At 33.0% G+C, this 60,948-nt stretch overlaps 6 protein-coding genes, 1 long non-coding RNA gene and 1 pseudogene across 13 annotated transcripts in view; 5 read left to right on the top strand and 3 right to left on the bottom strand.

Moving 5' to 3' along the window:
- The window catches only part of LOC114400191 (vacuolar protein sorting-associated protein 29), a 3,554-nt gene extending 3,066 nt beyond the window's left edge, over positions 1-488 (top strand). For both annotated transcript variants that reach the window (XM_028362528.1, XM_028362519.1), the window contains one exon: positions 1-488. This exon is cut by the window's left edge and continues 65 nt beyond it. In XM_028362528.1, the coding sequence (XP_028218329.1) occupies positions 1-238 (238 nt within the window). In that variant the 3' untranslated portion in view covers positions 239-488.
- An 897-nt stretch (positions 489-1,385) lies between these two features.
- LOC114400201 (transmembrane protein 256 homolog) lies at positions 1,386-3,853 on the top strand. The gene is made up of 5 exons (XM_028362540.1): positions 1,386-1,532; positions 1,643-1,713; positions 1,820-1,900; positions 2,047-2,090; positions 3,453-3,853. The coding sequence occupies exons 1-5, from the start codon at positions 1,493-1,495 to the stop codon at positions 3,550-3,552; spliced, it is 336 nt and encodes a 111-aa protein (XP_028218341.1). The 5' UTR covers positions 1,386-1,492; the 3' UTR covers positions 3,553-3,853.
- Positions 3,854-5,239: 1,386 nt separating this feature from the next.
- LOC114400210 (TMV resistance protein N-like) lies at positions 5,240-12,300 on the top strand. Of its 2 annotated transcripts, XR_003663908.1 has the most exons (7): positions 5,240-5,935; positions 6,334-7,429; positions 7,689-7,967; positions 8,086-9,039; positions 9,422-10,118; positions 10,874-10,946; positions 12,224-12,300. XR_003663908.1 is itself a non-coding variant. In XM_028362553.1 (6 exons), the coding sequence occupies exons 1-6, from the start codon at positions 5,445-5,447 to the stop codon at positions 10,888-10,890; spliced, it is 3,534 nt and encodes a 1,177-aa protein (XP_028218354.1). In that variant the 5' UTR covers positions 5,240-5,444; the 3' UTR covers positions 10,891-11,197. The 2 variants fall into 2 exon arrangements, 1 of the variants encoding a protein (XP_028218354.1); XM_028362553.1 differs by lacking the exon at positions 12,224-12,300 and having other exon boundaries at positions 10,874-11,197.
- Positions 12,301-17,907: 5,607 nt separating this feature from the next.
- On the bottom strand, positions 17,908-20,668 carry LOC114400223 (glucan endo-1,3-beta-glucosidase 12-like). Its single transcript, XM_028362565.1, has 3 exons — positions 20,271-20,668; positions 18,837-20,171; positions 17,908-18,337 (listed from the first exon to the last, which is right to left on the bottom strand). Exons 1-3 carry the CDS (start codon positions 20,317-20,319, stop codon positions 18,303-18,305), a joined length of 1,419 nt encoding a protein of 472 aa, XP_028218366.1. The 5' UTR covers positions 20,320-20,668; the 3' UTR covers positions 17,908-18,302.
- A 3,681-nt stretch (positions 20,669-24,349) lies between these two features.
- LOC114376913 lies at positions 24,350-26,543 on the top strand (annotated as a pseudogene).
- A 6,646-nt stretch (positions 26,544-33,189) lies between these two features.
- On the top strand, positions 33,190-36,562 carry LOC114400231 (MDIS1-interacting receptor like kinase 2-like). The gene is made up of 2 exons (XM_028362574.1): positions 33,190-35,890; positions 36,003-36,562. Exons 1-2 carry the CDS (start codon positions 33,202-33,204, stop codon positions 36,365-36,367), a joined length of 3,054 nt encoding a protein of 1,017 aa, XP_028218375.1. The 5' UTR covers positions 33,190-33,201; the 3' UTR covers positions 36,368-36,562.
- A 3,540-nt stretch (positions 36,563-40,102) lies between these two features.
- On the bottom strand, positions 40,103-48,572 carry LOC114400238 (nucleobase-ascorbate transporter 1-like). Of its 4 annotated transcripts, none has more exons than XM_028362587.1 (14): positions 48,272-48,563; positions 45,197-45,294; positions 44,917-45,096; positions 43,369-43,469; positions 43,207-43,282; positions 42,618-42,677; positions 42,347-42,534; positions 42,161-42,257; positions 41,798-41,884; positions 41,564-41,622; positions 41,367-41,458; positions 41,122-41,199; positions 40,876-41,036; positions 40,103-40,687 (listed from the first exon to the last, which is right to left on the bottom strand). In XM_028362587.1, the coding sequence occupies exons 1-14, from the start codon at positions 48,453-48,455 to the stop codon at positions 40,475-40,477; spliced, it is 1,674 nt and encodes a 557-aa protein (XP_028218388.1). In that variant the 5' UTR covers positions 48,456-48,563; the 3' UTR covers positions 40,103-40,474. The 4 variants fall into 4 exon arrangements, with proteins under 4 accessions (XP_028218388.1, XP_028218405.1, XP_028218397.1 ...); XM_028362604.1 differs by having other exon boundaries at positions 40,475-40,687; positions 45,178-45,294; positions 48,272-48,562; XM_028362596.1 differs by lacking the exon at positions 48,272-48,563 and adding an exon at positions 46,452-46,702 and having other exon boundaries at positions 40,475-40,687.
- A 1,974-nt stretch (positions 48,573-50,546) lies between these two features.
- On the bottom strand, positions 50,547-52,219 carry LOC114400263. Of its 2 annotated transcripts, none has more exons than XR_003663924.1 (2): positions 51,434-52,219; positions 50,547-51,228 (listed from the first exon to the last, which is right to left on the bottom strand). It is a non-coding gene; the product is annotated as an uncharacterized LOC114400263 (long non-coding RNA). The 2 variants fall into 2 exon arrangements; XR_003663919.1 differs by having other exon boundaries at positions 51,344-52,219.
- Between the last annotated feature and the right edge of the window lie 8,729 nt (positions 52,220-60,948).

The raw sequence follows: 60,948 nt of genomic DNA on the forward strand, positions 1-60,948 counted from the left end.
TGTCACAGGTCACACCCATCAATTTACAGCTTACAAACACGAGGGAGGTGTGGTTATAAATCCAGGTTCTGCAACAGGTGCCTACAGCAGCATCACTTATGATGTGAACCCAAGCTTTGTCCTTATGGACATCGATGGTCTGCGAGTTGTGGTTTATGTATACGAACTTATTGATGGAGAGGTTAAGGTTGACAAGATTGATTTTAAGAAAACATCCACAAGCCACTCTGCTCATTAAACACTAGGGTTTTGGTCCTACTCTTGTTTGTCTTTCTCTTTCTTGTTTAGTTGTTTAGTTTTCTTTTTCCTCCTTCAAACTCTCCAAGGGTGTACTGTTTTTAGTTTTTATTTTGCTTTGCATGTACACTTGTATTTGGCCATATCATAGGATTCTTAGGATTTGGTTAATTTGTGATATGCGCCAAACGTAATGACTGATTGATCAAATGGCTTTGTGTATTACTCCTTTTACCAGTTATTTACCCAGAGATGATATGCAGCCAAAAGAAAATTTTACTGTAAAAATGTAGGAACTAGTTTGGGAATTGAGTCACCAAAATTTGGAGAGGGATACAAGTGGATACATTGTATTTGGTGCATGTAAACTCACCAAGAGTTAAAACTTTAATACTTAGTTAACATGCAAAATAAATAAGAGAAATAAAAATGAAAGAAAATAGAGAAGAAAGAGTATTATAATTACGGAAAATTACAATGAGAAATTAAGGATTGTTAGGACAATTAAGGATTCACAAAGGAAAGATTAAATAAAAATAAATTCTTTTAAAATCTTAATATGTTAATAAGTTTTTAATTAAAATTTCTCATATAATTAAAAAATATTTTTTAATATGTAATAAGCTAATTAGTAAAACTAAATAAATAATAAAATATATTTTATAATACTATTTATCTTAATTATAACTTAATCACTTCAAATTAAATAATCTTTTCTTTCATAAAATACCATTGTTTTTTTTTCCTTTCGATGCTTTAGTGACTGAAATAAAATATTATTAATTAATATTTTTTTGTCACTAAAATAAATTGTAAATATAATTAAGCTTCTATAATCATTTATTTGCAAAAATATTTTTAATTTAGTACTACAAAATTTATAGAATACTAAAATTAAAAAGATTATGTTAGTGATTGAAATAAGATATTATTATTGATGTAATAATTTTTTTAGTTAAATACAAAAAAAATTAAAAGATCTATATTAATTTTCAAGATATTATTAAAAAGGTTATTTCAATTTTAATTTTTTAGTGACCAAAATAAAAAAAAATACTTTAAAGAATTAAAACTATGATTTAGATTAAAAAAACCTACTGTAAAATTTACTTGGAACAAAAATACTGCTTATAAGCAACAGTTATATCCTATTCCTCGTAGCTAATGGCACGCCATTGCCTTAAGTAAATTTAAGAAAGAAATAATTCATACAGAGTACATAATTATACTTTGGTTTGCGTTTGCGGTGAAGTCAATGGATCCTCAGTTGTGGCACAAAGTTGCTGCGATTTCAGGTACAATTTCTTTGTCATCATCGTCTTCACTCTTTCAATTTCATAATAATTCATACCCTTTTCTTCAGAAACAATAATAACTCACTCAAACGGAAACTGAAACATTACAGGAGTGGCAGCACTTGGATTGGGAACCTATGGTGCCCACGTCTTCAAGCCCCAAAACCCTGCTTACAAAGATGTCTCGTTCTTTCTACCCCTCCCTTTTTCCCAATTCATTTTCATTTCTATTACATCATAAAGCTTTATTTTTTGTTCTTGTTTTAATTGGAATCTGTCTGCTGAAGGTTTGGCACACAGCTTCGCTTTACCATTTGGTTCACACTGCTGCCTTAGTTGCCGCCCCAATTACAAAACACCCCAATGTTGTAAGTTCCCATTTCTCAGTTTTCCTACTTTTTCTTCCCTTTTTGCCCCTTTTGCTATTATATGGTCACTGTAGAGTGTAGAGTGTTTTTGAAATAAAAACAACATTTTTTTTTCAGTAATCAATTCATCATTTTCTTTTTTGCAGTTTGGAGGCCTTCTGACCGCTGGTATCTTGGTCTTCTCTGGGACGTAAGTGCTATCTCAACCTTTGCTATTTAAATGACTACGTTTCTATTGTGCCATGGAATTCTCTTCCAACTATTTGTGATGCTTATTTTGGAACTAGTTATATTTATTTATTTAGGGGGATAAGGGGATTATTTTTTGAAAAGGGTGAGCCATTGCCACATTGATGTTGAGGATGAAGAGTTTATTTCATTGTCTTGGTTGCACGTATAAAAGCTAGGTTGGGTATCACAGATATTGTCTGAAGTATTAGGTTTGAGCTGTTGGTCCAAGGGATCCATGGCAAAGTGATTAGAAGTGAGACATTCATTTCAACATGGGAAGGGAATTGCTGCATAATTTTGTCCTCAGAGCTGAAGGGAAAACTAAGTTATTTATGTTAATGACGGAATCAGGTATAATTGCTTTTACTAAATCAAAGTCTGGGTCCAAACTCTATAAAAATCAAATCACTAACTTCAGAGTCTGGGATGTCAACCAAGGCACGGTTAACCTGGTGCTTCAGAAGATGAGCAGGGCACCTGCTATCTTCACAGAGATATGCTCAAATTATATCATATCAAATGGTTGACAATGCTGTGGGATGTGACTTCGTAAATATTATTACAGGGACTTACAACCCTATAATACCTCAACAAAGTTAGGTTGTCTACTTAGGTAGAAGGGTGATGTGAGTGTGTTCTAAGATTCTTAAGGCATGCTTTTTAGTGGGGAAAAGGAAATAGAAAAACTAGCAATTTGAGTTTTTGACTGCCCAAACTGAAGAATGCAGCTGTTTGCAAACAGATCTAGGACATTTCTTTGCTCCCTATTTATGATTGGTGAGTCCCAGTCCCAGTAATCCCATGAAATACACAGATCAGAGTGAGAATTATTTGTTGATTGAAGTTTGGAAAATACTAACATATTTATCTGTGATCTGACTTTCATTATCTTCCTGCCACAAGGAGTGCAAAGTTCTAGAATTTACATCCCATTGTTTGAAGCAGTTATGAATTATCCAACAGTAGTGTTTTTACTTGACTTGGTGATGAGCAGGTTGGATGGTTTTTAACTTGAGAAGAAGAATTTATTCTTTGAATCTCTCTAGGAAACCAAAAACATGACACTCTAAGGGTTTTTCATGTTTTGTGTCAGATTTTGAAGTATCTTATGTCAGATGGTTCAGCAATTCACTTAGAATGTGGTCTGCTGTGATTTTCAGCTGTTGCATATAGAATACATTTGTCCTATAAATTAGACTAGCCTACAACAATATTGTCTTGCTGCATGCTGATTTTTGGTAGGAAATATGGGTAAAAAATTTCGAATGACCATTAAGCTGTATTCATCTTTATGATATTGAAGTAAATGTTGATTTTTTAGGTGTTATACTGTCGCATTTCTTGAAGACAGAAAATATTCAACCATGGCTCCATTTGGCGGCTTTGCATTTATAGCAGCTTGGGGTAGCTTGTTTTTCTGATGACTTCGACTCTATTTTGGTCTGTGCTGTTACAACATCTATCTTAAGTTTGTTTCTAAGTAATTACACTATCACTGAATCGACAGTTGCCCTGCCCATATTATACTCTTCATATTTGTAAATCTCTTACCATTTGTCTTGCAATGGTTTATGGTCATGAAATATATGTATCTACCGATGAATCATCAGCGAATGGCGATGATCCTAACAGATTAAAGATTTTCTGTTGATTGTTGAAGCTGGCTGTGTAGCCCCCTCCTTAGCCGAAGTAATAATAATAATAACTACTTATATAACTTTAGCTATGAAGCATAATATTCCCATGAGATTGCTCTTAAGACAAAAATGAATTTAGCATTTTCAGCTGTGACTTTGGCTCCTCTCTGGTGCTGGGGGTACATATAGGCACCAGCTTTAGCCAAGAGGAAATAAGTTGTACAGATTAAATATTAATTTGGTTTATGGTGTGGTTTTTATTTTTTATTTTTATGAGTTTATGGTGTGATTGAAATGTAAATTTATAGATATAAAAAAAATTCTGTTTTCTTTTACATGAATTGAATTGTTGAATTTGTTTGTAATGCTCTCTTGTGACGAGCTCTCTTCAGGATTGTTTAGTAATTTAAATTTAAATTTGCAAATGCTAAATTGGTATTTAAAATGTTATAATTCAATAACTGTACAATTACTAATTTATTCGTCTAAGAAATTCTGGTTCATAACTAAGAATAAAGCCTGGCAAGAAATTAAGGATAAGCTAAACAAGAGAATTGGATGTTAATCATGTAATAAGAAGATAGTTAGATGAGAAAGAAATTACTTTAGGGGAAAGTTAAAGATATTCCAATACCAACCCATTTTCTTCTATCGAATTTTCTCATAATTTTTTATTTATTTTAGTAAAAACCTAATATTAATCGATCGTCTCATAATTTCCGAAAGAGTACGAGTTGTTAAACTTCGTGAAGACGGCACTCTTACACAACCAAGTACATTTGCCGACTCTGCAAAAACTACTGTAACTAATTGTGATAGAAGTCAAACTTTCATCCTCTAGTAGTCTAGTATCGTAATAAGTATGGCTTTTTAAGAAGAAAAAAAATGTAATAAGTATAGCTAAATAGAAGTATTTAGACACATTTATTTATATTATTTATAGAATTCAATCTATTCCCGAGCATTCTAAGCAAGGTTCAAAGTAATAAGACAAGAGATTATCTTCAATTCAATCAATTTAATAGAATTCTCAGTTGATAACTTCCTTACATAACCACCGTTTACCTTTTTACCTATATATTCCCTCATCTCACTATAATATGGTAGTTAAATTTATAAATGAATAATAATACAAATATTTTATTTTTTTAAATACTTTTTTATTTATTTTTATCTCTTTTTATCACATTATAAATTCTATTATATTTTATATTTTTTTTTCTTCTTTCTTTCTCTTGATGTCAAATAACAATACTGAGTATCATGTAACATTTTTATATGGAGATTTATTTTCATTGATATGTGCCTACATCAACATACAGACTCGTACAACCGCATAACAAAGTTATAAACTAAAAGAATAACAATAATAATGTGAGAAATATTTTAAGAAGAAATTCAGATATAGAATATGATGAGCCGTCCATCAATAGATTTGACCTTATCAAATGGTTTAGTTAAACATAATTTAAAGCTTGCTTAGTGTCTTCTTCTTCTGGCGAAGAAGACTAAGTGCACATTAGAGAACCATATAATTCGAACAACGCGCCGTGAACCTAAACAACACTTGATGAATCCAGGCCAAAGGGAAGCATGCATCTTCTTTCTGCAAAAAACATGTTACCAAAGCTGCAAAGTATTGTTCTTGAGTAGGTTGTGAACGTGAAAGCTTCAACATGTTACGTGGAGAATCTTCCTCAAACTCTTGGCGATGGACATACCATGTTTTCTTGAGTTTTAGAGGAGAAGACACCCGTTTAGATTTTACAGATCACTTGTACGCTGCGTTAGTGCGAAAGGGAATCATAGCTTTTCGAGATGACAAACAACTCGAGAAAGGAGATGCGATTGCAGAAGAACTCCCTAAAGCAATTGAGGAGTCCCTTGGTGCCATAGTCATTCTCTCTGAGAACTATGCTTCTTCCTCTTGGTGTTTGGATGAGCTCAACAAAATTCTTGAATCAAATAGAGTTCTGGGGAGGGAAGTTTTTCCAGTCTTCTATGGGGTTAGTCCTGGTGAGGTTCAACACCAGAAGACCCAGAGTTTTTATGAGGCTTTTAAGAAACATGAAAGAAGATCTGGGAAAGACACAGAAAAGGTGCAAAAATGGAGAGATTCCTTGAAGGAACTTGGCCAAATTCCTGGTTGGGAGTCCAAACATTATCAGTAAGTTTTTCCTGCATTATTTTTTCTTTTAGCAACTATACTTCTTCTGTTTCCTTTTGCTTAATTACATTTTTTTTCATTTTAATTTTGATAATGTAAAATATTAGTCTCTTCAATTTTTTCTCCAGCAAATTAAGTCTTTCTATTTTTAAAATTCAGCAAACTTCATCTCTTATTATTAGTTTACATTATAAAATACATACTTTTGAACGAACCAAATATATCTTTAGTAAAATTTCTTAAATAAATATTTATTCTACTTACAATCAATTATACATCGATTATTGAAATAATTTAATTTTAGTATTTGTCTCAGTCACAACCTTGATAGATGTCTGTTGTATATATACATTGTTTTAGTGAAACATACATATGAAAACTTCATCCACACTCTGCAGGCATCAAACAGAGCTCATTGAAAATATTGTTGAATCGGTATGGACAAAACTTCGTCCTAAAATGCCATCTTTCAATGATGGGCTAATTGGAATTGGCTCTAGAGTTAAGAAAATGGATTCACTTCTAAGCATAGAATCGGAGGGCGTTCGCTTTATCGGAATATGGGGCATGGGTGGCATTGGAAAGACAACAGTAGCGAGAGTTGTCTTCCAGAAAATCAAGGATCAGTTTGATGTTAGCTGCTTCCTTGACAACGTTAGAGAGATTTCTAGAGAAACCAATGGCATGCTTCGCTTGCAAACAAAACTTCTGTCTCATTTGGCAATAAAAGGCTTAGAAATTATCGATTTGGACGAAGGAAAGAACACAATAATAAACCTTTTATCCGAGAAGAAAGTTTTACTTATCCTTGATGATGTTGATGACACTAGCCAACTAGATAATTTGGCTAAGAGGGTAGAATGGTTTGGACGTGGGAGCAGAGTTATAATCACAACAAGAGACACACAAGTATTAATATCACATGGAGTAGTTGAAAATTACAACATTGAGTTCTTAAATTCGGATGAATCCCTTCAACTCTTGAGTCAGAAAGCCTTCAAAAGAGATGAACCTCTAGAGCATTATTTGGAGTTGTCAAAAGTTGTAGCCAAACATGCTGGAGGCCTTCCTTTGGCCTTGGAGCTTTTAGGTTCATTTCTTTGTGGAAGAAGTGAATTCCAATGGAGAGAAGTTGTGGATATGATAAAAGAAGTCTCTGCCAGTCATATTGTGATGAAATCGCTTAGAATAAGCTACAATGGGTTACCACGATGTCATAAAGCTTTGTTTCTTGATATTGCATGCTTCTTCAAAGGGAGGGTAAAAGAGCTTGCAACACAAACTCTAGAAATTTGTGACCGCTATCCAGCAGTTGGAATTGAACTTCTAGTTGAAAAATCATTGGCAACTTACGATGGCTTTACTATAGGGATGCATGACTTGCTTCAAGAAACAGCAAGGGAAATTGTTATAGAAGAATCTCATGTAGATGCTGGAAAACGTAGTAGGTTATGGTCTCTAGAGGACACAAATCAAGTATTAAAATACAGTAGGGTAAGATTATTTTTTTTTAACTAAATTTCAATTCATTTATATTGTAGAGTTTAATTTTTATGTATTGTCTGCATAATTTTACATTCTTAATTAGTTGGATCATTGCCATGAAATTGAAGGTAATTATAATAGAATCAATAATCTTAGTGGTTTGTGATTGAATGATAATGTAAAAATCCATTATACTACATTCACTATTTACTCTATATTTCAATTCCTTATCATATGTCTCAATTTTATCTACATTATCCTCTGCTAGGAAAATGAATCGATTGAAGGCATAGCTTTGAACTCACCCGAAAAGGACGAAGCAAACTGGGATCCTGAAGCATTCTCAAGGATGTATAATCTTCGGCTACTTATCATAAGTTTTCCTATAAAACTTGCTCGTGGCCTCAAATGTCTTTGCAGTTCATTGAAATTTCTTCAGTGGAATGACTTTTCTTTGGAAACTCTGCCGCTTGGTGTGCAGCTAGATGAACTTGTAGAGTTGAAAATGTATTCCAGCAAAATAAAAAATATTTGGAATGGAAATCAAGTCAGTAGTTCAATTAAGATCTTGTTTTAACTTAATACTAGTATATATAATGTCTTGAAAAGCTAATTAATTTTTCATACTCTCTCATAATCATTTACTTTTTGTTCTGATTGGTCAGGCTTTTGCAAAGCTGAAGTTCATTGATTTGAGCTATTCTGAAGATCTAATTCAAACTCCAATAGTTTCTGGGGCTCCATGTCTTGAAAGAATGCTTCTTATAGGTTGTATAAACCTTGTTGAGGTTCACCCTTCAGTTGGACAGCACAAGAGACTTGTTGTATTGTGCATGAAGAACTGCAAAAATCTTCAAATCATGCCAAGAAAATTGGAAATGGATTCTTTGGAGGAATTGATTCTTTCTGGCTGCTCAAAGGTTAAAAAACTCCCAGAATTTGGAAAGAATATGAAATCTTTATCACTGCTTAGTGTGGAGAATTGCATAAATCTTCTTTGCCTACCAAATTCTATTTGCAATTTGAAATCTCTTAGAAAACTCAACATTTCTGGCTGCTCAAGATTGTCAACACTGCCTAATGGTTTGAATGAAAATGAGTCTTTGGAGGAGCTTGATGTGAGTGGCACAGCTATAAGAGAAATTACTTTATCAAAAGTTCGTTTAGAAAAACTTAAAGAGCTCTCCTTTGGTGGAAGGAAAGAACTAGCACCCAACTCACAAAACTTGCTTCTATGGATCTCAAAGTTTATGAGGCAACCAAATCTGAAGGAGTCAACCATGCCTCCTCTTTCCAGCTTACTTGCCTTGGTGTCCTTGGATTTAAGTTACTGCGACCTTAACGATGAATCATTTCCTAGCCACCTTGGTTCTCTATCATTGTTGCAGGATTTAGATCTAAGTGGTAACAATTTTGTTAACCCACCTGCCCAGTGCATTATTAATCTTTCTATGTTGCAGAATTTGTCCTTCAATGATTGCCCAAGACTTGAATCCTTGCCAGTGCTTCCACCAAATTTACAAGGCTTGTATGCAAATAATTGTCCTAAATTGAAACCATTTAATTTGGATGAAGAAATGCTATGGAAGATATATGAGACACAATCACGTATGGATCCGGTATGTTTGTTATACACTCCATCCTCCTTTCCTCTATCTCCAATGTTTCTGTCTTATTTTTATTAGGTTAAACTATTTATTTGGTCCCTATAGTTGCCATTATTTTAAGTTTTAGCCCTGTACAAGAAAATTGAAGATTTAATTCTTGAACAATTGTTGTAATAATAGTTTATCATTGCTAGAAAAATTATATACCAGTTTTACACCACCATGAAGTGTTGTTCTCTTATATTAATATTAATAATGGACCAAAGGACTAAAACTAACAGTTTTCTTATACAGAGATAAAAAGAAAAAAGAGCAACAGTAGGAACCAAAATGAATAGTTAAACCTTTTTTTATTAACTAGTTAAATTTATATAAAAAAAAATCCTTGTAACAGATTGAAGGGCCCGAGGTTTGGTTCATCATACCAGGGAATGAAATTCCATGTTGGTTTGACAATCAAAACTGCCTTGCAATTGATTCATCACATCATCCATATGACAAGTTGGGTTGTGATTCAGTTACATCAATAACAGTGGATGTACCTAAGGATTGCCAGTTAAGTAAATGGTGGGGAATTGCAGTATGCCTAGTATTAGAACCTTCAAATATGGAGGAGGAGGACTCATCTCGATCTTATGTGAGACCAACTTCTACAGGAAATGAGGAAATGTGCATTTATTATTGGGTCTGTAAAGCTCCTGATCGAGACCCTGACCCAAAGTTTCCTATAGCATCCAAGTTTGGACACTTGGTTTACAAACTCAATGACCCTTACATCCATATTATATTCTTGAGTGCTGATCATGTATATATTCAGCATTATCTAAGTGGGGAGCAAATCCAACTCCAATTGATATTTTTTGTGGAGAATTGTTCTAAGTCATGTAAGGCAACAATAAAGAAGTGCGGGTGCCGTGTGGTATGTAAGGAAAAAATTGAAGAATGGCGCAAGCACTCAGATGGTCTTAATATATCAAGATTAACAGAAGTGAATGATGATGAGGAATTTCGTCGTGAATTGGTGGTGGAAGAGCCTACTTCTCCAAATACATTCTCTTCAACGGACAAAACAGCAGTAAACACTGCCCTTGGTAAAATGATCTGACCATACAATATAATTCTTTTGGTTTATATATATATAATACATTCTGTTAGTATACATTCTTTTCATCTGAAGAAGAAAAAAATGTAAAATTTAATCTTTCAAATTACATAATATCACATGTGATTCCTGACTTCATGAATCTAAAATACTATAATTGCCCAATATTAAAAATATTCTTCGGTAACTTCCTACAAGCTGGTTAAAAAATGTTACATTAAGTGGATATTCTCAAGAAAATAACCTTAATAACTAGCTGGAAAGTCGATATATCAGCATATTTATACCATTTACTTTCTGCTATATGCATAACGTACGAATATTAAATTATTTAAAGAAAACAGGATAATATGGTATAGAAAGGTTCACGACAACATGATATGATAATAAGGATGTGTCGATTACGTTTTGCAGAAAGACTTTTCCATAATGCACAGATATAACTGGCAATCAACAGTTAAAAATGTTGAATAAGTTTGGAAACATACTGGAAGATGCTGATAATTTTTTGTTAAATACAATTCTTATTTAAGCTTTTATCTAGGATGGGACATTAAATTATGCTTTATCCATGCACTTTCATGGAACTCTACAAAAAAAATCGGGGGTTTTGTCCACAGAAACTGCAACTTGAACCATCCCATGATCCCCAACCAAACATATATAAGTGCTACTTGCTACTTTGTAACATTTTATATACATGCAGTTTGCCAATTACTAACCTTTTGGACTGTCAATATTTAGATTGTGATAATGCATAATGGCATGGATTTGGATACGCCTTCTGGGAAGCTAGAGAGACTTGTCAATTTTCACGGTATCAGTCTTTAATGAGATATGTGTTCATAGATCTGTTGCTGATCTTACTTCACTTACGTTTTGTTCAGTTTCTGTAGTTTTGCGTTGCTTACATGTTTAGTTCTGCCATAGAAAACCTTTCAAAGAAAGTTCTACTTCTTGGCTACATTTTTGTTGTTTTGGTTGAAGGATCCTCCTCTGTTTTCCCTGAATCTTATGTATAACCTTCTCCTTTCGCCATAAATATAAATAGCCAATTAAGCAGAATAATTATACAGTATAGTTCCAATATAGATGTTAGATATTGGTATATTCACATGCCATCAGGGATACATAAGTCAAATTAAGTATCTCCCATTGTACAGTAATGTTGCTTTTAAAGATCATAGAATTAAATCTTTATAATCCTGTGATAGTGAGTCAAATACTTAGTATATATTGGGTCAAAATTTATTAACCAGCTGCAACCCTGTTTACTTAAATCCATGATGAAATGTAACAATTCAGTGAGTGTTTGGATGAGTCCTAATAAAATTGATTTTATAGAATTCATTTTGAAGTGTTGTAATTTGAGTGTTTATATTATAAAAGCAAATTAACGGCAAAACTCATAAAAAAAATTATCCAACACAAAAACTACTCAAATTAAAACTATATGTATGTTTGGAACGCGGTGCATTGGTGCCAACTCAATTGTTTTTTCAAATTCATAGTAAAGCAAGTCTTAGTTGCTTCTAATTTTTCAATTATCCACCGCAATCTTTGAAGCTGGAATCAATTCAACTATGTATCCAAACATGCACTACGTTAACTTAGAATCAATAATGAATCCAGAACTAATTCTTTAAAATGAAACTAAAATTGTGAAAATTTATTCAAAATCATGTTGAGTAATCTTTCAAAATAATTTTAAAGAATTTTAGATGAAACTAAACACTCTCAATATGCACACCCAACGGATGGAACAGATTATGGCTACTTGGCTTAGTATGACCATTGTCTGACTTTCTGTTGGTCTTTGTTTTCTCCACAAAATTGTATGTGTGAGGATTTGTTTTGTTTTATTTTTGAAGTTCCTTCCCCACCTTCTTAATGTATTTAGTTGTTAAGAGTCATTTTCTGGATTAGGGCCATTTTAACAATTTACTAAAAGAGGGTCCTTTTCAAACTAATTATCAAATTGGTGCTGTTTTTGCCACTCAGCACAAAAGTAGTCGTCAATCTACAATTGGTGATTTCTATGTCATGTGATTTTTATTTTTTTATTTCAGACTAATTAGTGCGTGTGTTTTGTAGATTTATAAATCCCTTGGCAACAGGAATTGGGTTGATTCTCTGCTTCATAGTCGATACTTCTGTAAATATCTTTTGAATTAAAATCATGAGCTAGCAAGAGAACAAAATTTATGCTGGGTCTCCTGAATAATGCAATGTATCAGTCAATTCAAATACTCTAGTACTACAAAGATCTCATCTAATTTTCCAGAAGCTGATGAGTATAAATTAATTTTAATTTATGAAAAAAACTGATTCATTTCCTATTAGTGCTAAACAAAAAAAGTTTACTGTAATTTCAGCCTGCTGTTGTCTGCATGTTAAAATATAATGTGGTATGTCGATGTTGGTTCTTGAGTAATCTACTGTTGCTGTCTATAAAGAAGGCGAAGGAAGAAAGTCTAAAATGTAAAATTAATGTTCAACAAAAAAAAAATATGTAAAATTAATAATAATATTATTATTATTGATATTAAAAGGTCAAAATATAAAAATATCCTGGGGATTAATTAAAATGTAAAAAGCACATGCATGGACGCACCGAATAGAAGAGACGGAGAGCATAGTAGACAAAATGTCATATGACCAATGCTCGAAACATCATACCAAGACAGTGATAGAATCCGAAACCACAAGATGACATCAAAGAGTTGTTGCTGTCAAAGTGATCATGCGAAGTAGAATATCAATGTATATAGTTCCCAATATGATTTTTTTTTTTTTTTTATCAATATACGTACACTCTAATTGGACTCAGAGCAAGAAACTATGGAACAAGAATGAATGGTTTGGAAATTGGAATCTCTGTGAGGAAGAACATGGCATGTGACTTAGAGCTAAATGACAATTTGGGGTTGCAGGTGGAGAGAGAAACCGACTTCTGTAACAGAGCTCGTGGTTGAAGCTTCAAGACACACCAGGTGGCGCACCACCTTCTCTATTTGTCCACTTTTAATGGAATGTGGACTTTCCTCAGTGTTTTTTACACTCTAATTGAGTCATATTGTTGAAAAAGAAAACTGTTAAACTAGGATATGTTGGAACTCCTTTTGTTTTGATCCATTAAATTTTTATTTTTTTTTAAAGAATCATCACACATATTTCTATAGTGATGCTATAGCAACTGCATACCCTTTGTTTGAAAAAAAAAATACAAATATATTTCATGGGAATAATCATATTCGAGTTTATTAAGATATTATTATTATTATTATTATTATGAATGACAGTTCTTTCGGCAAATAACCTAACATTCCTAAGACTCAATATTACTGACTAAATGTGACAGTAAAAATCTAACACGATAAATAAAAGGAGAAAATGATTAAGTCCTCCTTAATTGGCAGGAGTATGTTGTTTGTCCGATGGTGTTGAGAATTAATTAAGATAAAGCTTTTAACAGGAGTATTAATATAGAAAAAAATCAATTAATGAAATAAAATAATTTAAATTTCTTATATAAATTAAAATTAATTTATATATTTTAATATTATTTATAAGCACAAAGCACTTACATAGTTATAAATTTATAAAATTGTACATTAAAAGTCAAAAATTTATTTTGTTTAGAAACTTCTCATAAATTAAAAGGTTAACTATTTTTTTGTGAGCAAAAGTTAATCTAAATTGGCCTAAATGATATGCGCATCTTAAATAGAAGAGTTATACTATTTATATTAATTTTCTTACAAAAATTTTATAATATTATTTGATTTATCTCTTTTTATTATACCATTTAACATATTTCGCTTTCTCTTTTCTCTTTTTTTTTTCTCTCTGATCAATATACAAACTTTTGCATAGTTTTGATGTAAAAAGATAATTTCTCATTTGAGAACTATAGAAGACTATGTCAATAGGATTGCGTCATCATGTTGAAGACATCATGTATATACAAATGTACTAAATTATAATCATGCAATGAAGGCTTTTATCACAGACCAGAACGTGAGGATCTACCTAAGCAGAATGTGAGGATCTATTTCCCATCAAACGGTAAATAGGAATTTGCATTAAAAAGTTGGCACTTTTTAGTTTTTTTGGACATAAACTAGCATAGATGCATACACAACATAATGTCACAAGTTAACTATATGAATCTTTATTCACATGGGTTCAAGTTCCCTGGCCCAGCCAAGGACATATTGGGTGGGAAAACTATTATATGAAAGAAGGTGCACTTTTAGGTTGTCACAAATTGTTAGCATGATGCAGAGAATGTCATGTATAATTTATGGCCAACTTTTGGACGTCTCTGTTTCTAAAACTTGTTGCCATTAGCCACTGCAGCATGTCGAAGATGCGAATTTCAGTTTAATTCTTTCGTCATCTGATAAATAATTGTAACAAACTGGCTTCTTAATTAGTACAATAAACTGTATTTTAATACTTTAAGAAATGGTTAAACTAATAATAATGTGTTTGGATTTCCCTTTAAAAAATTTAAAATCATAATTTGAGTGAAAACTTAAACAAAGCAAAACAAAACTTGTGTTCAAATCATATATATGGAAACATTGCACATACTAAGTACTAACTCGTCAATTGCATCCGGTGTATGTTAGGAGTTAGGATATTCTACATGTTTATAGTATAAATGAAAGAGGAAATTGATTCAATCGAGATTCATAATAACTTTTTAGCAGGATTTGTTGACAATGAACTCTGCAAATCATTAACATTGTAAACAAGAATTATTCGCTATAACCTTTCACTGTTACCTTATCTGCTGGAAGTTGGCTTTTTTCTTTTCTAACGGCCACTTTGAAAGCTTCTCTTCCCATTGACACTTTTGATTTTAATTTCTCATTTGAGAATTATAAAAGACTGTGTCAAGAGGATTATGTCATCACGTTGAAGACTATATTGAAATGTAAATAATCATCCAATGAAGGCTTTTTCACAAACCAGAACATGAGGATCCACCAAATATTTTTTTTTAACTGAAGTTAATTTTGTTTGAGTTGATGAGATCAGCATAAACAATAAAAGATTTCTTTTAAATGTTCATTATTAACAACATACTTAAGACATGAATTTAAGATTATCAATTAAACAAATAATTTCATTTTAATTCATCTACGTGATGACGACGATGATCCATCAAACATGTAACACAGTTCCCTTTAAAAAAAGGCATGAAAAAGTTAGCACATTTCACAAATGAAATAGCATAGATGCATACATAACATAATGTCAAAAGTTAACTGTATGTATCTTTACTCACATGGATTCAAGCTCCCGGGCCCAGCCGAAAACATATAGGGAAAAATCTTATATAAAAGAAGATGCACTTTTGGTTGTGTAATTGCTAGTATATGCAGAGAATGTCATGTATATAATTTATGGCCAACTTTTGACGTCTTTGTTTCTTTTTCTTTTCTTTTTTTGCCATTAGCTACTGCAGGAGGCCGAAGATGATGAGGATTTCAGTTTAGTTCTTCCTTCAACTAATAAATTAAATAGTAACTAATTGATTTCTTGTTTGGTACAATAAACTATTTTAATACCCTTTCTCCTCATTTTTACATGACTCAATTAATTAATTAATTTAGTTAGCCTTATTGAATTTATCTTAAATTTATACATTTATAAATTATCTCTAGCATTTTATTCATAATACTTTTATTTATTTTTATAAAAAAGAACCGGAGAAAATACTTTAAGAAATGATAAAACAATTAATGTGTTTGGATTTCACTCGAAAAAAACTTAAAGTCATAATTTGAGTGAAAAGTTTAAAGATTATACTAGTAAAAACAGAAAAAAAAAAAAAAAAAACTTTTGGGTAAATCATGATATATGGGACATTGCACACTCGAACTCGTCAATTGCATCCGTTGGATTGAACTGGGTTCGGATATTCTACATGTTCATTGTGTAAATGAAAGAGGGAATTGATATAATCGAGATTCATAGTTACTTTTAGCAGTATTTGTTGAAAATGAACTCTGCAAATCATTAAATTGAAAACAGAAACTATTAGCTATTATCAGTCTATTACCTTTCACTGTTACCTTATATTATGGGAGTTGTCTTTTGCTTTCTTTTTTATGGCCGTTAGGCTGGTTTGAAAGCTTCCCATCCCATTGACTTTGTCTCCCTCGCCGTTTGTACAGGCACTGCAACCCTGATTATTCAATTCATGATTCTCTTAACCTAGTTTTTTTTTATTTATAATTATTTTATTTATAAATGTTAGAAAATACGAGTCTTTTAACATGAAAATAATTAAGTTATATAAAGATGGTCAGAAGTAAATAATTTCGAGTTAAATTTTTTTATTAGAAATTATTAATTAAGATAGGAGATTGAGAGAAATTATAATACTGTTGAAGTATTGTAAATGTGAATATGAACTTTCAGATCGTATAAAAGTAGACAGATTGGGTTATATATAAATGAGAATCATCCACAATTTTAATATTTTTAACTGATGTGAAATTTATTTATATAATTTATTTGTGATTTATTAACAAAAATCTCTCGATATTTTATCATGGTCCTGTTCCCAACAGAGACAAAGAAAAGAAGAATGAGAATATTTAAATGTATTATATTATTTCCAAATTACATTTCACCATTCTTATTTGTAATGTGATTTGTTTATGTTATTTTCGTCTCGTATTTCCATGTCTGCTGACAAATCAGGTAGTGGTATTCTGGCTATTCATTAATCATTATAGCTTCTGTCTCTTCAACCATAAATAGCCATAATAAAAGAATTCAAGTATAGAAAAAGCACGAAGTCACAGTAATATCACTACAGCATTTTTTTTTTAAATTCATGAAAAAAAATACAAAGTCTTTGCTAAAAGTTAAAATCATTAAAATTAAATTGCAGCATCATTAAAAATATAAATAATAATTTTTCAAGTGTATTCTAAGTAACCATTGCCTTTTTCTATATGCAACAATTTTTCCTCTTATAACCACACCACAATAATAATAATAATAAAAAAAAACATTGCCTAAACTATCACAGTAAGCAACAGTTTCGATTTTCATATCACCTATAATACATTATAGCTAAGATTCAAATATGTCATCACAAATACTTCAGACGGCATTGTTAACTATGAAAACTGTTACCTAATATATTTTAAAAACAATTTTAACCATTAACAAAAATTAAGTATTTACTAAAGAAAAAAGAAGAAAAAAACAGTCATGTGTGAGAAGTCTCTACTCTCCATGCTATTGCTTTATTTGCTTTTGTGCTATTCGTTATGGAAATCATTTTTCATTTTAAAATTTCAGCAACACTGCATGTGATCACCACTTAGTTTTTATCTCACAAACCCTACTCACTTCTTTTCTTGGATGAAAAAAGGCTGCAAGTTGTGAATTTTGGTCCCACGAGGATGACTCACCCCACAGTCCAAATAAAGCTAAATATACTGAATAATAAGTAGATTTGTAGGTATACTGTCCTATAATTATAAGAGCTGCCACTTAACTTCACAAGCAATTAGTCAATTAGAGGATACACTCTAGTTCAACTAAACGGAGAAAAATAGTCTCAACCTATGCGTGGTTAAATAACATTAGTCATGTACGGGATTAAAAATAAGAAAAGAATCTCCTCTTGTATAATTCTTAGACATGTTTTACTTCAATTTAAACTTTCTTTCGAAGTGAAATGCTGGAAGTTAATATTTCTTTCATATAATCCTTCGGAACAAAAATTTAAAAAGGTCATGGGATGCAGTGGAAGAAAAAGGTACTTCTCTTAAACTATTGGCTTAAAATATGACGAAACCTGAAGAACAACTATGACCACTTCAGGAATCATAAAGATAAAGTCTACTGCAAAGTAAAAAAAAAAAAAAAAACTTAGATACAAATTACTTTAGTCCCAACCGTTAAATTAATTTAGCTACCCCATTCCCAGTTCCCACCAACTGGAAGAAAAGTCAACATTTATTAACTAACATAATCCATAACCCCAAAAAATCTTAAAACTAATATAACCACCAAGAAGTAATTTATCTTCTCTTCCTAGTTTCACACTTCCAGACACCTCATAACATACTTTACACAAAGCAAAATCAGCCAGACGCATATTCTCATGCGGGAATATCTCTGTCCTCTTCAGCTTTTAGTATCCAGTAGGAAACTCGCAGCTACCATACTCTGCACAATAATAACTTTGGTTAATTATGCTCACAAAAACATAATACTCGTATGAATTAAGAAATAAAAAACACAAAGTACAATTGTTAAAGCCCCCACCCACAAACTAGGATTTTTAAAAGGCGTCATTAGAATCCAATGTTTGACTCATTGACCGTCTTTATGGGTTGTCCCTTCGGGAATAGGGTTCACCAAAATTGTGATTAAAAAAAGGCATTTTTTTCATAGACCAAGTAACACAACACTATAGCACCGTAATTATAATGGACCCCTATAGTACACTCTACCCAATAAAGTTACGCCACGTCGTTATCAGAAAAGATTCCCCCTTGTCAACCCTATCACGTGCCTCTTTTATGTCTTTCCACTGACCTGTCCTGTCGTGCACCATTTCTCTCACCCGCTCAAGTTAGCAGCCCAACATAACACTATTCTAAACTACACCCAATTACAACATAATTGAAAAAATATTAAAAAGGGGTTTTTATAGAATACTTACTCGGCTCCTGCGTGACAACGTACGACGTACCCCCGAAATAGCAGCTACCACCCTTGCGCGACTGCTTCTGGTAATAACTGTTGAACGCGAAAGAAGCGTGGGCCACAAGCGTGTTAGGATCGTAACACGTGGAACCGCGCTGAATCGGACGGCAATCAGCACCTCCCTCACCACAAGCGAAATCTAGAGCCGCCTGCAGCTTAACCTTATCCGCATCCGGGTTTGCAACGCACCACGTGTTTCCAGTGGTACTCTTGGAGACCCCGCCGCTCACAACCGGCGCCGGCGCCGGCGTTCCCTTCTGCTGTCCGCCGCCGCTCACCGGCGCCGGACGATCGTGGTAGTCCTTGAGTTCCTCCGTCGTTAACGGAACATTGTAAACCCTCCTCTCGTCAGGGTAGAAAAGCCCAAAGTTTCTCTCGGAAGTAGGCCCGGGCTTCTGGTTCTCATTAAAAAGCGCGAACAGAAAAACGATGAGATCCGCTTTGGGCCTGAGAGGGGTCCCACCAGCGGTCAAGATCTTACGGACGAGATTCCCGTTGTACGCAGCAGCGTTGTCTACACTCGCACCCACCTCATTACTATCTCCCTTAGAAGGCCAACCTGTTTCGGTAACCACGATCTTAACGTCGTCGTATTTCAAAGCACTTAGCGCGGAGAAAACGGCGTCAATTTGGGCGTCAAATAGGTTATAATATCTCAACCCGTTACCGGGATCCACCACTCCGGGGTTATCACGGAACAGAGCGTAGTCTAAAGAGATGACGTCAGCGTTGGACTCATACGCGAAGAACGGGTACACGTTAACCATAAGGTATGACCCGGTTTCGCGGAGGAAGTCTAGCATGGGCTTGAAAACGGGTTCAACAAGTTCGGGTCGGAACGACCCGGCGGAGGAAGGGTAAGAGTTTGCTAGTGCGGAAAGTGCAATGGGGGAGGAAACCTTAATGTCTTTGTCGAGGTTGTGTTTGGTGAGGGCTTTTTGGATGTTCTTCATGGCGGGTACGAGGAACTTGGTGGTGTTGTGTGGGTCCACGAAAACCTCGTTGCCGACCGCAATGGCTTCGATTTGGGTGTGTGGGTAGTATGCGGCGACGTTCCTTTCGACCCATGAGGATGCAAAGGAGGGAGCTTTGGCTGCTGCGAAGAGTTGCTGGTTTGGAAGATCAACCGTCACTCTGATTCCGGATCCGGATAGTGCCCGGAGCACTGCTGGGTCGGTGTCGTAGACTTTGACACGTGTCAGTCCTTGCGATTTGAGGAGGTGAACGACCTTAACCGCGGAGGGAAGGTTGTTCGCTATTCGACCGTAGTTAACTCCAATGGAACCTCCATCTGAAACAAACAAACAATGTAGGATAAAAGTGTTAACTTTATTATGAAAAAAATGAAAGAAAAGAAAGAGAGAAATGAACTTGTAGAGGTGAGCATTGCCTGCGAGGGTGAGGGAGAGGAGAATGGTGAGGACGATGAAGCGATGCATTCTCTGCTTCTGTGGAGAGAAACAGAGCGAGAGAGAGAGAGAGGCTCTGGTTTTGCGTTTTGTGTTTGTTTTCGGATGTGTTGTTGAGGATGTTTCTGGGAATGTGGTGTGCAGAGAGTGTGTTTCTGCGGAGCAAGTGGGTGACGTGAGAGAGAGTGGGGTGTGTTTGTTAGTATTATCTATGAAGAGAGGGTGTTGAGGGAAACGAGGTGGTGGGAAGGGTGAGAGAGAAAGTGGGACCCACTAAGTGTAAGTGACATTAACAAATGGACGAGTGATTATAGGACCACCATCCATCACTCATGCCCTGGTGGCCAGTTGGCCTGCTGCCTCATGATGCAGATGAAGTTCAAGAACTGCAGGCATCCGCGTTTGGCCCACCAAACAGAACCTTAGATCGCGATTTCCATGTTTTTATTATTAAATTCATTTTTTAATTATATGATTATGGACACTTTTTGTGGTGCATGAATTATGATTTTCTGTAGGTTTTTTTTTTTCTTTCTTTAAGTAAAGAAACAGCCGAAAAAAGGCCAATTTAAGAATGAGAATGAAAATTGACTATGGCGTTTTGTTCATTGCTGTATTTAAGTTCTCGACCTCACAGTGGATAGTGTTTTGGAGGAGCTGCTATCATCCAACAATGATAAAGAAACAAAAAAAACATGGTCATATTAATTTCATGTATTTTTTTAGAAGTGATGGTAAAATCCAGTTTTACATCATTGTCTTGACAGATCTTTTCTGGCTTTTTTATTTTTATTTTTACCTTTCTGAACAATATCTTACAGATTACACCAAAATTGAGTGTCTTACAAATGGTTTGTATCTTCGCTTTTGCACCTAATCCGTGAAGCTAATTAATCTAATAGAGCCTTTGCAGATGAGGGTCGAATGTGTAGCACATTGTTTGCGAAATTTTCTTGGTAACGTATGAGTAAAGAGCAATTAATGACTCCAACGTATATCATTTATGTCAATCCAAAAATACCAATAAAGTTTTACTTCAAACCTTACAACATACGTACTCCTATAATAGTTTTTTTTTCTTCTTTTTTTCTCCTTTGTTGAAGCAAGATATCTGAATAGCAGAAAATTGCAAGATTTTTTTTATATGCAAGATGAGAAAATTGAATCCCTATAGCTATACTTAAAGAAACAAATTCTTTCCTCTTTTTATGTAAGAAAAAAGAGGAGGAGACCTTGGAATTTTTTTTAGTTAATGTCAATTTTGTACATCTACATCTAAAAATAAAGTTTTCAAGTGGTACCATGGGTTGTATTTTTTATTCCTATTTTTATATTTTAATAATGTTTTCATATGAGGAAAAGGAATGAGCGAGTAGGAAACGATGTATCATGTATTGTTTGATATATCTTCTTTTTTCTAATTAATTTTTGAGTTTTATGATCTACAATTGTGGTTTTTATGCATGGCGATAGCTCATTACTAGATTATTTTTTTGGTCACTTTTTTTTTCTTATTACCAAAATTTAAATGACCAATGGGTTTGATAATTTGTGTGTTTCTGTGTGTGTGGTGGTGGATACATTTTTTGGGTAATCGAAATGGAAGGGTCCATAAACTGAAACAGGTTTGATTTAATCATGTCTCTAAATTATAGTGTTCTGAATGACTACATCACTTTATAGCCTTATTCTTGACTTTCATATTTCATTTATTCTTGCGTTGATGAACACTTTGACATGCTTTTCAAATATCTTAAATTCCAATTTAGCATGTAAATATGGTAACTTTAAAAATTACTCATGTTTGATGTAGTAGTATAATGTTGTAATTTTTTTTATCCATAAGAATATAAAATAATATCAAGAAGTTTATAACACTTAAGCATTTAATCAATTAAGTTAAATTTCTCATTATATATGATAAGGGAAAATGTGAGTTATGCATTGATTTCTTTTATTAGGTTCTTCTTCCAAAAACATTGAAATTTGAGATACCTTGGGATGTTACTTGTCCCTTCTCTATCATTACTCACCCTCAATTCCCTCCCCCCGAAAAAAAAAACTTGTTTTTATTGAATTTTACTATTATATCACTTAATAGTTTTTTGTTTCTCTTTGTTTATTTTTGGTTGCGTCCCTGTCATTAGTCATAAAGAAAATTTTCAAAATTTTCGTTGAGTCCCAAGTTCTTTTAAACACCCTTTCAAGCTAACCCTTATGTCACTTTACCTTAACAAATTTAATGTTATGCATTGTAACCCGGTTTTCATTTTGAAGATATTTGTGCAACATGTCAAGTTAAATGAAGTATTCCTTAGGGTCTGATTGGCAGGATAAAAAGAAATAAGGTGTATAGAAACAGAGGGGAGAGAAATGGAATGGATGAAATTAAGTGAGAAATACAATAGACATTGTAGGAGTGTTTGGTTTGAGAGAAATAAGAAAAAAATAATAGGGCAGAGAGAAATATGAGGTGTAGGTAAAAAGACCATATTATCCTCATGTATAAATAAGGAAGTAATAAACATGGGATATTCTAGGAAAAATATCTCATTTCTTCTCTTTCTACCCATTTTAAGAGAGAAATTATTTTAGATGATCTCCACCACTTTATTTTTCATTCCTCACTCATTGCCTTCCTACCAAGCAACCAATGTCTTTTCTTTTTACCCTATTTTACCAAAAAAACGGGAGGATGGGGGTGTTTTAAGAGGAGAAGATGCAACATGGAGGATAATTTAAGAGAAATATTTTTTAAAAAGAAGAAAGGGGTGTGCTAAGTAAAAATAGGAGTACAATTAGCAATTTCCAATGACGAACAATTCATAACAACAATCAAATACGAATTCAAAATGTTTTTTGGTACCACAACAAAAATAAGTTCCAGCAGCATAATCACTATGGGTTGCGTGTCACCGTGTATATCAATATGACCGAGGAGATTGATGAGTAACACAGTCTAGGCAAGGAGAGATAAGAGTGAAATTTGTTTTATTTTTTCTTGTGACAGGTTGGGCCTAGGGCCTAGGGAAGAAAAAACTGAAATGCTCCTCGTAGTGGCATGGGCCATGGGTTTCGGACCAGGATAAAAGAGGAAATTTATAACTTATAACTAAATAAATATCTTACCCAAAAAAAAAAAAACTACAAGGAAAACTTACTGATTTTTATTAGAAATCATAGTAAAATTACAGTAAAAGGGTATTGATAACATTTTTCATAATTTTTTCTACTTTTTTTTATTTCTTTACTTATATCTTAAAGGTAATATATATATATATAAAACCCTGCTAGGATTTGCTACATTACCCTTTCCAACTTCCAAGAAATATCAGTACGCTACCATTTTAAAAATTATCATTTACATTTGGCTTAAAGTCCTCTAAATAGTAACAGAAAATATGTTGTAAAAAAAAATTGCCAATTAAAAATTGAATTTTTAATCCTCCAAATTCATAACTTTCTCGTATATGTTATTTTAAGTTTATTGACTTTGTAACACATTAAAAATTAATATTTTAGTCTCCAAATTCACAAATGCCTTTGCTTGAATCCACTCCTGGAGGAAATTAAATTATCTGCATTATAAAGCACTGATGAATCTATCACAACTTTATTAAGCAACCCTTTTCCTTTGCTGCACAGACAGAACACGAAGCAACCTGAAAGTTAGTTTATAGTACCAGTCCACCTCATCTATTAGGTTGTCAACCACGTGATGCAGGTGGATTTTCTCCCAACAGTTCCAGTTCACCGGGCAAGTCACAAACAAACGTGTGGAACGAGTTCTCTATTTGCGACTCACAAAGAGAACAAACCAACGTACAGTCCACAAACAGTGCTCCCTCCTTGTTCACGTTGTCCTCATCAACAAATCTGTGCATTTTGAAGTGATATGCACTTTTAACTGTGTACTCTCCTTATTCTCTCATCCGCTATATATATATATATATATATATATATATATATATATATATATGGATCTATGATTGGCATCCTCAGTATTGCATTAGCATCTCGAAGAGAAAACAACTGATGAATAATGTTCTTCATTCGCAAATGCTGTAGACCACCAAATATAGGAGTGTCTAGACATAGATTGTTCTCCAACCTCAGCCATGTTTGAGGTATCACTAGCCGACAATGAACTTTCTGGCAACATTCCTACAAAAATAGGAGCTTTGTCCAGCCTTGAAAATCTGGAGCTTGCACCAAATAATATGGGTGGACCAATTCCAAATCAGGTGGGAGCATTACTCAATTTAGTTCACTTGAACTTGAGCAAGAATAATTTCACAGAAAGCATTCCTGATAGCACGCAGCAGCATCACCTCTCTCCACAGCACTCTCGACCCCAACGAGAGACCAACAAGCCAGCTTATTTACGTGACTACGTAGAGTAGTACATAGAATAGCAGGTAGTGCGTAGCAGTGAGAGAATATCCACACGTAGCCTATAGGTGTGAGTGCGCATTAAGTTTGTCAGTGCTTGTCGGCTTTGCTTTTGTGCACGTAGTGCATATGTAATAGAAGGTTCTAGTGTATCATGAACCATAAATAGGAATGCAAAAGCGCACTGAATAACAGAAAAATATTCATAACAATTCTGCTTCTTTTTCTTTTTTTTCTGGAGATTTCCTTGATCTCGAATCCAAGGAACAGCGCCCAATCAATTCCTTTGTTTAACCAATTTTAATCTCTTCAAGTTCTTGATCTTAGTTGGAATTTGTTAAATGGAGAAATACCAGCAGCACTTGCGACTATGCAAAGATTGGAAACACTAAATCTCTGGCACAACAATCTCTCTGGAGCCATTCCATCTAATTTTAAGGATATGGTTAGTTTGACCAGTCTTAACATATCTAACAACCAATTGGAGGGTTCATATCCTAATAATCCAGGCTTTCTTAAGGCTCCATTTGATGCATTGAAAAACAACAAAGGCTTGTGTGGAAATGCCTCCGGTTTGGTGTCTTGTCCAGAGTTGAGTCACAACCCTCATGGTAAAATGAGAAGTGTCATCATGTTGACATTAGTCCTCACTTTGGGTGCTGTATTTCTAGTAGTATTAATTGTTGGAGTTTCCTTATGTATTTGTTATCGAAGGGCAACAAAGGCCAAAAAGGAGGAGGTTAAAGAAGAAAAAACTCAGGATCATTATTCCTTGTGGAGTTATGGTGGAAAAATAGTATATGAAAATATCATTGAAGCCACAGAGGACTTTGATGACAAATCTCATTGGAGAAGGAGGGACTGCATCTGTTTAAAAATTAAAACTTCGTACCCCATTGTCCAGAGGCTCTTCGCTATGCGAAGGTATGGGGGAGGGATATTGTACGCAGCCTTACCCTTGCATATGCAAAGAGGCTGTTTCCGGATTCGAACCCATGACCAACAAGTCACCAAGGCACAACTTTACCGCTGCACCAGGACTGCATCTGTTTATAAGGAAAAATTACCCACCGGACAGATTGTTGCTGTGAAAAAACTTCATGCTGCACCCAACGAAGAAACACTTGATTTGAAGGCTTTACAACTGAGGTTAAGACCTTGGCAGAAATCAAGCATCGTAACATTGTGAAGTCACTTGGATATTGTTTACATCCACGTTTCTCCGTTTTGGTTTATGAGTTCCTAGAGGGGGCAGTTTGGATGAAGTACTAAACAATGTACGCGTGCAACAATATTTGATTGGGAAAGGAGGGTGAAGGGTGTTAAGGTGTGGCAAGTGCTTTGTACCATATGCATCATGGTTCCTTTCCTCCTACTGTTCATCGTGACATATCAAGCAAGAATGTTCTTATTGACAATCTTTAGAATTTAATCCTGTATATACTTGTTTCAATGATAAGTCTTGCTACTTGTTGTATAAAATCATTTTCATATTTTGATCATTGTAGAGCTTGCTTATACTAGGGAAGAGAATGAGAAATGTGATGTCTTCAGTTTTGGAGTGCTTTGTTTGGAAATAATGATGGGAAAGCATCCAGGAGATCTCATCTCTTCATTATTTTCAGGATCAGCGTCTAATTTGCTATTAAAGGATGTGTTGGACCAACGACTACCTCATCCAGAGAAGCCAGATGTTGAGGAGGTGATCTTGATTGCGAAAATAGCATTTGCTTGCTTAACTGAAATTAAGTCCATGTTTTCGCCCAAGCATGGAACAAGTGCATAACGAGTTTGTAATGCCAAAATCTTCTTCAGTGAAACTACTCCCCATGATAACACTTGGTCAACTCTTAAATAATTGAACCTTGTTTACTGGTGTGTTGTAAGTTTCTTTCTAGGAGTGCTAATAACATGGTACTTTCTGCCATATTCCATCTAAAACACTTTTTTATTGACTATAATTTGTTGAAAATTATAAAGTTGTGTTATGATAAAATAGTTTTCAATAAATTTTAGTCCATATATAACTATGTGATAGAAGGAATGTGTTAGGAAAGGAGTGTGTTATTATATTTATGTTGTTTTTGTGTGTTTCTTTTGTTTTGTGAGACCTGAAAAATGTTGAAAACGGTCTTATGTTTTTTTGTAAGTTCGGAAGTCCATAGTTTTTAGGTCGATCAAATAAATTATACAGTGTGATTTTTTTCATTTTTTTTGGTATTCAAAGGGTTTTAAGCCCAAAAAGGAGAGATTACAATGGTACTAAACGAGGCACAGACACTCCATCAGCATCTGCTTGCAACAAGAGGCTAAGGAAAGCCGAGGGTTGCTGAAAAATCACAAAATGAACATCCATAAAGCCCTATTAGCAAGCTCATCGGCAGAGGAATTAGCCTCTCTGTAGACATGAGAAATCTTGAACTGATCAAAACCTGAGAGAAGATTGTGAATAGCTGTAAGAAGGTCAGAAGCCATTACACAAGACAGAGACAGTAATGTTCTTGGTTAGATAAGGGTATTTTGACTATATATTTAAGAGTATTGTTTCGACATTTTTTTAAGAGATTATTATTTCGACATCAACCACTTGAAGACTATACAAATGGAAGACTCCCAATAAATCTTATATTATTTAGGACTGACTAAATCTGGAAGAATAAGTTTTTTTGGGGTACATTTTGAAGAATAAACTTAAGAATATGTGGTTTAAAAAATCAAATAGAAAAAAAACTTAAGAATATTTATAACCGGTATATCTGCAAGAAATATTACACACAAAAAAAATAAGGATCTACAAGAAATATTAATCCATTTTAAACAATTAAATAATCAAATGTTAGTCGATTAAAATATTTTTTAAATAATGATATACCATGAATTTTCAGAAATAACTGTTGTATGAATTTTTAATAAATCAAACAATCAATTAAAATTAAGTAAATGATTGATTCAAATTAAAAACATTGACTAATTCATTATGATAAATATACTTAAAAGATATTGTAATTAAAGTCGGTAGGGTAAATGAAGTGGTGCTATATTTATATATATTTTGTTATTATTTGGTGTTAAAAATAATTAATAAAAATTGAAAAATGATTAGATGAAAAGCTGTATCCATCTAAAGTTATTACGTGACATAATCTTTGATTATATTTTTTAAAAAATATTGTAAAATTTATAATTTATAATATATTATATATAATATAATAGAAAAATAGTATTTTTTACAACAATAATAGCAAGACTCAGAAAAAAATAGTTAATAAATAAGAAAAGGGTCTTACTTAAAAAGACTCTCCTTTAACAAACGTCAAGGGCATTATGGGCAACTAGGGCCTCTCTAAATTTTTAAATAATAAAAAATATAAATTAAATACAGTTAATAAAAAAATGATTTAGAATAAGAAAAATTAATAATATAAAAATAGTGAAAAATTAAAATTTAAAAAATAATTTAAAAGTAAAATTATTCCATGAAAAGACTATTTAGCCATAAGAAAATCATAAGTGGGCTTAAAAAAGAGTGATAGAGTTAACCTAGTCGACTATATAAAGATAAAGTGTCTCCTCTGCTTATCCCAACCCTAGTGCAGTATTCTGCTATCTCGCTCGCAGTTGCTTTGCAACAAAAGAAAGCCGTCTTTGGTACGGCGTCGTTTGGTAAGTCTCCCACTCTCAGTGCCTTGTTCGATCTGACTTGAGAGAAAGATAACTCCGTTATCTCGTGCTTTGTAAATTTCTCTTTGCCCTAACAATTTCTGCGATTGCAGATTGAAAAATCAAAATTATTATACCTTTTTTTTTTCTTTTCGCTTTCATTTTCTGTGTATAAATAGTGATTCTTCGAAGCCAATGATGATTGACTATTATCAGTGTAGCAAGTGCCGTCTGAAAAGCTAACTGTTGTACGGCGTGTGATGTACATTTTTCACACTGTCTGAGGCTTCGATCTTCTTTTTTTTCTAAAATCTAATTTCAAAATTTTTATTCTATGGTTTGGGATTTTTTTAAAAAGTAATTCCTCTGAAACTTAAAACTAAAATAGGCTAAATCAAATGCACTACTTCAGCACATGCTTCCTTGATGCCAATTAGGTTGAGCACTCTTGCAGCTCCTATTTGAATGTAAAAATGTAATTGAAGTGCTGTTGGATTAAATGAAAATCAACGAGTCTCTTCTTATTCTCAACCGTTGGAATATAGTGTGATTATTATCTCAAGCTCACTCAAACTGAACCAAATTGAAATCTGGAATGTTGATTGGTCAATGGTGAAGGAATTTTGGACTATGCAACTCCAGTAAAACCTGATCTACCCTCTTCAAAATCAAGATCAAGTTGGTGTCTTTTCAAGGCAAATAAATTGGTGATTTGGTGGGAATAATTTGTTGTATTGAATGGCAAATTACACAAATCTTCGTTTCAATTATTTACTCTTAATCTGAACGTTCGGAACTTCACCCACTGTCACTCATGTTTGATTTGTCTATATCAAACCTAAATTAGATAAAGACTAAAGAGTATAAAAAAACCAGCATAAATCTTAAACAACTCTGCCTCATCCTACTCGTTCAGTTAGTCCAACAATTCCTCGAATAAAAGGCCATGATGCTCATGATTCATGAAGGTGCTATTGAAATATAAAATGACCCTATCCCATAATAAGCAACTTGCGATTACAACTCAAAAAAGAGTGGAACTTACACAGAAACAAGGCAACCGTCCCTGTTCCAAAATAAAGAAGCTTTGGCCTATAAATAACATCATTACAATATATGCATACTGCATGAGCAGACACAAATGAACCTAAAGTCACATATGACTATCTAAACGGATTGACTGGGTTAAAGTATTAGGCAATTTTATTCTAAATAACTGGCGTGTGCCTAGTCATGCTGCCTTGTATGCAACCAAGTTTTTAAATTGTGGTCGCAGTCAGTTAATCACTAACTATCCTAGACATTGTTCAATGCTCATTTCTAACTTTTAAAAAACATATTGCTCATTTTTTTTTCGAATTGTTTTCATTCTCTCTAGTTTCAATGGTGTTTAATCACTAAACCAATGCAACCTATAATAAACACACATTAATTGTGTGTATCAAGCGGCGTGGTAACCACAGCAGCCAAACCTTGTAGTGACTAAAACAAAAAGAGTGAAACAGAGACATATGCCTCGCATAGTCTTGTAATGACAGAAACAAAAAGAGTGAAACAGAGCGAGGGAGCTTACCTTTGCCGAGATCTTTGAGTGGCAAAGGAAGGCTGTGACACCCTCTATCCCTTACATATATACTAACAAATGAATAAAAGTTCAAATATTAATTAAAAGTTTTTTTAAAATATTTTTAAATACAAGTCTTTCAAAGGGATAAAATGCTCACATTCACTTTCTTCTACATCATATTCAAACTTGTTCAAATGAATAATAAAGTCATCTTGGCTCAAACAAGGTCGTCTAAGACTTCATACAATTAATATAAAACCTTATACCACAATGTCACATCCTATCAGAGCGTTGTGTCTCGACGTCCTTCAGCACAAGGTTCCTTAAAGCAATTCACCTAGTCATCTGCTCCCCCGAACACAAGTTCAAGATCATCATAGGATCCAAACACAAACAACACACGGGGAGTGAGTTATCACATTCCTAACTAATAGAGAAGCAAGACAACTAGATATACATATCATATAAACCAAATAAAACTTACTTACACGTAACTCACGTAATTTCGCCACTTTGTCATTCAAAGTTCACTTTTCATCCATCAATCACACTTTTCAATCATTAATCACATCACACAAGAATCACACGCTCCGATCAAGACATAATAACACATTAATTTCATAATAAACAATTAGCAAGCGCATGAGACAGTTATGCTAAGACTCAAGCCTATATGTAATGTGGTACCATGTCAGTGAAAAATCACCCTGAGGCGCTTAGGAGTACATAACAAGACACGCCACACAATGGGTTTGTCAGGTCACTCTCACTAAGTAAGATCATAGGGAGACCAGTCAGGGTCACGATGTTTTGCGAGAATGCTCCAACCATATGGGATCAGCATAGGCTTAAAGGAGCACTCAAACACGGTGACCCCCAAGGCCTACACTCCGAAGAGTCCGTCAGGGCCTCTCCCTCCTGATTCAGGTCCAACCCCTAAAATCATTTTAGCACACAGACACTGCTCATGAATTATACAATACTCAGGACCTCACACTAGTGTTTTAAACACGCACAACATATTGCGCTACAATTTAACACTGGTTCCTAAATAGGAAACCTACACTTTCTCTTTAACACTGCGCATTTACACTTTTCTCAAGATAACATTGGTCGGGTTATTGTACAATTCACAACTTACAACACAAATAATGTCACATCAAGAGTTAATCACACACTTATTCACAACCAAAACTCATTCACAATTTCACATCTCATAATGTCACAATCCACCATCACATGTTTTCACGCATCTCACAATTCAATACCTGTTCTACTTTACACTTTTACTCAATCTCAATAACAATATTGTGATCTCAAAACAACATGTCATTCCACAATTCATCACATATTTCATTCATAGACATTGCTCATGAATTATACAATACTCATGACCTCACACTCATGTTTTAAATCATACAACATATTGCGCTACAATTTAACACTATTTCCTAACTAGGAACCTACACTTTTTATTTAACATTGCGCATAAACATTTTTCTCAATATAAACACTGGTCGGGTTATTATATAATTCACAGCTTTCAACACAATTAATGTCACAATCAACCATCTTATATTTACGTGTATCTCACAATTTATCACATTCAACTTTGCACTTATATTCAATCTCCATAACAATATTACAATATCAAAGTAATATGTTATTCTACAATTCATCATATATTTGATTTATCACTTATATACAATTCCAATCATAATTTCATAATTCTAATATAACTATTTATTACACTAATATTATTCAAAGCACAACAAATTATACAAGAATATTTCTTAATCCACGAGGAGTAAAAATCTCTCACATAATTTCACTTAATCATACAAGAAGAATTTCAATATAATGAAACATCCCAAAAATAAACCCCAATTTGACCCTCTAAGGATCTCTACGCATATTTTCACTAATCCCCAATTGTGAATAACTCATCCCTTACCTCTAAGTGGACTCACGTGTCTTCAGACAGTGATAGCAGCATCTCTAGCGATTCCCTGAGATTCCTCGAGTCTTTTCCTCTGACTGCTTCGATAGAGTTTCCAAACGTCAGAGAGACAGAGAAGGGATTGAAGCTTCCACTTGTACTGTCTTCGTGCGATTCTTTTTTCTCTCTCCGTGAATTTTATCTCACAAATCCCGACGGTGAAGATGTGAGGAACTGAATCACGAACCACATATCAAATTTTCGTGAAAATCCAACGGTTAACCAAACCATTATCGTAGTTTTACCGAGACAACTCTGGGTTTCTACGGGAAAGAAAAAGGCTACGATGCGAAGGGTATTTCTCTCAGCTTAGACATGATACCGAAATTCCCAACGGTGAGAATACTCATAATTGGGTTGCAAACCTGGTGCTTAAATTTCACAACGATCCAACGGTGAATAAATCCAAGATCGTCGTTTTTCTGAGACAGATTTGGTGATCTATAAGAAAAAAAAAGGATTTTGAAAGGAGAAAAGAGAAAAAATGAAAATGAGGCGAAGAGGAAGCACCTGACTTAACATAACTATTTATACCTAGGGTACTCAGCCTATTATTTGCTCTTTATTTATTTATTTATTTATTTATTTTTACTAAAAAAACTTTTTAAATTTATTTACGAAAAATGGGATGTTACAACGGCGGTGTGAGAGGATTTGGACGCTGACAGGAGAGCAGGAGAGACTTTTCACATCGACGGCGAACAAGAGAAACCAAAATTATTTGAAACACAGTTTCTCCAAAAACCTTATTTGAAATCTTTTTTCAAAGAGATGTTTTTTAAGAAACCAAGGTTGAAACCAACTTTCAACAACGGTTTTTTTAAACCGTCTTAAACTTTTTGTAATTTTTACAAAATTATCACTACCTTTTTCACAACTATGATTTCAAAAAATCATCTTTGGTTCAGCGTTGTTGAATCACATTGTTGTAATAATGCAATAAAAATAATCTTTAAATTAGACACCTAATAAAAGGTACTAAACAAGTATTAGGATGTGTCAATGTGAAAAACGTAATTAACAATATCACAACAAATAAGACGTGATTAACAATACCACAACAAATAAAAATAAGATACAATGAATGAGTCATTTGATTTGTGTGTCATAAAATTGCAACGTTCAACATGGCCTTTTCATCAACGACACTTTTCCTCGCTGCTTGCTCTTTTTCAGGCAAGGAGTATTCAAGTAATGGACCCTACTTAAACAGACTAGTACAACAATGGCACTACATAATGCGGCAAGCAGAACAATCATTTGTGAGCATTCCTCACTTACCTCAGAGGCCAACATGATGATGTCCACAAAGCTTGTATCGTTTCAGTTGATTATTATATTCACTTTCTTCTGTTCACTTTTAAGGCTCTCTTATTTGGAAGTTTCTGGCATTTCTTTTGCCAATGCTACTGTTATGGTTGGCTATGAAGCTGCAGAAGATGAAGACATTGAAGCAATAAGTGCTCTATTGAAGTGGAAAGCCAACCTTGATAACCAAAGCCAGGCTTTCTTGTCTTCTTGGTCCACCTTTACTTGCCCTTGCAAGTGGAAAGGAATTGTTTGTGATGAATCCAACTCTGTCAGCACTGTAAATGTTTCAAATTTTGGACTAAAAGGTACACTTCTCAGTCTAAACTTTCCGTCATTTCATAAGCTCCTCAATCTGGATGTAAGTCACAACTTCTTCTATGGATCTATTCCCCACCAAATTGGTAACATGTCCAGAATTTCTCAGTTGAAAATGGATCATAATCTTTTTAATGGTTTCATCCCGCCAACAATTGGTATGTTGACAAATCTTGTTATACTTGATTTGTCATCCAACAATCTCTCTGGTGCAATCCCTTCAACTATTAGAAACTTGACAAATTTGGAACAACTTATCCTCTTTAAAAACATTCTCTCAGGCCCTATTCCTGAGGAGTTGGGAAGACTTCATTCTCTCACAATAATCAAATTGCTAAAAAATGATTTTTCTGGGTCAATCCCATCTTCCATAGGAGACTTGGCTAATTTGAGAACACTTCAACTCAGTCGTAATAAACTTCATGGATCAATTCCTTCCACTCTTGGAAACTTGACAAACCTCAATGAATTGTCCATGTCTAGAAACAAGCTTTCTGGATCAATTCCAGCTTCCGTTGGAAACTTGGTCTATCTACAGAAGCTTCACCTTGCAGAAAATGAACTTTCTGGGCCTATTCCATCTACCTTCAGAAATTTGACAAATCTCACCTTCCTATTACTTCATATGAACAACCTTAGTGGTAGTTTTTCAACAGCAATAAGTAACCTTACCAATTTAATAAACTTACAACTAAGCTCGAATCATTTCACTGGCCCTTTGCCTCAACATATTTTTGGAGGGTCACTTTTATATTTTGCTGCCAATAAGAATCATTTCATTGGTCCAATTCCAACAAGTTTGAAGAACTGCTCCAGCCTTGTTAGGCTCAACCTTGCAGAAAATATGTTGACCGGAAATATTTCAAATGATTTTGGTGTATATCCAAATTTGAACTACATTGATCTGAGTAGCAATTGCCTTTATGGCCACCTTTCATCAAATTGGGCCAAAAGCCATGATCTCATAGGCCTAATGATTTCATACAATAGTTTATCCGGTGCTATACCCCCAGAGCTAGGTCAGGCACCTAAGTTACAAAAGCTTGAACTGTCTTCAAATCATCTAACAGGAAAAATTCCAAAAGAACTTGGCAACTTGACCTCCTTGACTCAACTCTCCATAAGTAACAACAAACTTTCAGGCAACATTCCCATAGAAATAGGATCTTTAAAGCAACTTCATCGCTTGGATCTTGCAACAAATGATTTAAGTGGCTCAATCCCAAAACAGCTCGGAGGGTTGCTCAGTTTAATTCACTTAAACTTAAGCCATAACAAATTCATGGAAAGCATTCCCTCTGAATTTAGCCAATTGCAATTTCTTCAAGATCTTGATCTTAGTGGAAATTTTTTAAATGGAAAAATTCCAGCAGCACTTGGAAAATTGAAGGTATTGGAAATGTTGAACCTCTCCCACAACAGTCTCTCTGGATCCATTCCTTGTAATTTTAAGCATATGTTGAGCTTGACAAATGTTGACATATCTAACAACCAATTAGAGGGTGCAATTCCAAACAGTCCAGCCTTCCTTAAGGCACCATTTGAAGCATTGGAAAAAAACAAACGCTTGTGTGGTAATGCTTCAGGGTTGGAACCTTGTCCATTGAGTCACAATCCTAATGGTGAAAAGAGAAAGGTCATAATGTTGGCACTATTCATTAGTTTGGGTGCACTATTGCTAATAGTGTTTGTGATTGGAGTTTCATTATATATTCATTGGCAAAGAGCAAGAAAAATAAAAAAGCAGGACACGGAAGAACAAATTCAAGATCTTTTTTCCATATGGCATTATGATGGAAAAATAGTGTACGAAAATATAATCGAAGCAACAAATGATTTTGATGACAAATATCTCATTGGAGAAGGGGGGTTTGGATGTGTTTACAAGGCTATCTTGCCCTCTGGCCAGATTGTTGCTGTGAAAAAACTTGAGGCTGAAGTGGACAATGAAGTGCGTAATTTTAAGGCTTTTACAAGTGAAGTTCAGGCCTTGACAGAAATCAAACATCGTCACATTGTGAAGTTGTATGGATTTTGTGCGCATCGGCATTATTGTTTTTTGGTTTATGAGTTCCTAGAAGGTGGCAGCTTGGATAAAGTCCTAAACAACGACACACATGCAGTGAAGTTTGATTGGAATAAGAGGGTTAACGTTGTTAAAGGTGTGGCAAATGCTTTGTATCATATGCATCATGGTTGCTCTCCTCCTATTGTTCATCGCGACATATCAAGCAAGAATGTTCTTATAGATTTGGAATTTGAAGCTCGCATCTCTGACTTTGGAACAGCAAAGATTCTAAATCATAATTCACGCAATTTGAGTTCGTTTGCAGGCACTTATGGATATGCTGCACCAGGTTAGGCCCTTTTTATTTTTTATTTTTTTATCTTAGGAAACTTTACATTTGTTTCAATAATAAGCATTTCTACATGTTGTGTAATATTATTTTCATATTTTGATCGTTGTAGAGCTTGCTTATACTATGGAAGTGAATGAGAAATGTGATGTCTTCAGTTTTGGGGTCCTTTGTTTGGAAATAATAATGGGAAATCATCCAGGCGATCTCATTTCTTCAATGTGTTCACCCTCTTCAAGACCAGTAACATCTAATTTGCTATTGAAGGATGTGCTGGACCAAAGACTTCCTCTTCCAATGATGCCAGTTGCTAAGGTGGTGGTCTTGATTGCAAAAGTGGCATTTGCTTGTTTGAATGAACGACCACTTTCTCGCCCAACCATGGAAGATGTGTACAACATGTTTGTGATGCATAAATCACCTTTAATGAAGGAGACATTAGACACCATTGCACTTGGACAACTTCAAAATCATTGAACTTGGTTTTCTTTTGTATTGTAAGTTTATGTTTTTTTTTCTTTCCTCTTTTTGCTGTTAGTCATGTGTTGTAAGCTTGTCTAGAAATATTTGACAATAAATTGGTTGTCTGCAATAAATTGTTGAAGTTAGGAAATTTTATACCTAGAATTTATGTATTCAGCAGACACTAAAAACATTTATTAGAGCATTGGTTTTGCATAGGACCGTAATGAATCAAATCAACTCAAACAGAGTTCAAGACTCAATTCAATAATTGATTCGTTGAACTTTGTTCATCAATCAAATAAGTTGAACAAAGTTAAAAACTGAACTTGTATGGTAAACAAGTTGAAGTTGAATTATGTATAATTTGATTTAATTGGTTCATAAACCAACTCAATGTATAATCAAATTGATTGATTGATGAATATATACACATTTCTCCAACAAGAGTGTATAAATAATTGATTCATGATCATTGAAGATTTGAGTTGAATTTTATCATACTTTAACATGGTATCAAAACTCTGAAAGCAGAATGTGTATAGGTGCTTGATGAATATGTTTCACTCATCGTAATCAAGTCTTCACTCTTTTTTATTTATATTTTTTTTGTTTTACTTTAAGTTATACACACTTTAGTGTACAAATAAAAATTATACATGGAAAATCAATCAAAAATCATGGTAAGTATATCTTTTAAGGTAGTTATTATAATATCTTCTACTCCGATATGCATATTTATATAATAAAATACACGAAAATACAAAATTACATAAAAGAGATTTTAAGTATAAAAAGGTTCACGTGGATAAAAGGTTCACATCCACATTAATCATCAAATTTAAAACTTATCGAATAAGAGTATGAAAACATCTCCATCCCAAAACAAGGCCGTCCAATTTTTTTTTTCAAAAGGAAAACAAGTTAAGCAGCGAAACAACATAAAGTAACATGTTCAAAACATTATGCAAATAATATGGAAACTCATGTCCCAATGTCACATCCTATCAGAACGTTGTGTCCCAGCGTCCTTTAGCACGAGGTTCTTTAAAGTCATCCGCCTAACCATCTGCTCCCACAAACACAAGATTCAATATCATCATAGGATCCAAACACAAACAACACACATAGAGTGAATTATCACATTCCTAAATAAGTAGAGATAAACAAAAGCTTGTATATATATAATACAAGTATAACAAGCTTAACTTAGCATAATTTGCATCATTTTACCACTCATTGCATAACATCACTTGTCCCAAGGATTTAATCACAAAATTACATTTCACACCTTCACATTAATCACATGTTCAAAACAAAACATGTCAAGTACAACACAACCTCTCACACTCACACAATTCACTATTTACCATCACGTAACAAGTCATAATAATCATTATACAGGCGTTATGCAACAGATACACTAAGACTCGTCTTATATGTAATGTGATACCATGTTAGTGAAAAAACTCATTGGGCACCTAGGAGTACATGACAAGACGGACCTTACATTGGAAGTTAGGACACTTTCACTAGCTGAAATCATAAGAAGACCAGTCACGGTCATTCTATTTTGCGAGAATGCTCCAACCATATGGGATCAGCATAGGCTTGAATGAACATTCAAACCGAGTGTATTTTACCCTCAAGGTGACACTCCAAAAAGTTTGTCATGGTCTCTCCCTTTTGATTCAGGTCCAACCCAAAAAAATATTTTAACACGCAAACTCTATTTATGAACTATACAAAACACACAACTGCTCAATTGTTTTCAAAATAATTTTAACTCATTGCACTTCAAAGTGATTAAACTCATCGGATTCCCACAGTGGATCCCATCATAATATTCGTTGTGCATTAACTCGTGGTCCTTAAAGAGTCTTACAGTTGTATGATTGTACAGTTCATAACTCACAACTCAATGCGTACAATATCTCAATACACATGTATCTTATAATTCAACGCATACTCAATTTATCACATAAAATCAATCTCAATCATAATGTTATAATCCCAAATAATATGTTATCACACCTTATGAATTGTATACACATCACACAATATTAATATATACATGGCATAGATACAAACTTTACCTATGAACTACGCAATACCCACAACTACTCAATTATTTTCAAAATCATTTTAACTTATCGCGTCTCAAAGTGATTCAACTCGTCGGATTCCCACAGTGCATCCCATCACAATACTCATCACCCTTAAAAGATCTTACAATTGTGTGATTGTGTAATTCATAGACCACAACTCAATGCACGCATCTCAATACATGTGCGATCTTGCAATTTAACGCATACTCAACTTGTTACTTACCCATAGTTCATTACACTTCCATAATCCCAAGACTATCACGCCTCATGTTATGTTCATATGATTAAACCCCCCAAACAATTTTACATAAGTGTAACAAAATTAAAGGAATCAAACTCATAGGTAAAAAACAAGAAAACATTAAGAGCACTCAATTTTATCAACCAATTTGCATCAGGGCATCAATTGGTCTGTCAAACACAATAATCTTGTAATTATAATCATAAAGGAAGAATTAAAATACAATAAACATCCCAAAATAAATCCCAATTTGATCCTTTAAGGATCCCTACACATGTTCATTTTAACCCCAATTGCGATAAGCTCATTCTTTAACTCTAAGCAGGTTTATGTGTAGTCTGGTAGTGATAAAGGCATCTCTAGAGGCTCTCTAAGATTACTCAAGTTTTTGCTCTGGTTGTTCTAGGCTTTCAGGCGTTAGAGAGAAGTAGGGATTATAACCTTAATTTCATTATCTTTGTGCGAGGGGCATTTATCTCTCCAAAGAAATTATTTCACAAATCCCAACGGTGAGGATGTACAAAAATGAGTTCCTAAGATGGTGTCAAAATTTTAGGATGATCCAATGGTTAACGAGTATGAGATCTTAGTTTTATTAAAACAAGTTTGGATGTATGAGAGAAAAACAAAGAATTTTGGGAAAGAAAGAAAGGAAAACGAAGTTCGGAGGAAGAGAAAACATAAAAATATATAGTAAATATCAAAATTAACCTAATATGTCTCTATTTATAGTTAGAACACTCTGAGCCTATTATTTATTTTATTATTTTATAAAAATGATTTTCTTTCCTAAAACAGTTTTAAAAACATGAAACAAACAGGGCACTGAGTTCTTTACCTTAATTTCATGTATTTATAATTTGTATTCATTTTATCTCATTCATTTTATCCTTACACTGTTTGGAAATATTGAAAGACGAAAGAACAGCAGAAAAAAGAAATCAAAAACTAATCCTTCTTGATATTTATATGTCGAACGTTTTTGTCAAACTTACACTTTAATTACCTTAGGTAGGCAGACTTACCACCAAACCACGTAAGCATTATATAAACTTATACTCTTTCCTCCCATTCACTTTCTTGAATCAAACAAACCCTTAATAACAGTCACACAACTCTAAATAAAAGAAGGGAAGTGAACTACATTGAGGAAAAAAAATGTTGAAGGCTATCCACCTATAGAATATGCCTCTAGACTCTAGTAAGCATTCTAGGCTTTGAACATGGCGTATCATAACATGTGCCATTCAAGGATTTAGTCAGAGGAATCATTTCATATTACAGAGTAATTTTGTTGCAGATACCCTTGCATAATAAAGACTGTCCTTGAAGCCAGGCATGAGTGAATAGTTAGGTTATAGCTTTTAGCACGTTTCAGTCAGCAATTTTTTTTACCTTTAGTAAATGCAAACTCTGCTCTGTTTTCTATTAATGTTTGCAAATGAAATATCAAGAATCGTACGTAAAACAAAAAGATTCCATGTTAGAAGGACCATCATAGAAAACTATACAGTAAATTCACTAAAATTCAGTTGTTGAGGCATGTACATCTTGGAACATAACTCATTACTCATTAGCAAGTAGCAATTATTGCACCTATGGAGCATGGACCAAATGCATTAGAATCCACTGTTGGACCAAGATTTCAAATGCGGTCAACAAAAAAATTGAATGGTAGTTAAGGAAAAGTAATTTTGTTAGTCCTAACTCATGAATGCTGGAATGTGCAAATCCAACAAAATCTGACCTACCCTGATCATCTTCATTAAAAGATCAAGTAGGTGGGAAGAATCTATTGAGATTGAATGGCAAAGTATAGAATTCTTCGTTTCTATTATCTCCTTTGAATGTTCTAAATTTCACCCACCATGGCATCCCTCGATCTTTCTTTGACCTTTCTACCTCAAGAGTGTTGTCAAGCAACACTGCCACTATCAAACCCACTGTTGGAGGTGAGGAGAATAAGGTATTTAAGAATGCATTAAACTGCAAAGATGAAAATTTTGCATTAAGAGCAAGTAAACTACTAAAAGGCTATTGATATTGACAAATGAAATAAAATTGAGTACAAATTTGAATGTACAAATTTCTTCAAGTCTTAAAACATATAACATGACAGTAACACGTTATTTGATAAAGCATAATATAGATGGCCGGGGAAAAGTAAAACTCACCCATCCAGCATTAGTATGAACAAGGCCATGTCGTGAAAGAGTCCAGTATTGATTGAAAAATTGAGGAACAGATATTCCAAGGAAAAGTGTGAGCCCGATGATAATAAGATTTCTCATGGAGTTCATGTTTGTGAACTGAAGAAATGATATTCCAATTGAAGCTGATGAACAAGGGAAAGCAGTTCTAAATAGAGGAACAAGAGTAATGTATTGCAATGAAATCTCGCTGGAGAATATATGACATACCCACAAGGCCAAAGAGAATACAGTACAGTGCAGCAAATATTGGGAAGGGTATTGAAGCAAACACAGCTCCAAATTTTCCTACAGATGATGGCAGAAAAAGAAAAAAAAAACTTCAGGTAAGTGGAACTATCTTTTCTAGTTTATAATTGTTATCATAAAGTAAAACAATTTCCATGGATAACATGATGAGAAACTGGTTTACTTCTAGTGTAATCCGGGCTCATCTTTGATTTGTTTCTACCAACCTAAAATAGAGAAGAATATCATAAAGCCAGCAGAAATCTGAACAACTCTGCGACTTCCAACTCGGGTTAGTCCAAGGAGTCCCACATTTTCCCTATAGAATAAACAACCACGATGCTCATCAAGCTACGATAGAAAGATACATGGATCATGCACAAGAAGCAGGTGCAGTTAAAACTCAATGAAGAGTTAGACTTACACAGAAACAGTGGAACCAATCACTGTTCCATAAAGACCATCAAGTAAGACGCCAATCCCCTGGAAAAAATAAATAATCAGTTCCATCTCTCAGTCATATGAATATCAACCTCTACAATATTTTTAACTTTTAATGACTGTGCATAGGATTGAAGTCTTAAAACTATTCAAATTAATGCACAGGCATAAGCTAGGCAATTCAATAATAATAAATGACACGTGCCTTGTAACTAACCTGCCAGCCAATGCCTCGACTCAATACATAAGCAGGAGGTGGAGTAGCAATTGCTAGCCGAGAGGCCGCCATGTATGCACCAGTTGACTGCAATAAGAAGTGCATGGTCAAGATGCAAAGGCATTGTTGAAAATTCACTAAAATACCATGAGACAATTTATGGTGATTGTAATTAGTGTTTAGTTACTTTACTCATTGTGGATTTTTTGGTGTCTGAGATCCCTTGGGTCAAATTTTAAAATATGAATCTACAGTAACAACTAACAAGTACTGGGATACAACATACAAACACAATAAAACTCTGCAGGTGAGACTGAAGTCAACCAGAAAAATAAAAACAAAATCAGGAACGAAAATAGATACCTCCACCATTGAGACAATAACTGCCGACATCATAGCAAATGAATGGCCAGCGGAAAATGTAGGTGGACCCCATTGGAAAGGATATGGGAACATGAACCTAGTACAAGAAGAAGGAACCACAGAAATCAGCAAAACCTTTGAAGTTTGAACCTATTAGAAGAAATTAAAACATGTTTTTTAAGATACCATGGGGCAGTTGATATCAGATTTGCTCTGTCTGTTCGACAACTATGTTGTGTTATGTCAGACTTGTGTCGGTAAGCTCCACCGGCAGTCAAGATAACAGCATAGATCCAAACAAATGGGACACAAATCAACACTGGAAATCGTTCAAAGATAGGGATATCTCTAAATGGTCTCACGTGCTTTAGATACTGCAATTTATAGCAAAATTGTTTGTCTTAGGGAAAGAATTCTAATTTGATGCAAACCATGATTTTCTAGTTAAAGCACTTACTTGTGACAAACCAATTACTAACAACAGCATTGGTATACCAATTTCTACACAGTCCCCCAACTGAAAAAGAAGATAACAAAGAACATTGAATAAATTTATGAAGATGATATGGAAAGTATGGCATCTATCAAGCAATAGTGAGCATGACCAATTACAAGATTCTGATGAAAATGCCATCAATATTTGCATGCAAATTAAGCATTGCCACTATCAAATAATTCAGAAATATAGTTAGCATGTTGAATAAAAGGATTTTTCTACAGAAAATCAAAATGTCACCAACATCTGTATACAAATTAAGCATATGCCATTACCAAATAATTCAGAAGATGAAAAGTAAACAAAGCCCTCAATGCATATATACTAAAAACAAGGATCAAAATTCAGCATTGAAAATTGAAGTCACTTAAATAGGTGACAACTCATAGATTGGATTCAAGACAAGTTCCTTAAATATTTTCATTCAGAACAAACTTTCTCCTAGATGATAATATTGCAGTAACATAAATTGCTGTCAATAGAAGACCATTTTGTCAAAAATTTAGTACAAAGATATGACAATTAAGATGGAGATTTGAGCCACACCTACCACAGGGAATCCACGTTGAAATAATCCTAATCCAACCAATCCAACTACAGGTGCCATGCCAAGGGGACTGAAAAATCTGGAGAGAAGATTCACAAAAAGAAACGCTTGAAATTTTATTTAGAAATTTTCTACTCACAAACATGTCATATGTTACTAGTATACCTTGAAAAGAGTCCCCAGACTTGGCTGTAACCCAGGATTATCTGAATACTTGATGCTACAATCAAAGCTCCTTGTATTGCTCGCATTGTCTGTATAAATCTCTGCAAACCAATCAAATGGAAGGATCTCTTAAACCAAATAAGAAAGAAATTTAAGTGCATTTCTAAGAAAATTTATATAATTTATGTTGCTCCCTGATAAGAACCTTAGGAGAACCACACAACAAAAGCTACTAATTTTAATTAGAGAGCCTAAGGACTTAAAAACCTCACAATAAAATCTCATACTTCCAATGTAGGACTCAAGTCCCATATCTTGCAATTGGATCCTAACATCACACCACACTCCACAGTCCCAGCACCCATTCGGGCTTGCAGTGTACTAGTCCTTTGACTAGTCCAAGAACAACACTGCAATGCTGATGCCACTACCTGTGTCGCTTGTTTGCAGCTGAGAGACGTGGTGGAAAGCTTTGACAACAACTGATAAGAACCAAACCAGTACAGAGGAAAATATAGTCATCAACAAAGAAGAATCGGATGTATTATTCAGTAGGCTTTTACTCTGATCAAGGTGATATAGAAGAAGATGAAATACAATGTGTTAGTCCACAGGGTATTCAAGATAGCCAAAAGTTCTCCCCGATTCCAACCTTAATTACATTCCAACCTCATCCTTTCCCTCCTACTCCTATTTAACCTCCCCCTCCCATTCTAACTACTCCAAACCAATACTGACCAATCAAATTCATTCAATTAGAGATGGATATGATCCTCTGTGCACTGCCTATTTCAACTGGTGTACACCCTTTTTATTATTGATCTCTTATCAATCCCAAATTATATGCCATCAATCCAAAACCAAGTCCACATATTTAGTGGAAGTTTAAATCATAAATGATAGCAAAAATATTATATGCTGCGAGGAATGCTAGTAAGTAGAACACACTATTATTGATTGAAATTTACTGAGACTCAAAATCATGTGAGACTCATAACTCAATGAATAAGGCATAGGATCCATAAGATTTCGTGAATCCCAATAAATTTCAAACAATAATATAGAGTGCTTGAAAGAGCATGGCTGCTAGCATTTTTCTTTACACTAAAATTGAATTTCATAGTCTGGGGCTTACCTATTACCATTTGGCATAAAACCAGTGGATTCTCACTTTAAACTTCACTGGCAAGTGACAATCTCATACTATGGATATAGCAAAGTTGGTAAAAACTAAATATTGATTTTTCCGGTGATCAATAATTAGCATATCTACAACTAAAATAACAGTATGTTTCACTCAAGAACAATCATTGAATTTTGTCCAGAATAATAAATCATTGGTTATATGTTTAGGATTGTGGTGAGTCTAAAAGCTCCCATAGAGGATTCAGTGCTTATAGTTATATATAGGTATGCAGGGTTCCAAAATCAACAGAGGACAAAGGATTATCATTGCAAATGGTTATTAGATGTTACACATAAAAAAAATGTATAGTTTAATGTGCTCTCAAACTACCGGTGATGAAGAAAGGGAATGAGGAAACTTACTTCATGAGAGTCACTAATTTGTTGCAAGGATGAGTCAGTGATAATATAAGCAATAGGATATATATACGCAGATGAACCTCCTCCAACTACTGTAGGCAATCTGGTTCCAAAAAGCGTTTGGAGAAGTGTGTTAATGCCAGCTACAAAGAGCAGAGCCTGTATTACCCGTGCCTTGTCACCCTGGTTGTATCAGAAACCAAATCACTAACAAGTAAATATCAGCAATAAATGTGTGGCAAGGGCAACAATTGTTTTACACACAAGCAGAAATTCAGCATACATCACTTCCTCCCATGGCATGAACAATCCATGATGGAATCATCACACTTGTTCCCAGCATTAATATATAATTTTGAAATGCTAATAGGATAGCTTCAGCTGCAAGACAAAGTATTCACGATGAGCCAACAAGAAAGAGAATGTAAAGCAAATTGGAAACATTAATATCCCACCGCACAGTCTAAATTGCACTGCTAAAGTAGAGTACAACAATTGAAAACTCAAAACTACCTAGGAGCAAATCAAACCATTGATTAGAATACAAAAAACAAAGAACTTTATGCCAAATTTGTTTGTATCTTGGGCATGGATTCTTTTATGTTAATTTTTCATTTGAGCTTGTTATGCCAAATTTTCACAGAACGAAAAAATGTTGAGTACTGGGAGGTGAGAATAGTAGAGCATTAGCATCGCACTAAAGCAAGCCACAGAGTAAGGAATGCATGATAATTTCTGGTTGATCGTGCTGGTAGATACCATAAAATATAACAGCACCAAAATTTTACATATTTAAGTGTGAGCTATGTAATTAAAGAATTGAGGATTAAATACACAATATATAGAGGTTTATTCTAGAGAGAAATGCAGAGGGGCTAAATAAACCAGAAAGCGGACAATGATGCTTGTAAAAGTCAAAAACAAGAAATAGATAGAGTAAGCACAGAGGATGGTGATACACAGATCTAGTCAATGAAAAGAACACAAATTAAGTGAATAGATTGAGTAGGTGCTTTGTGTACCCAAAAGTCCAAAGTCAAGAAATTATCCACCAGCAATGATCAATCAGTGCTGGTAGATAATTTCTTGTCTTTGGACTTCGGGTAGATAAAACATCTACTCAATCTGTGCACTTAATTTTTATTCTTCTTTTATTGATCTACATCTAGATCTATATATCATTATCCTCTTTGTTTATTCTATCTATTTCCTATTTCTGATTTTTACAATTGTGAACTTCTTAATGTATTTAGCCCCTATGCATTCTCTTTCAAGAATAGATCTATGTATATTGTGTTAATCTCCAATTCTTTAACTACACACTCACACACAAATACATAAATTTGGAGCAGGGTTACCTTTTATGATATCTACCAACACCGATCAACCCAAAATTATAATGTCATTCCTTATTATCTAGCTCTCTCATCAGGGCAATGTTAATGCTCTACCATGCCCACGGCAATGAAGCACTTCTCCTGATCACAATTAACTCATTTGGTTGCAGCATCGAGGTGCCTTATCTCATCATATCCTACATTTTCTCCACCTCCATAGCCAGGGTGATCTTTATGTGTACTCAGCAATTCTATAAAGTATGGACTAATATGCAGAATGACATGTCAGTGAGTCGGTGTGTTGGCAACTTGGCATGTGGTTTTAGACATGGCATTTGTCAATCCTGCCTTGAGCAGAACGGCGTGTTAGTGAGCCAGTTTGTCGGTGTGTTGGATACTTTTCATAGGTGACATTGGTAAGCATGCCTCGAATACGTGTGGAACACCCCTACGCGGTGTCACAATTAATAGAAAAAAGAAAAAGAAACTTTTTTGGCTCAGGCATTGCTTGGACACTTCTAACATGAACACAGGTCAAGAAAGTGAACCAACACCTAGTCTTTGCTAAACACTTCTAAAACAAGCCTACCATAAAAAAAATAAAAAATAAAAGTTAACTTGTGAATATTGTGAGACTCATACAGTTGTACTATTTTTTTAGGCTCATTACCATAGAACTTGTTATTTTAACTTTTATTAAGAATGTCTTATCTTGGGATTTTATTTTATTTTTTGTAAGGATCGCATGGTGAAATGATCCCTTGGTATTATTTTTGAGTTATTATCATATGAAAATTGAAAGGTTAACAACTTATTTTTTAGAAGATATATATAGAAAGAGGAGAGATCAACTTATACCAAAAGTAACTCTTCATCTTCACCATTCATTTTCTTGAAATATAATGATTAATCATTAGATTTCAATAAAATGAATAGTGAAGATCAAGAGTAACTCTATAACTTGATCACTATATATATATATATATATATATATATATATATATATATTCATTCTTAATTTAAAGTTTTGTGATGTTGATTATATGCAAAGAGTCATCCTATTAATTACGAAACGAATAAAAAAGTGCATGAAATATAACATGCAGAGCCGAGATTTTTTTTACATAAAATTTAATCAGAGTAGGTGCTTCGTAGTTCGTAGCAATAATTTCCCCAACACAAGGTAAAAATGGTAGATTAGTCATAAATTAATAAGTAGGACCAAGTATTCTGAATCTAACGTCATTAGTAAGTACTTTTTTTCCTTTAACCAGGCCAAAAGAAGTAGGGTAAATTGGTTGTTACAATATAATAATTATGACTCATGATTGCAAGCCTTCTTAGAAATAGTGATCAGTATATCTCACAGCGCTAAAGGACATGTTAAACTTAAAATGATGATGAGAAACAGTGAAATTCAATATATCTATTTAAAAGACCAGAATCTTATAAATTATAATACACATTTTTATCTTTAAATTATTAAAAACTAACCCAAGAGAAAAAGGCTAAAACAGAAAAGTTCAAACTTCAAAATCACTCTATCTAAGACAGCATAAAAATCTCAACTTTTTAATCCATATAACCAGAAACGGAGCAATATAGCTTAGTCTCAAACTTTTGGAGTAACGCATTCAAAACTAACAAACCAAATGGAAGAAAACCCTGCTCATGCAATGGCTTCAAGACAAAAAAAAAAGCTTTCTATCATTTCATCCATTTGGGTTTGTAACTAAAGTTGGAGAAACTACAAAACTGGCAAGTTTCCTCTTTCTTTGGTTTTTACCCCCTAACGATCATTAAGTTCAAATCCAAATATTTAACAAGCACCCTTTTTTAACTTATAAAAGAAGAAGAAAAACACCCTTTATCCGTCAGATGGCAACAGAAAATGATGAAAAGGAATAGAAAAAACTTAGAAATATGACAAGTGAGATAAGCAGAGAAAAACACAAGCTAGTTTGTTATATTGGTAGATTATAATAAGAGAGAAAAACAAATGAAGGAGAGTGAGAGCATACCCCAAGGAGGATTAGAGTCTAAGCAGCATTCAAGGTCCTGAAGCTGTTCCATAGGGAGATGGGTTATGTCTGCCATTGTGGTAGCTTCTGAAGAGAAACAAAGAGGTATCGAAAGAACAAAAAGGAAAGGAAGAAGAAGAATTCTGAACAAAGTAAAGTGAAACAATAAAGTGAGCGAAAGCATAAATATTTATTAGTCAAATAATGGAAAGTGAAGTGGGTGTGGAAGTGTAACATAACACCCTCAATTGTGATCGATAAGCTAGTTAGCATTATTTTTTGGTTTTGAAATTCGACGTGGTTTACGAAACTAGCCCTTAATCACCGTTTATGAATAGGAAAGTGTGGGGTCATTGATTTTGGCTATGAAGTTGAAGTGTCCTCACCGGGGAAACCAGCCAAGCACTGTGCCTCACTATGCTCCCTAATTGGCCTGTACGCCACCCATTGAGATGCATAATAAGTAAGTATTCACCCATTAAATTTGATCCTTTTTGAAAGAAGAATGATTTAATCGTTAATTTTTTATTTAATTGATTTAGTTTAAATTTATAATTCAATATGATCCGATTCAATTCAAAAAATATTAAATAATACATAAGATATGTAATAAAAAAATAATTTAAAATATCAAATATTTTATTTATATATTATTATATAATTAATAATGTAATATTTAAGCATCTTAACTCAAATAATTAATAAAATTATATTTAATTAAATATATTTTTTATAAATAGATATGAGTTACATGTATATGATAATTTTATAAATATATAAGTAATAAAAATAAAAATGAGTGCATATCTATAAGTTTGATTTATATCAGTTTTTAAAATCAAATTCAATTAAAAAAATTTAATTTTACAATTTTTGTTCATTCGATTTTTAATTTTATTTTTTTTTGGTTCACATTGGTTTTGATTGGTTTATGAACACTCCGATAATAAGTAATAATGTTGGTCGAAATGGTACTACGTTTTGTGAGTGAACAACTTTGTTTCCATCCCCAACGGTCATCAGATGCGTGGAATATATGGTTAAATTTTCAGCTTAGGATTTTCAAACAAAATGTCCTTTTAAGGATTTGCTTAAAATAAAATAAAAAATAAAAACAAGAGTTTTTAGAAGCATTAGAAATTATGTTAAGTAATTTCTTAAAGGATAAACTATATTTTTAGTTTTTGAATTTTTCAACATTTGTAATTTTGATCTCTAAATTTTTTTTATGATTGATCAACATTTTCGAATCCCACCAAGGTTTTTATCATTTCCGTCCATTTTATATTATTTTATCATTTCCATCCAAGGTTAGTATTTGACGATTCGTTTGCTAAACATGGTTTGCAAGTAGATGATTTAGTAGTTTATGATCATATGTCATCTTTTATTTTCTTATTAGTTCTTGCTTATATAACTTCATTTTGCTATCCTCATGAGTTTTAATATATCTTTTCTCTAGGGGCTTAGACCCTGTCTTTCACCCAAAAAAAAATGTATTGGCTGAGCTTATAACTTTAAGTTATCTAAATTATTAACCACTAATAACTCAGATAATCAAGTTATAGACTAGTTAGGTCAGTAAAGTATCAAATGTTGTTTTTGTATTATAAAAAATGTCATCATAGAAATTAAATAGAGTGCATTAATTATTATAATTATAATGGTAAACAAGTTCAAGAATGAAATCTCTCAATTAGGATTTCCACTTAAATTCTCTCTAGTAAAAAGCTTTACATTAAAATTCCATGTCTCCCTTTTCTATGATATAACTCTTCTGTTATTTTTAATTAAGAGTTAAGCTTTTATTAGACAGAAATGGACATGAGGGGACCCAAATTCCCATGTACATACATGAAAATGAATTCTTTTAATTAAAATTTTTACTTGAATTCTCTCTAATGAAAATCTCTATCATTAAAGTTCTATGTCTTCCTTTTTTTATTATATAAATTCTCTCTGTCTTGATTTTAATGTATCGAATCAGAATTATTGATAGCTAGGCATCTATCAATTTATATATTCATAAAGGCATATAAAATTAAAAGTTAAATTCACCTTTGAAATTAGAGCGGATTGGTGATGTCAGTCTGTATTAATAATTTATCCATTATCTTTATTATTTTAAAAAAATATATCATAATAAGATTAAGAAAAAAAGTTTAACCTAGATGATCCTCACATCTTGATAAGGATGGTGAAGGGTCCAATTATAGAATTATTAACGCATTAGATAGCCACCATATAGTTAATACGGTCTATCAAGATATACCAATAATCAACCATAGCTCCTAATCTCATAAAAAACTACAAAATCATTGGCAGGTACAGTACGCATTTGAAAGAATATACATTATAACCCCTTTGTCATATACCATAAAGAGTACAAGTCTGATAAAACTCAAAAAAAAAAAAAAAACTTACAAATACAAATGATTATCATTGCGTTACATAATCAATTATTAGATGTTACAAGTTACAAATTAAAAAACCAATGCATAGCTTAATGTGCTCTCAGATTGCCAGTGATGAACAAATGGAATGAAGAAACTTGCTTCATGAGGGTCACTAATTTGTTGCAATTGGAAGCACATACGCAGATGAATCTCCAACTATTGTAGGCAATCTGGTTCAATAAAGTGTTTGGAGAAGTGTGTGAATATCAGCTGCAAGAAGAGAGTTTGTATTACCATGCCTTATCACCCTGGTTATATATGATCGAGCAACCAAACCAAACCAGTAACAAAGTAAATATCAGGAAAAAAAAATGTGTTTCAAAAGCAAGAATTAATTGTTTTACACGAGCAGAAATTCAGCACACATCGATCACTTCTTCCCATGCCATTAACAATTATTAAAGGAATCATCATACTTGTTCCCAGCTTCAATATATAATTTTGAAATGCTAGTAGGATACCTTCACACTTCAGCTGCAAGACAAGGCATTCACAATGAGCCTACAAGAAAGAGAACGAAAAGAAAACGTCAACATCCCGACACATAGTCTAAATTGCACGGCTAAAGTCGAGCACCACAATTGAAAACTCAAAATTTACTTAAAGCAAATCAAACCATTGATTAAAATACAAGGAGCCAAGAACTTCATGCCAACTATGTTTGTATCTTGGGCATGAATTCTTTCATGTTAAATTTTCATTTGACCTTGATTTGACAAATTTTCACATAACGTGAAAATGTTGAGTACTAGGAGGTTCAGGAGGTGGATTTAGGAGGGAATAGTAGAACACTAGCATCGCGCTGAAGCAAGCCACGGAGTAAGGGATGCATGACACTTTCAGGTTGATTGTGCTGGTAGATATCATAAAATTAAAAGGTAACCCTGCACCAAATTTGTATATATTTATGTATGAGATGTGTCATCAAAGAATTCAGGATTAATTGCACAATATACAATAGGGGCTCAATAAATTAGGAAGTGATAATTTTGCCTGTGAAAAATAGAAACAATAACTAGTTAGAGTGAGTAGAGAGGACGATGATATACAGATCTAGATGTGGATCAATAAGAAGAACAAAAATTAATGTATAGATTGAGTAGGTGTTTTATTTGCCTAGAAGGCCAAAGACAAAATTATTTACAATCACTTGTCGAATCGACATTATCCTCAGGCAACATGGTCAACTTACTTATCTATTGAGCCCCTATGCATTCTCTTTATAGAATAAATTTCAATTGTGCATTTAATCCTAAATTCTTTAATTACACATCTCATACATAAATATATATAAAAAAATTGGATTAAGGTTACCTTTTATGACACCTACCAGGAACAACCAACCCAAAATTATAATGATTTTCTCACGCTGTGACCATCTTCAGTGCAACATCAATGCTCTTCTATGCCCAAAGCAATGGAGCATTTTTTTTAATCACAATTTACTCATTTGATTGCAGCGTTGAGTTGGCTTATCTCATAAAATTCTACATTTTCTCTAACTTTAGACCCAGGATGGTCTTCATATATACTTAATAGTTCTCTAAATCATAGACACGTTTGCAGAACTTGTGTCGGCATGTCAAACACTTGTCAAGTATGCCTTGAACAGAATGATGTATTAATTAGTCGACGTATTAGCATGTTAAACACTTGTCGAACATGCCTTGAACAAAATGACATGTCAGTTAGTCAACATGATAATGTTTTAAACACTTGTCAAGCATGCCATGAACAAAATGTCATGTCATTAGTGAGTTGATATATTGACATGTCAAACACTTGTTAAACATGCATTGATCATAAAGATGTGTGGGTGAATTAGTGTGTTTGACACTTTTTAAATACAATATTTATAAAACATGCCTTAAATACATATGGAACATTCCTTCATGATGATGCAATAAAAAATACTTTTTTTTACTTAAATATTGGTGGGACAAAGTCAAAAGAATAAGTAGCATCTACTATTGACTAAATACTTAAAAATAACTCCTATCATATTTCATTTTTTAAAAATTTAACTTATATTATATTATAAAATATTACGAAAGCAATTTGTTAAACTTGTTACCATAAAACTTGACTCGTTATTTTAACTTTTAAAAAATATGATATATCTTTTTTATTTTGGAATTTTATTTTTTAAGCACTATAATATGAAATCATCTCTTAATATTCTTTTTGTGAGTCATTATCATATGATTCATTTAAAAGATATATATATTTAAATCTTAAGTCTCAATTTAAAATTTTGTCACATCAATTATATTTATGTATTGAGTCATGCTATTAAGTACTAATATAAAGTGTTCGAAATATAATATAAGGCTGAGATTTTTTTAAATAAAATTTAATTAATAAGATTTAAAAAAATACTATTGTCTTAATGGAAATCATGGTTAGTCTCTTTTGATGAAAAAAAATCATAACTTCTATTATTTTCCATATGAATATATGAATGTCTTGATACCGAGTAATTAAACCTAAAAAGAATATTTTCAAAAGAGTATCACAGAATGTGTTATTTTTTTCTTAATTATTTTATTCGAGTAAAATTAAAAGGAGAAAAATTAAATTTAAATTAAAGAAAGATTTTTTTTTTTTTGTAATACTCCATATAACAAAAAATAAAAGCGATGGAAAGTTGTGATTTTCACTTCTTTTGTTATACAAAATAGTGTGTATCTTATACGGGACACAATTATATTACATTTGGACATGACTATTATGAATAATTAAAAGTAATTAAATAACTTTATCTATTTGTATATAATTATACGGTTAAAATTAACTTTTTTTTTATGTCTCTCGCATTCCGGAAAGATTAAATATTACTGTGTTTATGATAATTTTTTTAAAAATTAATTAAATGTACTTGATGACTGATTTATATTCGATAAATTATTCAAATATTCTTTTCTTAAAAGGTGAATCATTCCCTGTAACACTATTATCAATGTATTTGTATTAACTTATTTTATATGAAATTTCTTAATAGATTTTTTTTCAACAAAAACCTTTAGAAAAAAATTAATTTCATTAAATTAAAAGATACCAAATAAGCCAAATAAACTATAATCGGTAGACGGGTGAAATAAGATCAAAGATGGCCCTATAAATTATTATTTTCAGTTGAGTTGGCCCAATTTTTATACAAAATTAGGCCTATTTTTGTTTGTTTACACTACACAGTCTGGAGTCTGCATTGAAAACAAAGGATGCATAAAAAAAAAAAAAAAAAAACAGATTTCAGGACAAAAACTATAAGGCATTTATATTCTGCACTCTCGTTATTGAATCAGATATCTTTTATTACATTTGGAAAGGTCTATTTGAGAATGTAAATTTAAAACAAAAACCGAAGGTACAAAATGCAATAATTGGGATGCTAGATACAATAGCCGAACTATAATATGAGCCCAAAATATAAAACAAAAAAAATAAAAGGAGTCTGGACTCTTGATAGTTGACCCTGGCTCTCATCTATTATCATTTTGTTCCGCATTCCTCAATTCACTTGAACGTAAACAAAAAAATGTAAATACGTAAAAGATAAATTAAAAAAAATAAAGTTTTATATATTTATATTTCATTATAAATAATATTTTTAAAATAATGTTCATTTTTTACAGTTTAACAATATTGATTTGCAATTTTTAATAAATTTAGGATTGAAAAAATAAGCTATTAAATATTGCTATTCATTGAAGTAATTTATTAAATATAATTGTATATCCAAGCTTAAACTTGAAATCATTGATTAAGTTAAAATAATATTATGTCAGTTGGTTCTATTAAGAAAATGGTATCGGGAGACTTTCATTATATGAAACAGTGAATAAATACATGATTTTCTTTATAATTTTTCTATGATTATTGAGGACAAAATATCAAAATAGATTCACAAATATAAAAGGGGAAATATAGAGGGATTTGGATCAATTATAATTTAAATTCAAGTCATAACTAATCTCTATCATTAATGGATTCTAACACCCCCTTTCAAGTTGGTGCATGAATGTCACATATTTCCAACTTGTCAAGAGAATTACTAAGGATCTTGGATACTATTGTCTTGGTTAGCATATCAACAAGTTGTTGTTTTGATTTTGCAAAAGGAAAGACAATAATAATATCATATTCAATCTTCTCTTTGATGAAATGTCTGTCAATTTCCACACTTGATCTAACAACTACTTGTTGTTTTTTTACTTCTCCACGTTACTAGATTTCCTCCCACAAAAGTGAAGTAGTCAGCGTTAGACCTTCTATATCTTCTTCTATTTACACTGGTTGCATCAACACAATGAAAATTCTAGTGGTTTTGTTCTATAGGAGTATCAATTGGTTTACACACAAGCATTATTGTTTCAGCTAACAAGTCTAAAACATACTTTCTTTGAGAAAGGAAGATACCATGCTTGGACCTTGCAACTTCGATCCCTAAAAAATATTTGAAATCTCCAAGCTGTTTCATGTCAAATTCAGAAGCTAAATGTCTCTATAAGCTTAAAATTTCATCAGGATCATTTTCGGTCACAATCATGTCATCAACATGTATTATTAATGCATTGATTTTACCTTGATTATGCTTGAGAAACAAGGTATGATCAAAATTGCTTTGTGTGTAACTGAAAAACTTCATAGACTTTGTAAATCTTCCAAACCTAGCTCTTGGTGATTGTTTCAATCTGTATAGGGCATTTTTAAGTTCACACACAAAAGGAATATTTGATTACTTTGGTATACCTGGAGGAGGATCCATATAAAATTCTTCCATTAAATCTCCATGTAAAAAAACATTTTTTATATCGAATTGAAGAAGTGACAATCTTGATTTGCCACTAGTGATAATAACACCCTTGTTGTATTAAGCTTTGCAACTAGTTTAAAGGTTTCTTGGTAATCAACCCCAAAGGATTGAGTGTAACCCTTTGTAACTAGCCTTGTTTTATATCTCTCCACACTTCCACCAGCTTTATGTTTGACAATAAACACCCATCTACAACCAACTGTACTCTTTCCATCTGGTAAGGTTACAAGTTCCCAAGTAGTATTTTTCTCCTATGCTTCCATTTCTATTTTCATTGCCTAGATCCACCTAGAATCTGTTAGAGCTTCCTACAAACTACTAGGAGTAATGACAGTAGATCATTGAGATACAAAATTGGCATATGACTTGGACATCTTTTTGGATGACACATAGTTGTTTATGGGGTATTTGACCTTACAATTAAGAATGAGTTCATACTTAATTAGGGGTTATCCTTTATTAGTATGAGGTGGAAGAGTGTAAAAGCTCACTATAGGGTCAGAATTTGGGGTAGAAAAGACATTGCATTGTATATAAGGGGAAACATAGTTTTGTGTATCATCAACAAAATAAAAATGAGCAAGAGTTTCAGGTGATACCTCTACAAAATTATTTTCAAATTGGATCAACAATGGATTGGAGGTTAAAGGAGAGATTATACTATCATCTTCGATCATATTCTCATTTACATTATTCTGAATTTAATCCCCCATGTTCTTATCTCAATTATCTTGAATTTCATCCTCTGTTGTTGTTGGCATAACATCAAATAACCCGATATCTTGGTCAAGTGTATCATGATTTTGCACCTCCAAATCACACCTCCTCTGAGGTGAAGAATGAAGTGTTTTCAAGGAAAAAAAAACATTTCATGCTCATGAAATATAACATCCATTGATACAAAAAATCTTTTTTGTAGATGGATGATAGGCCTTATATCCCTTTTAAGTGGTGTTGTATCCCACAAAAACACATTTCATTGCTCTAGATTCTAATTTTGTTCACTAGTAAGGATGCAAATTCACACATATGACACAACCAAAAATATGAGGTGGTAAATGATTGAGATACTTAAGGGTAAAATGATGAGAAATGACATCAAGAGGTTTCTTAAAATTTCACACACTAGAGGGAACTCTATTAATCAGATAAAATGTAGAGCTTAAAGCTTCACCCCATAAGTAAGAAGAAATATTACTACCAATTAATAGTGATCTAGTAACCTCCAAAAGGTGTCTATTTTTTCTCTCGGCTACTCCATTTTGCTAAAGGAAATTAGGACATGATGTTTGATGAAGAATACCAACAAATTTCATAAAAATTTTCAACTCATTTTTGTATTATCCCCTTCATTATTAGACCTGACTATCTTTATTGGAGTATTAAATTGTGTGGTTATCATTTTGTGAAAAACTTGAAAAACATTACACACATCATTTTTGCGTTTAAGAAGGTATAACCAAGTCATTCTTGTACAATCACCCACAAATGTCACAAATCATCGCATTTCATTATGTGTGGAAAGAGGGACAAGTCCCCAAACATCAGAGTGAATAATAGAGAAGGGAGCATAAACTTTATTGTTATTTATAGAAAAAGTAACGCGATGACGTTTTGTCATTACACAAGTTTCACATTTAAAATCAAAGATATTACAATTGTTAAACAATAAAGGAAATAATTTGTTAAGGTAGCTAAAAGATGGATGTCCTAATCGCTTATGCCATTGCCAAATATCTCTTTTATTTTTAGCTTGTGTTTCATCAATTATAGAGTGAGCCAGTACTTTTCCTTTGATATATTGAGAATTACCTTCAAGATAGTATAATTCTTCACTTCTTTTACCACTGCCAATTTTTTCCTTCGTATGTGTATTCTGTAGAGTACAATATGTGAGAAAGAACAAGAAAACACAATTATGGGACTTGATTAGTTGACTAACAGAAAGAAGATTGCAATTGAGAGAAGGAACAAAAATAACATTAGAAATTGATAACAAGAGAGAAATGGATATTATACCACTACCCATAACTAGGGAAGAAACACCATTAGTGATTATAATGATTGAAACAGAACTATTAGAAGAAAACTGTGTAAACATATTTCTATCACAAGTCATATGGTTTGTTGCACTTGTATCAATTATCCAATCACTATCCTTAGTAACAACAGAAAAACCACAAATTGGTTGAAATGTACTTAACTTAGCAACAAATCTAGTTGCAGCGGTGGAGTTGTCCTTGGGAGACTCCAATTTTTTCCTTTTGGGTGCCATTCAGGATAACCGTGTAGCTTAAAGTAAGTATCCACGATATGGTTGGTTCCATTACAATGTGTGCATTTACGATTTTCTTTCTTGGAGTTGGATGACATTTTCATAGCCATGGCAGCGCCTTCATTCTGTGTTCCACTAGGCATGGCTTCTTGGAGATTTGGCTCAACACAAACATTTGTATACACTATTTGTATACTAGGGAGTGGTATGGTTGCAAGGATTCAACCACGTACACCATCCAAATGTGAATCAAGTCCAGTTAAGAATCTCACAATAAAGTTGGTACGCCTTTGATGCATCTTGACTGACTGAATAAGTTGCTTTGAAAAAATCCCAAATTTTCTTGGTTGTAGGTAAACAAATGAAAAGTGACCTAACATCTTTGGTCATTGCATCCAAGAGCCAAGATTTAACCATACAGTTCTCATCTTCCCATGTGTCATATTCTTCAGAGATTTTATCAGTGGATGCATTTGTCTTTTCGAAGATGTAACCTCAACGCCTATGACCTCTGATCTTTTCTCTACATTTAGGGCCTATTCAGTATAATTTGTACCATCAAGACGCTCATATGTAAGGATTGAAGACATATTCTGCATATGTGGAGCAGAATCTGATTTATTTGACCTATTTTTCATTTTTGTACTCAAAAGCTAATCTCCAATTTCTAAAGAAGAGAGATAATTGAAGTTGACTCTAATACCACATTAAGAAAATGATATCTAGTAATTTTTATTAACATAAGATAATGAATAAATACATGATCCTCTCTATAATCTCTCTATGATTATTGAGGATAAAATATCAAAACAGAATCACAAATATAAAAAAATATATATATATAGAAATTTTAGATCAATTACAATTTAAATTCAAATCATAGTTAATCATTGCCATTAATGGGTTCTAACAGGTTCATGATCAATAAAATATATAACTAATTGTGTATGACAAAATAGAGATAATGTTAACGGTTATTATTATTATTATTTCAATCTCATTTAAGCTTTAGTAATATTTTATAAATATTCTAATTAGGCCAATAACTAATTATTAACTATAACAATTATATAGAAGTGATCCTTATTATTTCTCTTAGTATTTTTCATTTGACATGTGTTGTTTAAAATTTGTATATGTACTTTGAGTAAATCATTCATTGGCTTAAATAAGTAATAGTTTGATATTTTTTGTCCACCTTAAAATATTTTATCCTTATTATAATATTAGTATTTTTCTATTGCCAACTTGTATAAATTATTTGTTAAGTTCATGTCATATAATTTACTTTATCTACATTATTGTCAATAATTCTTGACATGTTAATATTTGTTTATTATTTCGTTATTTAAATAGTTAGTGTGTCTTTGAATGACCTATTGAAGACTTTAAGTTCAATATTTTTATGAATTGAGTAAGTTTAACTCATGTATGTTTCAACTTAATAAAAATACAAAATTAATTATTTTATTTTAACAAAAAAGTCTTTTAAAGAGGTGATAAAAAGTGATTATTTTCTAAAATAAACCAAATTAAATATGCATATATTTATTTAAGCTCGCGTGTGCTTTCCTTAAAAGTATTTAATCTTTAGAATATCTTTTTAGTGGTTCTACTTATTGTGATTGTGAGTAGTAATGATGTAATACATACACGGAGTCATAACTAAACCAAGAAAAGTGCATGTGATTTTCCTTCCTCTTTGTTCCAAGCGAAACGAAAGAAAAGAGTATAAGGAGGCACGGGAACTCTTGTACGTAATCATGACTTTGATGAGTGTTATAGTCCTCTAACAAGGGTCTATTGCTGTCACCAAGGGTTGGATGTCATATGTAAAAACACTAATGCTTTATGATTATGAATATACGTCTAGAGGTGAGGAATAGAGATATAGTGTTGAGAAAGTCATATAATTATGAAAGTTTTTCTACCGAAAAAAAAAAAAGAGATGTAATGTTGTGAAATTCATGTAAGGGCTTCTCCAACCGTGATTTCTCTTCTGATAGCAACAGTAACACAGCAACCAAAAATTACAAAATGCACCGTTGAAGAGAAATTGAGTTGAATCCACTTAAGATTTGAGTTGCTCTGCATAGCAGTTAGCACCAGATCCTCTTCTCAAAATTGTGGACCTTGCTTTGAATATATAATTATAATATTAATTTTGTTTTATTATTAGATAGATTGTGAGATTCATTTGAGAAACTTTAATGAATTTTTTAGTTGAAGGAAAAAATTAATTAAGTTATTTAAAATAAAAAAATGTGATGCGTAACATTATAAAAAAAATATAAAATACTAAAAAATATGTAGCAAGAAAAACTCATATGGCTATAAGAGTTTCTCCGTTAGAGAAACTTTAATGAATTTTTTAGTTGAAGTAAAAAATTAATTAAGTTATTTAAAATAAAAAATGTGATATACAATATTATAAAAGATATGTAGCAGAAAAACTCATGATTATACGAGTTTCTCCATTAGAGAAGTCTAAGTTTCCGAGATTCTATTCCATAATTCCTATGATAAGTGAAGAAGGAAAACTTCTTAAAAATAAAAGAGATCAAATTTTCATTGTGCATTTGATTAGCATTTAGTGTTGGAAAAAACTGCTAAAGCTGTGTAGAGATACAAGCTCGTGCAGTACTTTAGACACTGAACTCTAGTAATAAGATACTCCGTGAGTCTTAAAAATTGATTACTCAGTACTCACACAAGTCAGCTACATACATGCACACAAAATCAATCCATGATAAAAAAAAATCATTTATGGTAAAATCAATCTTTTTTCATTGGAAACTGTGTATAATGTTGAAGCCTATACCTTCTTGAATTTTCTCCACAATTATTAAAATTTGGATTAGAAATCTGTAAACTAAAATATCGAATTTCAGTCATGGTGTTTTCTATTTATTTGTCAAAGATCTCGTTTTGGACCACTTGTACATGTGATGATAGGTTTGAATTGGCCTACACATGCATACACATTGAGTTTGAACTTAAAAATTATGCTACGAATTATGCACCGACGACTGCTATATAGTATCTCGTAAAGCTCTTCACAAAGTTTTGGGTCGATCTGCCACGCAATTATTTTTTAGATATACCAACCCATTTAAAGGCAGTGTCTTAC

The sequence above is a fragment of the Glycine soja genome, chromosome 2, assembly GCF_004193775.1.
Source record: "Glycine soja cultivar W05 chromosome 2, ASM419377v2, whole genome shotgun sequence".
NCBI lineage: Eukaryota > Viridiplantae > Streptophyta > Magnoliopsida > Fabales > Fabaceae > Glycine > Glycine soja.

Bases quoted from the DNA above. Each gene is read 5' to 3' on its own strand.
- LOC114400201 (XM_028362540.1), top strand. From the start codon at position 1,493: ATGGATCCTCAGTTGTGGCACAAAGTTGCTGCGATTTCAG. The intron at 1,714-1,819 runs GTCTCGTTCTTT...TGTCTGCTGAAG, and splicing joins AAAACCCTGCTTACAAAGAT to GTTTGGCACACAGCTTCGCT. The intron at 2,091-3,452 runs GTAAGTGCTATC...TTGATTTTTTAG, and splicing joins ATCTTGGTCTTCTCTGGGAC to GTGTTATACTGTCGCATTTC.
- LOC114400210 (XM_028362553.1), top strand. From the start codon at position 5,445: ATGTTACGTGGAGAATCTTCCTCAAACTCTTGGCGATGGACATACCAT. The intron at 7,968-8,085 runs GTCAGTAGTTCA...CTGATTGGTCAG, and splicing joins ATATTTGGAATGGAAATCAA to GCTTTTGCAAAGCTGAAGTT. The intron at 9,040-9,421 runs GTATGTTTGTTA...TCCTTGTAACAG, and splicing joins CACAATCACGTATGGATCCG to ATTGAAGGGCCCGAGGTTTG.
- LOC114400223 (XM_028362565.1), bottom strand. From the start codon at position 20,319: ATGCATCGCTTCATCGTCCTCACCATTCTCCTCTCCCTCACCCTCGCA. The intron at 20,172-20,270 runs GCAATGCTCACC...TGTTTGTTTCAG, and splicing joins CCTCTCCCTCACCCTCGCAG to ATGGAGGTTCCATTGGAGTT. The intron at 18,338-18,836 runs GTAAGTATTCTA...ATTATTGTGCAG, and splicing joins CGTTGTCACGCAGGAGCCGA to AGTATGGTAGCTGCGAGTTT.
- LOC114400231 (XM_028362574.1), top strand. From the start codon at position 33,202: ATGATGATGTCCACAAAGCTTGTATCGTTTCAGTTGATTATTATATTC. The intron at 35,891-36,002 runs GTTAGGCCCTTT...TGATCGTTGTAG, and splicing joins TTATGGATATGCTGCACCAG to AGCTTGCTTATACTATGGAA.
- LOC114400238 (XM_028362587.1), bottom strand. From the start codon at position 48,455: ATGCTTTCGCTCACTTTATTGTTTCACTTTACTTTGTTCAGAATTCTT. The intron at 41,459-41,563 runs GTAAGTCTAACT...TTTATTCTATAG, and splicing joins ATTGGTTCCACTGTTTCTGT to GGAAAATGTGGGACTCCTTG. The intron at 40,688-40,875 runs GTGAGTTTTACT...TCATCTTTGCAG, and splicing joins TTCATACTAATGCTGGATGG to TTTAATGCATTCTTAAATAC.